This window comes from Cupressus sempervirens, chromosome 11, assembly GCF_028749045.1.
Source record: "Cupressus sempervirens isolate cs-2001-9-10 chromosome 11, ASM2874904v1, whole genome shotgun sequence".
Classification (NCBI taxonomy): Eukaryota; Viridiplantae; Streptophyta; class Pinopsida; order Cupressales; family Cupressaceae; genus Cupressus; species Cupressus sempervirens.
The window spans coordinates 169,065,673-169,137,761 of NC_143128.1; positions in this window are offsets into that span (position 1 = coordinate 169,065,673).

Genomic DNA, 72,089 nt, shown 5'->3' on the forward strand with positions numbered 1-72,089 from the left:
TAGTATATCATCTTTTGGGTACCGTTTCCACTAAGGTTTTCCCTCTAATCAAGGGTTTCCCTAGTTAACATATCTAGTGCTATTGTGTCTAGGTATCTTGTTATGGTTTTTTATTATATTGCAAGTATGGTTAACATTTAATAAGGTTGATAATTGTGATATTAGTTTTATAACTAATTCACCCCCACCCCCCTCTTAGTTATATTGGTGGACTATAGATTCTAACAATTGGTATCAAAGCCTTGGGTCCTTGAAGGATAATCTTAATAGCTTTGGGAGATCGATGGCGAATATTTTTAGAAAGGATAGTCCTAGATTTGATGGGGCCAAATATGATAGTTGGAAGGAGAAGATGAAGATTCATCTATTGTGCATGGGTTTGGGTTATTGGATCTTGACAAAGAGTGGGAAGATGATTGTGGGAGAAGTGTTGGTGTTTTGAAATGCACTAAAACTACTAAGCGACAAAATGCTTAATACCAGAATGACAAGACATACACAATCTAAAGACTAGAAAATTCTTATTAACAATTGCATACACAAAGTATTTGGACCCAACTTCAACAAAACCATAGAAGGTTTTCTACACTTTTGGCTTTGCAAAACTAGGGTGGGTGTACCCGGGGATGATTCAAAACTGGAACAACTGTATGAGGATTATTCTTAGTTTCATTTTGATTCTCATTTCAAAATCCTCAGACATATACATAACTCTTTACTAACTTGATAAATACATCCCATAAAATAGATATGGCCAAGAATTCTTCTATAGATCTGCAGATGTTCTAGACAATAGTGGCTAACTGGAGCTAAAACATTCCATGCAGACAAGTGCTGGCCAACTTTGAAGATCTACAAGAAATAAAAGTAAAGTTTGATTTAATAATGCTGCATTTTGATAACCATTTATGACATATCTCTCCTTCAGCTGAATCAATTTGATCAGTGCCTAATTCATTTGGGTTTAGAGTCTATAGCAAGTTCTCAGATCTAGTTTGTTTCCTTACAACAAATTCTATCAGCAATTCTTATCAAAATTCATCATTCAAAACCCTTGCCACTACTAAAGAAACCTTATCACATTCATCAAAGATTTTATTTAATGCATTGAATTAACAGCAGTGATAAATAGATATACAACCTAACTAGATTGCATTTAATTGCACAAGCCTTTACTTATACAATATCAAGACAACCAAGTAATTGAAAGGAGACAAGATTCAGAAAGAACTAATATGGGGACAGTTCACAATTTATATTCATTTTCTTTGAAAATGGTACATCCTTTACAATAGACTCAGAATGACCTTTAGAAAGAAATAGAGCTCATTCTATATTCATGTATTCTCAGATAATTGATAGAGAAAATACATCATAAACCTACTTTCAAAATTTGGACCAAAAACAGACTAAGCTTATTACTTAGAGAAATAGAATTTGGACCCTTCTTTAGCCTTGGGATCTCACTTAAATAGTGTGAGATGCAACAAGCTTCAGGCTAAAGACAAAAATGACACGTGTCCTTTACAAGACACTTACATATACTTCTCTCATAAAAGACAAAAACAAATAATAGAAAGGCTTATTACATCAAACATTCCTTGGTGGGTCCCTTTCTATTATGCTTCTCAGTTGTTGAGACAAGAAAATATGATCTAATTTTACAATCATTCTTCATCCTCGGAGTACATAGTCATGAGGTTTGAAAGTGATGTATCATCTTCAGTTACCTACAAACGTACTTTAACCTAGGGATTTTCCATGTCTTCATTACTAACTACAAGGGTAACTTTTACTTTTGCATCTTCCTCCTCATCTTCTCTTGACATCTATTCTATAAACTGATTTTTCCATTTATTATAGGTAGCATCATCTGGCCAATCAAAATTTAGAGCCTCTCTTTGTACAACCAGTAAAGAATTTGCAATTTCTCCTAAACCATCAAGCTCTTTTTTGATGTCATTATAATATAACTGTATCTTTACCAATTCTTCATTTGTCCTTTCCCAAAACCAGTGGCTAGTTTCACTCATGATGCTCCTGATCCTTTCATCAAATATTTCATCTAACTCCTTTTTCCACTTTTCTTTTTTCTTTATTGTATCAACAGATTCTAAAGCACAAGGAAATAAGGTGAATTTTTTAGCAATATATTTGGAAAAATAGAGTGTTAATCTTTTCTGTAAAGAATCCCTTTTATCATCAAAATCTTCTAGTTTATTTAACAAATCAAAAAATTTCTCTACTTGATGATAAGGCATTTGGATGGCAGATATACATATAATTGTAATATCATTATTCCTCTCCCTCCACTTCTGTGCTAAGGGAGTCAATTTATCCTTATCTCTGTTCAACTCATCCATGAGGGTTGCAATTCTTGTCAACTGATCAAAGAAGGTTGACCATTTTATTTTATTCCTTAAATATATCACACCCTGCTTTAATTTTCCTTCATACTAATTTTTTAATTCTATCTGCAACTCATGTAATTTGGTTTTTTATTCTTCAAAGTCTTCTGCAGTATAGAATTGGGGCCTTTCAAGGGTGTCTAGTATTTTAATAATAGGGGCTGCTCCAACAAATGACTGTGAAGGGTATGCAATTCTAGGTGCACTGGATTCTCCCATCTTTCTTTTCCCAAGTATCTTCTCCATTTGAGATACCTTGTTTTCAAGTGACTGTATCTATATACCTCTTTCCCCATATGCTTTTAAGAGTTCTTCAAACCTAGCATTGAGTTGGGGTAAACTTATCTTCTTCCTGGCCAGATTCAACACCACCCAATTTTAGCACTTCTGAGGCCATTCCCATTACTTGTTTACTAGTTACCTCACCAGCCCTATATACTGTCAATGTACCAGTATGCTCTACTGCAGGAAACTCATGCATCTTGGTATTTTCCCTCTTATCTATGGACCATATAACAAGGGCTTGGTGGTCATCACTAAATTTGACCCCTCTATGGGCCTATAGTACTTCTTCAGCAGTTGTTAGTTGAACATCCTTCTACTTTCTTACTGAATCAAAAACAATAGCATTTGCTATATCCCATTCTGGCAGAAGGAGGACTCTTGATTGTCTAACCATCTGCCTCCCGGCTTCACGAATAAACTAGGAAAAATCATTCAAAAATTTTGACTTTACCTCTTCTTTAATAACCAGGTCGGGTTTATCTGGTTGCTCAGCCTTGATCTTCTCACAGGCTTTCTCAAAAAATTTCATATTTAATCTCCACAAAAACTATGCAAAGGCTCTAGATCTTACAAAAAATTTCATCATTAATAAATCTTTCAGAAGCCTGGGCAATGATTGGGTCAATCTCCTTACCTTGGTAATCAGCAATGGTTAGGTCCAAGGAAGGTATAGGAGGTTCTTATGGTTCTCCAATATCCAGGTCCGTAGAAGTGACAATCACATCCCCTTCTCCACCCATTTGTCTAAGTTGTTCCCTTAGAGATGCCTCATCATCTATCTGGATTGGGGACTAGCTTGGGGAGTATTGTTCTTTTTGAGAAGAAGAAGACCCCTGCTCTAATTTTTGTCTTTTTGGAGAGCTGGGTGTAGATGGACTTCTTGAACTTGATTTTTTATGAGGGGGTTTCTATTTCACATTTTGAATCATGACATAACCTGCCCTTTTCTGCAATGTATATTGGCCAGGAGCTACCATATTTCTACTGCTTATTCTTCTTTGTATTTCTGTTGCCTTGTCTGGATGTGCTTCAACAAACGTAGCTTTCTTTTCATTCATGGTTTGAATTATTATGGAAAAATTATTCATTAATGCCTGTATTTTGGCTCCCCAATATTTCTTATCTTTCAATGGGTCATACTGGGGGTCAAAAGCATTAATGAATTCCAGGGTTTTACTGAAAACTATCCATTTCTCTTTCCTCAATTCTTGCTATTGCAATGTGAAGATGTTTATGATTATATCTTCTGGATAGTAAACCTGATGTACCATTCGGGAAGCTCTCACCCTTTCTTTAAATAGATCATAGAATCATTGAGGGTCAATGAATCGGGTGTGAGATTCTACCATGTTATACCTATCCAAAAACAAATTTAAATGCTTCCACCCCTTTTTGACAAAGACAAAATCATGCACCATAGTAACCATTGGAAAGAAAGTGCCCTTCTTAACCAATTCCCTCTCACCTATAGTGCCAATCTGCCATAAGAGCTCAGAAATCCCTATCTTCAAAGGCACATGAAACGGTAGCACGTGAGGTTTTCCCAAAAAATCATAAACTCTTATCACTGTTGAAACATTGTAGGGAATTATATCCCCCCAGTTATGACTGACAAGTAGCCCTTTAGCATGGTCCTTGGGTCTAACCAATTCTAATAATGCTTGTGGGATTCTAGGGCTATCTCCTCTTAAAAGCAGTCTAAGCTTTGATGCAAAATACCTATCAAATCTTACATAGCTAGCATCTGTGGCTTCTGAAGTCATATCTACACTCCACAACTGTACTAGATTCCTCTCTCCATCTTTTTTTGTTTTCAACTCCATACCCTTGGAAAAGAAAGTATATCCTTTGTATAAGCATACATGCATCATCAATGAATACCAACAGAATGGTTTGTTTACTTTTCCCTTTGCTATTCCAACCAAACCATTGTGAATCTCTTTTGCTAGAAAGGTGGCAAAATCCAGAATGGTACTCATTCCAAATTGAAGGGTTTGAACAATTACAAGGACAACAGAACCTAGAATTTGATCACCTTCATCTATCCCAAAGATCTTGCAAAGAGAAAAATACAGTGCTTGGACTCTCAAGTTGAAATGTCTTCTCAATAATGGCTCTGGGGTACTGGCTGTAATCACAGGCAAATTACCGACCTTGGCAGCATGCTCCTATAGTGGCCCTATTCTCAAATACATTCATTGTGCATCATATCTGGCTTGTAAATCATCCATATCAATGATTTCATGCACAGTGTGGTTATGGTTAAGGTTGAAAACCTCACTGAATAGCTCAAGGAAAACCCTAAAAAGATTGACTCCAGAATGATTTTTTACCCATCTCGTGATAGGATCATACTTCTTTGCCAAGTCCATCAATAAATCACTTTCAAAGAAAACAGTGGGGACTATTAATTTTCCAATATCAAATTCCCAAACATTGCTCATAGGAGTGTCCAGTTTTTGCTCTGAAACCCATTTCTTAAACAACTCCAGACCTCCCATGGAAACTTGGGCATCCCTTATCCAATTAGTTTTGTCATAAAAGCCTTCTGTTACAACTATTCTAGGATTTTTCGAAATGAGTTCCCTTCCCTTAGTTAATTCATGCACTGATAAGGGGAATTGTTCAAGAAAATCATCATGCAGAGAACATTTTAAATAATCCTTTTGACCAGTAAACTCTTTTCGGGGAGGCATTTTGAATGAACCCTAGGAAATTCACAACAGCAGATGCTTCAAATTTACTTAGAAAGTCACGGAGCACTTACCTACCAGAATTTGCACTTTTGCACTATATGATGTCTTCTGCAATTTTACTAGAGTAAAAACCAAGAATTTTTATGCCCTAGCTCTAAAATCTTGAATGCCTTGATGTTCTTTCTGCACTTCGATGGTTCATTAATGGTGAAATCGTGGGCTCTTTTCATAAATTAAAATTGCATGCACAAGGTCTAAATCACATTTACTCTCAGTAACTGTTGCCTGCAATTTGCATTCAAGTTTGAATCCCATCCGTAGATTTTATCGAATTGAACGGTTCTGATTTAAAAATAACAAGCTTTATGGTTTTTAGAAAAGTGCTACATGTCACAAATGCGCTTCCCCGCATTACTTAAAAACCTAAAACTTCATAATGCAGGGATGTGCCATCCGTTGATCAGAACAAGATCAATGATCAGACTAATCCACTTTTTATTAACAACTAGCTAACTGAGCTGACCAATAAGAAATTACCATATGAGCTCATACTATTTGACAACATTCCACGCTAGTAGATCCTGTATCTTCTTCTAAGCAAGCAAGTAATTGACATCATCTAGTCCACATGTCGCAAATGCACTTCTCTGCATTACTTAAAAACCTACAACTTCATAATGCGGGGATGTGCTAACTGTAGATCTTCGAAAGATCAACGATGATACTGACTCCACCCTGCCGGGAATCTAAGCAAAAATTTGACATCACCATGGACACGTGTCTGCAGGGTGCATCCCCGCTTTGTTTAAACTTCACTCAAATGCAAAATGCAGGGACGCGTTGTTCGTTGATCAAGACAAGATCAACAATCAAAAAAAGTCCTTTATTTCATGCTTGCATTATCCACTTGGGCCAATGATATGACTATTGTTAACCCGCATGTTCTAACTGTTGCATTTATTTCTGACACCTTTCTGACCCACATGGATGAGTATTTCCAACTAAGCACAATTGTCAGATCCTATGGCATGAATTCTGCATTCTTCATAGTCTGGCCCCACTGTGACACGCATCACAAATGCACTTCCCCACATTACTTAAATTCCTACATCTTCATAATACAAGGATGTGCTAATCATAGATCTTTGAAAGATCTACAGTTGATAAGATCTCACTTCCATTTAGCAGCCAAAATCCTTCAGTGCACATTTGGCGGTACACATCATCCATCTTTTACAGTGTAGCACGCTTAATCAGAAATACCTGACCCCACTTTGCCATGCGTCACAAATGTGCTTCCCCACATTACTTAAATACCTACAACTTCATAATGCTGAGATGCACTGGACCTTGATCTCTGATGGATCAACAGTGTTTGAAGCAACTCTTCAACCTAGCGTTCTAAAAGGAATATCGCAATTAAAAGCACATGAAAGGTTTATCACAAGGATTAAAAAAAAAATTTTGATGTGAACAAAACATTAGGATAAAACATCCTGCCAAGATACTTGAAGAAACCCCCCCCCCCCCCCCCCCTTTTTTTTTTGGAAAATAGGGCAACATAAAACCAAGGTATAAGGGTTTTTTACGTACTTAGGGCCTTTTTATGGATAATTTGAAAGCCAAATCCTGAGAATTTAAAGGGAAAATACAACTTACAGGACAGGGCATAACTAGGGTGATCTAACAATTTTCAGGATTTCATAAAATAAAACCCTAGTCTGCAAGAAACAAAGACCTAACTGATTTTTCATCCAAATAACAGAATTTTTCTATACTGTGAAAAATCACACCAACAAGAAGAATACCTTGAACAATGCATTGAAGTAGAGAAAGATATGTTCATGTGTAACATGAGAGCTAGAGAAGCTCTACTATAAGATCTTCTAGAGAATGTATACAATCAGGTAAAGTCACTTCAAACATCTCATGAAATTTGGAAAGAATTATAATCTACTCTTGAAGGTGATACACATGCAAAAAGAATGAGATCACATAATTGGATATGTGCATTTCAAGATGCTAAGATGATGGAAGATGAATCTGTAAGAAGCTATATTGGTAGAATGTCATAAATTTGTGTAGCAATTTGGTCTCTTGGTGGAGCCAAGGAAGAAGATGTAGTATGGAAGATCTTGAAAAGTTTGATGCCACCATTCAAGAAAGTAGCTCAAGTGATTCAACTATTAGTGCCCTACACTAAGGATTTCACAAAGGAAACATTTCTTTGAAGATTAGAATCTAAAAAAATAGATTTGAGATAGTCTGGAGATTTAGCAAGAGTCAAAACAACTTCCAGTGCCCTAAACATTGGACCTAATTTGACAAGGAGTGCAAGAACATGTGGATATTTTGCTAGTAGAAGAAGATATGAGGAAGACAAGAAGATTAAGAAAAGTAAACCCTTCTTGTAAGAAGAGAAAAAGATGGTAAGACTTAATGTCCTGAAAGAGAGAAAAAAAACTAAGGGAAAGTTTAAGCCTAGAAGAGACAAAAGTTATTTGTATGCAAATGAAGATGAAGAATCAGATGAGAAAGCCAAAATGAAAGTGATTATGAATTGGTATTTGTGGCTATCAAGGAAGATAGTCTTGATAGATAATTTTGAGAAGAAAGAGCTCTAGTTTCCCAAGTGGAAAAGAAATCTAATTGGATAATTAGCAGTGGTTGTTCACATCACATGACTGGTGATATGAATACGTTTGTTAAGTTTAGGAACCATGATGGAGGCATTTTTAGATTTGGTAACAATGTAGCCTATCATATAGTAGGAATTAGATCCATTACCCTTAATGGTAAAACTAACATTAATGATGTTTATTTTGTTGATGAATTGAAGCATAATTTGTTAAGTGTTGGAAGTTGGTGGACAAGGGTTATCAGTTGCAATTCACTAAGAAGACTTGCATTATCAAAGACAAAGATGGTAAGCTGATTGGAATAGGCACAAGATCTAGAGGTAATGTATTTTAGTTGAGTCCTACTAAAATGACATGTTTGGTTGCTAAAGTGGACAATAGTTGGTAGTGGCATAGAAGATTCTATCACATAAACTTTGATAATATTGTAAATGTTAGTCGTACATTTGTGGTCAAAGACTTGCCTAAGATTACAAAGCCTACTAATGTTGTTTGTAAAGAATTTATTTTGGCTAAATAGAAGTATCATTTCCTAGCAATAAGTTCACTACCACGGAGAAGTTCAAGATCATTCACACATATCTAAGTGGTCCTTCAAGAATAAGAGGATTCTATGGTGAAAGATACTTTATGATTTTTGTTGATGATTTCACTAGAATGATGTGTGTAGTATTTCTTAAAGAGAAATATTAAGTTTTTGAGAAGTTTAAGATATTTATGAAAAGAGTTAAGAATGAATCCGGTGTTAAGATAAAGTGTTTGAGATCATATAGAGGAGGAGAGTTCACCTCTAGAGAGTTTAACATATTTTGTGAAGAAAATGGAATTAAAAGATAGCTATCCTCACCTAGAACACTTGAGAATAATGGGAATACTAAAAGAAGAAATAAATTAGTAGCAAAGGTAGCAAGAGCGATGTTGTTTGAGAATAATGTTTCTAAGACATTTTGGAGAGAAGCAATCAATACAATAGTATACACTCTGAACAAAGTACAGATTAGAAAATGTATGAGCAATACACCTTATGAACTATGGTTTGGTCATTCACCATCAATTAAATATTTCAATATATTTGGGAGAAAATGTTATATTAAAAGAGATGATGACATTGGTAAGTTTGATCCAAAAAGTGATGAAGTTATGTTTCTTGGTTATTCATTGAAAAGCAAGGCATACAAATGTTTTAACTATAGAACTAAGACAATAGTTGAATGCAAAATTGTAAGGATTGATGAAAAGTTTGGAACTAAGGAAAATATGGTAGATTATAATTCATATGAAGAAGATAATTCTGGAATTGTTAGAAAAAATGCAGAAGTTTTCTTTGAGACTAACAATGATTTGAAGAATGATGTGTTAACTATTGAGAAAAGAGGAAAGAAGAGATTTGAATCTAGAGATGAGATAAGAGTTGAGATGTCAACTCCTACCCTTAATAGGAATCTAACAAAGAATCACCCTCCTGAATAGATAATTGGAAGCAAAGACAAAGGTGTGATGACAAGAAACAAAGTAAATTTATGCGAGATAGGACAACAAACTCTCCCTATTTGACATCTCATGCCAAAGACAATATGAATATACCATAGATACTAATTTATATGCAATATGCCCTTTTCAATACTGCATCAACTTACTAATCTTCAACATGCTCTGGTTGGTGCATCACTAAACTTCATTTAGTGAGCTTCAAATAGGGGAATGACCCCCAACTTACCTCTTAGATACAAAAATGCATCCTTAAGTAATGGTTTAGTGAATATGTCTATAATTTTTTCTTTAGTATTCACATATTCCAACATTACCTCTTTATCTTGCTAATTCTCTTAGAAAATGATATGTTATAGCAATGTTCTTGGCTTTGATATGCATCACATGATTCTTTGATATATTAATTGCACTGGTGTTACCATAGAAGATAACCACTAGATCCTTGATTTTTATCTCCATACCCACCAATAGTTATTTGAACTAAATAACATTAGAATAATTAATTGTTACTACCACATACTCTGCCTCTGTTGTAGAATGAGAAATACAATTATGCTTCTTGCTTGTCCAAGTCACTAGTCTTTTACCAAGAAAGAATGCTCCAAACTGGTGCTCTTCCTATCATCAACACTTCCTTCCCAATCAACATCTGTGAAGGCTTTCAAATTTAGATTTCCTCCTCTCTTGTACCATAATCCATAGTCTTCAATACCCTTCAAATACCTCATGATTCTCTTGATTTCCATCATGTAATTTTCTTTAGGATTTTCTAAGAATCTTACCACCATGCCAACTACTAATGTAATATCAGGCCTTATGTGTACTACATATTGCAATTTTTCAATCATTGATCTATATGTGGTCTAATCTACTTCTTTGGAATCATCATTCTCAGAAAGGTTATGTCAAGTATAAATAGGTGTTCCAACTGGTCTTGAATCTTCCATTCCAAATTTCTTTAGTATCTCTTTGATATATTTAGATTGAATTATATAAATACCATCTTTCTTATATTTAATTTGTAATCCAACAAAGAATTTTATCTCTCTAAACATGGACATCTCAAATTATTTACTCACCTCTTCTGAAAATTCTTTGCATAAGTCATCATTTCCTATGAACAATGTGTCGCCCACAAAGATTTCTGCTAATACAATTTTATTGTCTAGCCCTTCTTTGATATATAGGCTACTATTATCATTTGTTCTTTGGAAACCAATATTTATCAAATAGTTATGAAGTCTTTCATACCAAGCTCTAGGAGCTTGCTTGAGTCCATATAATACCTTGTGTAGTTTACAAACCATATCCTTTTTGCTAGGATCTACAAAGTCTTCTGGTTGTTCTATGTAAATTTCCTCTTCAAGAATGTAGATTTCACATCCATTTGATAAACTTTAAATCCTTTATGTCTAGCATAAGAAAGTAAAATTATAACACCTTCTAATCTTGCAACAAGAGAAAATTTTTCACCATAATCAATACCTTCTTCTTGAGAATAACCTTTCCATACTAATCTTTCTTTATTCTTGATGCTTCTTCATCTTCATTTAGCTTATTTCTAAAAACCCACTTAGTGCCAATTACATTTTTATCCTTGGGTTTAGGAATAAGAGTCCAGGTCTTATCTTGCTCTATCTCTTCTATATCTTCATTCATATCTTTAATCCATCTTTCATTATCCAAAGCATCTTTAACTAGGATCCAGGTTCAAATTTAGCAAGAAAACATGTACCTCTCAATTTATTTCTTGTCATTGTTCCATCTGACTTGTCTCTAATGATCTATTAGGTGCAAGGTGCCTTCTAACATATCTTGCTAACATAGGTGCTTTGGATTTAGAACTTGTTCCACTAGCTTCCTTGTGATCTTTTGTATATAGCTCAGGTCCCACTATCTGTGACTCGAGTCCTTCATACTTGATTTACTCTAGTTGCAACTTGATAGCTTCTGGCTATGACTTAGGTCTTTCAAATTGTGACTTGGGTTGCAGTGGTTGCAACTTGGTAGCCTTTGGAGATTTTTGGAACTTGGGAGGTGAAGTCTGATGACTTCTAATTGGATTTGACAATGTATCAGGTTCATAATAGACAAACTTCTTGTAATCCTCAGGTTCTTTACTACTTTATTCTTCACTCTTTTTTGCAAACTCAACAATTCTCATGTGTGCACTTTATATGATCTTAAGAGTTGATAAATTCAAACATTTATATTTACTTTTGTAGGAATATACTAGGAATATACCTCCATCACCTCTGACATCAAATTTACCTTTCCTAGTCTCTTTTAGAATATAGCATTTGTTACCAAATACTTTCAAGTAACTTACATTAGGTTTGTAGCCATTCCATAGTTCATAAGGAGTTTGATTTGAGTCTTTCTTCAGGTGTACTCTATTCAAGGTATGCACTACAGTACTGATTGTTTCCTTCCAGTATGTGATTGCAAAATTCTTTTCTATCATCAAGATTCTTGCACAATCCATGATAGATATGTTCCTTATTTTAGCTATACCATTATTTTGTGGTGTACCAAGGGCTGATACTTGTCTTTTAATTCCTCTTTCAATGAAAAATTCAACTAATTCATTGGAAATGAATTCACCACCTCTATCTGATCTCAAACACTTCAACTTCTTTCCAGTTTCTTTCTCTACTCTTGCCAAATACCACTTGAATTTTTGAAATGTTTCAGACTTAAATTTTAGATAAATTACAATCATCATTCTAGAATAATCATCAACAAAAAAGAATAAAATATGTATCTCCACTATAACTTTCAATTCCAATAGGTCCACATAAGTTTTTATAAGCTAGCTCCAAGACTTCTTTAGAATGAGAGTTTTTTCTTTTGAAACTTGTCTTTCCCATCTTACCAATTTGATAGTTTTTTCATAGGCCTATATCAAGTTTCCTCAGACTATGAATACCTCTCACTCATTTGTTTTTCTCATCTTGATTAGATTAGCAAAGTTCACATGACATAGCCTTTTATCCTATAACTAGCTTTCTTCTACTTGAGCAATGGAACATGAACTTTCGCTAAGATCTTGGTAGAATAGATTACCTTTTGTTTGGCTACTAGACCCAACCAGATTTTGTTTTCCATCTAGCATCTTGGCCTTCCCATTCATGAATTCTACTTTGAATCCAATGTTAATCAACTATGCTACACTCAATAGATTATTCTTTAGTCCTTCAATCCAATAAGCATTATCACATCTAAGTTCATTAGTGTTGGTGTAAATAGGTATTTACTATTTACACTTTACTTAAGTTTACTTAGGTTAGTGCATTATTTTATTATTTATTTTGTGAGAAATTTAGGAGTTTGCATACCTTTATGAGTTGTCATGTTGATAACACAAAAGTGCGCAACTCTAATTCAGCACATGGTGTCTACAACACTAGAGTTTGCATCATTCATTGAGTTGTCATGTATATAACATAGTTATTCACATTCCTAATTCAGCACATGGTGTCTACAACATAAATTTGTGTGCTATATCATTGTGGTCATATCCTCTCATTATCACACTTACTTCCATGCTTAATAGAGGATAACCCATATCTAGTGGACATGTGCTTGGTTGTATGACTTATCATGATGCTAATTCCTAGGCATTCAAGATGCATCTCAAAGGCCTTAATATAAAGCCACTACTAGTGTGCTTGTACATTATATTAAATACTATATAGTTATTTTGATCATACTCTAGTCTATTTTGTGCTTGTTTTTGAGTTCCTTGGTCTTAGGTGAATTTTTCCCTAAGGCAAATTCTTACATGGTATCAAAGCATACTTGGGTTGAGATCCTTTTTGTGAGCAATTTTTTTTATTTTGGGGTAGAATTTCATGATCTACACATTGATTTAGGTGGTTTGAGAATTTTTTTGAAACTCAAAAATTACAATTTAGGCCATTTAAAATGCTTAGTACAGGTTCATCTGGACTCTAAATCAAGTTCCTTTTTTTTTTTTAAGTGCATATTTTTTGTCTACTTTCTAGATCTGTAATCATATTCTAAGTTTTGTGGACAAAAATAGTACTTTTAGAAATAGGCCCTAAATTGGCAAGTGGCTACCAAGTGCCTAAATCATTCATTGGGGCAGGGAGGGGGGTTTCTTTGATTCTTTGGGGGTTCATTCATCTCATGGAGTCTTGTCAGATATGTCAATTTGGTATTAGACCAAAGTTGACAACAAGGAACTATCATGAATGGAGTGCTTTGATACTTGATCATCTAAGAGACCATCCAGAATTGCTTCCTTATCTCTATTCATTTCCACCACATTTTAATTGGACACATCACATGCACCTTTGTCACTTTTTATATAATAGTATGAGTAAGGAACCTTTTGCTCCTCTTAGAATGGTAAGTTTTCCTTATGATATTTGGATGTTGATTTGGGAAGCATATGGAGATTTATGTGTTCCTCCATCTCCAAAGGACATTCTACATCCAGTTACTCTAGCTATAGTTTCTTCAACTCCAAATGCAGTCACACCTCTAGATGCTCATGTTGCTCCTACTAATCCTATTCCAACCACAGATGGTTTAGATTCAGTGCAGCAAGACCCCTATGTCTTCCTACTTTACCTTCATGTGACAACTTCCTTCCCACCATTGCAGGCATGTTTATGGAGTCTCACATTGAAGATGTGGGAGACACTATTGATGATATTTTTCTTCTCTTTGAGGAAAATTCTTCATTCATTTTCGTAGTGATAGATTCATGTACTTTAGCACAACAGGGTACACTAGGTCTTCTAGTTTCAGCCTGTAGTGATGACTTCTTGACTAACATTTTAGTTTTGTTCATGAAGTCACACACAATAGATTTGGAAAACTTCTTTGATAATATTCTACTTCTCTTTTTTGAGGATTATCCTTCTACAGTTCTTGCGAGGGCTCACTTTGACCCTCATGTGCATTCTCTACACGATCAATCTTTATAGGCTGATGTGATTGTGGATCCTTATGTACATCACTTGTAGGAGGTCTCTTTATCATTTGAGAAGATTGTTTCTTCTTTGAAACAGGTTCTACATCACTCCTTTCTTGATCTTCACTTCTTCTTAGTAGTTTTGGAAGGAGCCATCATTAGTATCAACACAAGGACACTTCAATAGGTTTCAGAGACACCTTTCATCATCGAGATTCTTTCCACAAAAAGGGGGAGCATCTCACTAGTACCTCTGTTATTGTTTCTTCCAAAGGGGAGGAACATCATTCAATAGTCATGGATCAGCTTCTACATTGGAGCATTTCTCACTAGTCAGCACCTTACATTTAGGGGGGGGGGGACTACCTTGTCTCCTTATTCTTCTTTCTGGGGGGGATTTTTTCCTCTTAGGAGGTTTTGTCCTTCTCCCATTTCTCTCTTGTATATACTCAATGTATGTCATAATAGGGGGTGTCAATTACTCCATCCATCCATGCATCTAGTCTTTTTATCTCTCTTTTTGGAGGAGGGTTTTTCCCATGAGGTTTTCCCTCTTTCTCCACTTTATGAGAGATTGCATTGCATCATTGTATGTAGAGCATTACTTTTGTACATGGGTACCTAACATGGCCTTGTAGTTGGGACCCATTATGCATTTGTAAGCTTAAATGCATTCCCCTAAGTTACACTTAAGGGGGGGGGGAGGGTTGGGGGGTGCGGTTGTTGTTGTAAATAAGTATTTACTATTTACACTTTACTTAAGTTTACTTAGGTTAATGCATTATTTCATTATTTATCTTGTGAGAATCTTAGGAGTTTGTGTACCTTTATGAGTTGTCATGTTGACAACACAGAAGTGTGCAACTCTAATTTAGCACACGGTGTCTACAACACTGGAGTTTGCATCATTCATTGAGTTTTCATGTAGACAACACAATTATTTGCACTCCTAATTCAGCACATGGTGTCTACAACATAAATTTGCATGCTACACCATTGCCAACTTATCCTCTCATCATCGCACTTACTTCCATGCTTAATGGAGGATAACCCATATTTGGTGGACATGTTCCTAGTTATATGACTTATCATGATGCTGATTCCTAGGCATTCTAGATGCATCTTAGAGGCCTTTATATATAGGAACTCCTAGTGTACTTGTACATCGTATTGAATACTATACAATTATTTTGATCATACTCTAGTCTATTTTGTCCTTGTTGAGTTCCTTGGTCTTGGGTGATTTTTTCCCTAAGACAAACTCTTACAATTAGTTAGTGAGATACAACCTTTTCTCTTTATGTAACATGGTTCATTGTTTCCAAATATCATACTCCTACCATAATAATGTTCCATATGTTCAAACTTTGTTTTGTCACCAATCATATGATGTGAGAAACCAGTATCAACAATCCATGTATCATTTTGGCTAACATGAGATAAGTGTCATTTTATCTTCTTCATCATCAGATTCATCTTTCACAATAATCTATACCATTTCATCATCTTCACTACTATCTAAATCTTTACCATAAAAAAAAAATTCTTACCTTTGTCCTTGTCATCTTTGTAGTTCTTGAAATCCTTCTTACCTTTGTACTTGGTGTGCTTCTTTTCATCTTTATCGTCTCTATTAGGACACCTTTCAGCAATGTGTCCAACATCTTCACAAAATAAACAAATCAAGGGGATTTCACCTTTGTATTTTCCTTTGCTTTGGGATACCTTCTTGCAAGTAATACCTCAATAGTTTCAAGATCACTATCAAAACTATCTTCATCTTTACTTTCAAATTGTTTGGCTTTTACTTTTTTGCTATATTCTTGAGTGAGAACTTGGCTTCAAATGCAAACTCAAGATTGGTAGAACTAGGAACATAATTATCATAGTTATCTAGGTCAAATGTTGTCAATTTTCCAACTATTGAATCCATTGTTATATCATTATTTGGATTGTGTCTCATTTCTTGAGTTTTTGATACTCTAATTTCATATAAGATGAAGTGTTTTGAGAGACTTACCATTATTTCATCTTCAATCTTTCCTCCTAAAGATTTGATAGCACAAATATTGGCTTTGATTCTATCACTATACTTTGCAATTCTCTCATCTTCTCTCATCTTTATTTGATCAAATTGTCCTCTAAGACTTTTAGCTTTAGCTCTTCTTACATTATCATCTCCTTGATAGATGGCTTTTAGCTTGATCCATATTTAATGAGCAGTTGCACAACCTTTGACTTCGTCAAATTCAACGTAGTTGAGAGATGAAGCAATATCAATCATCCTAATGTTATGACTCTTCTTTTCTCCAAATTTTTCAACAATCATAGTTCTATCAGGTGTCACATATTGGGTGTCTAGATACTTTAGCCTTAAAACTCCAACAATTGCCAAGTGTAGACTCATGAGTTTCTGCCATGCCTTGAAGTTATCTCTATTCAACTTGGGGATCTCCCTTCTATAAGACATCCTTATCTTAACCTTAGGTCTTTGAAACTTTCTTTGCAAGCACCAAGAAGCTCTAATACCAATTGTTGGAATTATAAGAGGAGTAATTGAGAGGGAAGGGTTGAATCAGTGACCAACACAATAAATCCTATATCCCTTAGATGTTGACATGGAACATGAACTTCATTAAAAATATTGATGCTTGGCAAACACACAAGCACTTGGTTTACACTAGTTATTGATGTAACTCAGTAAGCACTGAAATAGCAACTGTAACTCAGTAAATGATTAACATGTAAATCTTAAGATATTATCTTTGATTAATCTTACTTAACTTAGTTGGATACAGATGAAAGAAATAGCATGAACACAAGCCACACGAAGATTTAACGCTAAAAGCCAATTTGGGAAAAATCACCAATTACAACTAGTTACTAATTTTCACTCTTTTGAAGTGAGCCTTGTTAGGAGCCAACCTTGTTAAAAGTTACAAAATACATTGGTGTAACCTTGTTAGAGGATTTAATCACCCTATTAGGAGTGGCCTTGTTAGAGGTCTTTAGACACTTCAATCTAGAAATGTCAACTTGATTGAAAAAGATCATAAGGGAGATTGTTGGAAATGACTGAAGAGATTATACATAAAAAGTAATGAAATTGGTAAAGAATGTTCTAAATCATTGTTTTGTCATTGATGTCAAACTTGCTACTTGAAGGAATGACAATCGCTTTAGTGATCCAAATACTATCAATTGGTTGATTGACAAGGAGGAGGCAATCAATAAGATGTAACTAGAGTACCTAGAGAAAGGTTGAAGTTATGATGTTGTAATGAAATGCAAGGATCAGCTAAGCCATTGATGAAAAAGTGTATTGATGACATACTCTAAGACACAGAGAGTGGGCACACTAAAACATATCAAAGATGTAAGGTTTTAGCTAAGTCATTTGTAAAGTCTAACTAAGTTCATTAGAGAGAGAGAACTGAGCAAGCAAGTCAGTGCCGAATAGATTCTTAGTTGAAGCTGAGAAAGTTCACTTTTAGAGTGTACCAAGTAAATATCAAGTGCCAAACAAAAAAAAAGTGCTGAGTAAATATCAAGTGCCGAGCAGAAAACAAGTGTCGAGTAAACATCAAGTGCCAAGCATGAAATAGGTGCCGAGTAAATATATAGATGCCGAGCAAGATATAAGTGTCGAGTAACACAGAACAATCTGGTGGCACAAAAAACCATGTAAAAAGGTTTTTAGCTAATACAACTAGATGCTAGACAAGGTTTCTAGATGAAGAAGAAAAATGGGGTAGATACATTGTATCCTACCTAATCCATTGAAACCCTAAAATTGGAGAGGGAGAATTGAGCGAGAAAGTTATTTCAGATTTCTATTTAAGAAGTCATAAGGTCACAAAGCAGTAGAGTGGTGGTGAGAAAGTATGAAATCATGAGCTGCTGAAGAAAAGTGCTAAGGAATAAGAGAACAAAGAATACTCTATTTTGCTGGATCACCACAGATATGATTGCATTGGTATGATGAGTAAAGAAGACTCAATGAAGCAAAGCTTGAGAGGAAGACAAGCTAACATAACTAAAGTGATTAAAAAGCCAAGCAAAGGATTCAACTGAAGTGTGAACTATAATCTGCAAGTTATGTTGTAAGTTGAATTAGATTAAAGCCATTGTTGTTACTTTCTAACAATTGTAACAGTTAAGATAAAACCTATGGACTTAGGTTGGTTTAATAGCCATGTTGTAAATCCTTTAACAGGGTGACATTCCAAGTGAATGTTCCAAAGTCCTTTAACTAGGCCCATTCCTAACAGTTTGGTGAAATCCTCTAACAAGGTCACATTTAACAATGTGTTGTAGCCTTTAACAGGGCAGGCTTTTCATAGGGCAGACCATCAGAAGTGGTTAAAATCAATTGCACAGTTATTTTGTGGGTATCATCCCCACCCTAGTTTTACCTTCTTATTCCTGGAGGGTTTTTGTGTTATCCAATTCTTAGTGTTATGGTGTGATGCATGTTTACTTTTCTTAGTTGTTTCAATATTTAAATAGCATGCATGATAAGTTTAGTTATGCACCATTAAAGATTTGTAGAGAAAATAGAAAAAGTTTTATTATGGCATTTGGACCTTGAATAATTGATTCACCCCCCCTCTCAGTTATTCTAAAGAATTATAACAATTGGTATTAGAGCCTTGGCTGTTGATTTAGTTTAAAAGACCAAAAGCAAAAAAGATCAAAATGCCTAAGAAAGAAGCTCCCAAGCTCAACAAAGAAAACTTTGTTGCTTGGCAAAGCTTGATGAAGCTACATCTTGGATCCATAGGAGATTATGCCCAAAACTCAATTGATACTGAACATGTTGATCCAACTGGTGCTCCTACTACAAAAGATTTAAAAAAAAAATAGGAACGCAATCAAACAATGTTGGAAATTGCTTCTACACTCAACTATGCTGAATTTGATGATATCAAAGGATGTGACACTGCATTAAAAATGTGGAAAGCCCTATCTGACATTTATGGAGGAGATTAGAATGTCCAAGGAGAAAAAAGAGAAAGTCTCAGAGGAAAGTTTGATGATATGAAAATGGAGGAAGGTGAGAATGTTGCTCAGTATGCTGCTAGAATAAAGGAAGTGGTAAGTGCAATAAGATGCTTGAATGGTCAATTAGATGATGATACTGTTAATAGTAAGTTTTTAGGAACCTTTCTCCCTATCTATGCTATTAGAATATCAGCTATACAAGAGCTAAGATGTGTGCCAGGAAACAATCTAAGTTTTGAAGGCATAGTAGGTAGACTCACTTCATTTGAGTTATCTAACTTTGATAACTATAGACCTGAGAATGTTGAAGAAAGAAGAAAGATGAAATATGTATCCAGTGATAGTAGCATTGATGAGGAAGATGTGGAACAATTGGAAGCACTACTAGTTAGAAGATTTCACAAAGGCAAAGGAAGATTCAAAGGTAAGATGCCTATCATTTGTTTTAATTGCAATGAAATAGGACATATTGCTGCAAGGTGTACACAGAAAAAGGAATACAAGGAAAGAAACAAGTACAAAAATAGAAGAGAAGATGATAAGAGAGAATACAAAGACAAAGGCAAGAAGTGCTATATTGCTAAAGAGGATTTTGATGATAATGATGATGAAGTTGTTTATGTGGCCATGAAGGACCAATCTGATGAAGAGGAGCCAACAGCACTGGTAACATGCATGAACAATAATGATAAATGGATCATAGACAGTGGATGGTCGCATCACATGATAGGAGACAAAAGTAAGTTTGTTAACTTTACTCAGTATGATGGAAATTGTGTCAGATTTGGTAATGATGCTCCATGTCAAGTCAAAGGAAAAGGTACCATTAAGCTCACAAAACAAATTTCATGTGATAATGCATACTATGTTGAATGACTAAACTAAAATTTTCTAAGTGTCCCACAGTTAGGCAATGTAGGTTACAAAGTAGAATTTGGAAATAAAACTGCAAAACTCTATGATACTGATGATAGACTGATAGGAAAAGGAGATCAAATAAGAAGTAATCTATTTTATCTTGATTTGGAAAATACCTCTTGTCTCTTTTCAAAATTTGATGATGTGTGGTTATGGCATAGAAGGCTATGTCATGTCAACTTTGATAATCTGGTCAATATCAGTAAAATGAAGAAAGTCAGAGGTTTACCTAAACTGAAGAAACCTAACAATATCATGTGCAAACAATGTCAGCTAAGAAAGATGACCAAGTCAAGTTTTAAAAGTAAAAACTATACATCTAAAGAAGTACTTGAGTTAGTCCATAATGACTTATGTGGTCCAATGAAAGTACAAAGCTACAAAGGAGACAAATATATAATGTTGTTTGTTGATGATTATTCCAGGATGATGACTGTTATGTTTTTAAAGAAAAATTTGATGCTTTCAAATGTTTAAGTGGTATGTGGCTAGAGTTGAAAAGGAAATAGGAAAAAGTTTGAAATGCCTGAGATCAAACAGAGGTGGTGAATTTACATCAAATGAATTCGAGATATTCTGCAATGACAAAGGAATCAAGAGACAAACATCAACCCCAAGAACTCCCCCACAAAATGGAATTGCTGAAAGAAGAAATAGATCTATGATTGACTGTGCCACAACATTAATGATGGAAAAGATTGTTGCTCTAAAATATTGAAGAGAAGCTGTAAGTGCGGTTGTTCATACATTGAACTGAGTACAAGTCAAGAAAGGTACAAATGCAACATCTTTTGAATTATGGTATGGTCACTCACCCAATGTAAAGAATTTCAAATTATTTGGATGCAAATGTTTTATCCTTAAAGATGCTAGAAATGAAAAATTTGATGCAAAAAGTGATGAAGGCATATTTCTTGGTTACTCCACTAGAAGTAAAGTATACAAGTGTTTAACTACTAACACTGACAAAATTGTGGAAAGTGCAAATGTAAACTTTGATGAGCATGCAAATGTCTAAGTTGAAAAACCAAAGAAAATGGATGACTATAGAACCTTCATGTATTCTTATGAAGGAATGCCCATTGACAAAGATACCATCAATCAAACTAGGATTCAACAACAAGTTTCAATTTCAGCCAACTCACAACCAATGAAAGCCGAGTTGTATTCAGAAGCTGAGTTGCAAAATGAAGAAAATGCTCATTCTCACTTTGAAGTCAGTACACATGACAAAGATGTAGAGCTACCTGACAATGAAGTGCATAGTGATCCTGAATCTGAAAGATCAAATATGGAAACAAGGACAGAACCAAGATTGTCCAAACATGTGAAGAGGCATCACCCTGCTGAATAGATAATTGGTGACAAAGATGCAAGACCAATGACAAGGAATGGACTAAGAAATGAATCATGTCTACTAAGAAAAATTGAACCTATGATAGTGTACGATGCATTACAAGATGGTGACTGGTATAAAGCTATGGAAGAAGAAATTGATCAAATTAAGAAGAACAAAACTTGGAATTTAGTTCCCAGACCAGTTGACAAAAATTTGATTGGTACCAAATGGGTATTTAGAAATAAGCTAGATGAGAATGGAGAAATTACCAGAAATAAAGCCAGATTAGTATGTAAAGGTTATGCTCAAGAAGAAGGATTAGACTATGGGGAAACATGTGCCCCTGTTGCAAGAATGGAAGGAGTAAGAACTTTACTTGCATATGCTACATATAAAGGCTTTAAAGTCTATCAGATGGATGTAAAGTCTACTTTTTTGAATGATATATTGGAAGAGGAAGTCTACATTAAACAACCAGATGGTTTTGTTGATGAAAACAACAAAGATATGGTTTGTAAACTACATAAAGCACTCTATGGTCTGAAACAAGCACCTAGAGCATGGTATGAGAGACTTCACAAGTATCTAGTGCAAATTGGATTTGAAAGAACCGATGACAACAAGAACATGTATATCAAATCAGAAGAAGGTAAGGACATTATTGTATCTGAAATTTTTGTAGATGACATAGTGTTTGGAGGAAAGGAAGTGCTTTGCAAAAGTTTTACTGAAAAAATGAAACATGAATTTGAAATGTCTATGTTTGGATAAATCAAATTCTTTGTTGGATTGCAAGTACATCAACTAAAACATGGTATATTTATGACACAATCAAAGTACATCAAAGAGATACTTAAAACATTTGGATTAGAAGATTCCAAACCTGTCAGCACACCAATGGCAACAGGAATAAGCTATCCAAAAATGATGTATCAACTAAAGTTAATCAAAAAATGTATAGATCCATGATTGGAAAATTACAATATGTTGTACATAGTAGACCATACATAGCATTAGCAGTTGGAATAGTGGCTAGATTCTCTACTAATCCCAAAGAAAATCATCTCATAGCAGTAAAAAGAATAATGAGGTATCTTAAAGGAACTGATAACTTTGGTTTATATTATAAAAAGAATGAAAAGTTTGAGCTCAATGCATACATAGATGCAGATTGGGGAGGTAACATTGATGACAGAAAAAGCACAAGTGGAGGAGCACTATTTTTAGGAAAAATATTAGTTACTTGGACCAGCAAGAAGCAAACATGCACATCTCAGTCCACTGCAGAATCAGAATACGTGGCAGTAGTAGTCAATTGCACAAACCTTGTGTGGCTCACACATTTATTAAAAGGAATGAAAGAAGAGGTAAACAAACCTGTGATATTGTATTGTGATAACACAAGTGCTATAAACATATCCAAGAATCCAGTAATGCATGCAAAAACCAAACATATTCCAATCAAGTATCACTATGTTAGAGAATTGGTAGAAGACAAACAAGTGAAGATGGAGTATATTCACACAAAAGAACAAATTGCAGATATCTTCACCAAACCATTGCCCAAGGATGCTTATGAATATCTTAGAGGCAAGTTGGGGGTAATACCCCTAACTCAAGCAGTATAAAAATAACAAGGAAGCTACCCTGCATCAACAGGAATAAATCATTGAAATATCAGAAGAATGATGCAGAGGATGACAGCAGGAGCAGAAACTCCAAATCGGTCACAAGAATGATGACAAAGGGAGACAATATGAGATGCAAAGCCTATATTTCACATGTTAAAGATGCTACATCTTTGGCATTTATGTCAAAGAGGGAGATATGAAGAAACTGATCAAAATAAACAAAATAAGAGAGAGATACTCATGATGGAGATATATATGAAAGAGGGAGACTTATGAGAAACTAAAAAGTAAAGATATATGAATTTGATGGTAACTAAGTTGATCAAATGATCAGTTTGGTTTGCCATCAATGCCAAAGAGGGAGATTGTTGGAAATGATTGAAAAAGATCATAAGGGAGATTGTTGGAAATGACTGAAGAGATTATACATAAAAAGTAATGGAACTGGTAAAGAATGTTCTCAATCATTGTTTTGTCATTGATGTCAAACTTGCTACTTGAAGGAATGACAATTGCTTTAGTGATCCAAAAATTATCAATTGGTTGATTGACAAGGAGGAGGCAATCAATAAGATGTAACTAGAGTACCTAGAGAAAGGTTGAAGTTATGATGTTGTAGTGAAATGCAAGGATCAGCTAAGCCATTGATGAAAAAGTGTATTGATGACATACTCTAAGACACAGAGAGTGGGCACACTAAAACATATCAAAGATGTAAGGTTTTAGCTAAGTCATTTGTAAAGTCTAACTAAGTTCATTAGAGAGAGAGAGTCGAGCAAGCAAGTCAGTGCCAAATAGATTCTTAGTTGAAGCCAAGAAAGTTCACTTTTAGAGTGTGCCGTGTAAATATCAAGTGCCAAACAGAAAATATGTGCCGAGTAAATATCAAGTGTTGAGCAAAAAACAAGTGCTGAGTAAACATCAAGTGTCGAGCATGAAACAGGTGTCGAGTAAAGATATAGATGCCAAGAAGGATATAAGTGTCAAGTAACATAGAACAAGCCGAGTATCAGTAAACCAATAATGCCGAGTTGCTGCACTATTTTGAAATTGAAGATTTGCTAGATCTGAGCTGACAAGGTTGTTACCTAGAAGTTTGTAAACCAGATAGAAGATAAGAGTGATGATCTGGTGGCATAGAACACCATGTAAAAAGGTTTTTAGCAAATACAACTGGATGCTAGACAAGGTTTCTAGATGAAGAAGAAAAATGGGGTAGATACATTGTATCCTACCTAATCCATTGAAACCCTAAAATTGGAGAGGGAGAATTGAGTGGGAAAGTTATTTTAGATTTCTATTTAAGAAGTCATAAGGTCACAAAGTAGTAGAGTGGTGGTGAGAAAGTATGGAATCATGAGCTGCTGAAGAAAAGTGCTAAGGAATAAGAGAACAAAGAATACTCTGTTTCCTTGGATGACCATAGATATGATTGCATTGGTATGATGAGTAAAGAAGACTCAAGGAAACAAAGCTTGACAGGAAGACAAGCTAACAGAACTGAAGTGATTAAAAATCCAAGCAAAGGATTGAACTGAAGTGTGATCTATAATCTATAAGTTATGTTGTAAGTTAAATCAAATCAAAGCCATTGTTGTTACTTTCTAGCAATTGTAACAGTTAAGATAAAACCTATGGACTTAGGTTGGTTTAATAGCCATGTTGTAAATCCTTTAACAGGGTGACATTCCAAGTATATGTTCCAAAGTCCTTTAACGAGGCCCATTCCTAATAGTTTGGTGAAATCCTCTAACAAGGTCACATTTAACAATGTGTTGTAGCCTTTAACGGGGCAGGTTTTTCATAGGGCAGACCATCAAAATTGGTTAAAATCAATTGCGTAGTTATTTTGTGGGTATCATCCCCACCCCAATTTTACCTTCTTATTCCTAGAGGGTTTCTGGGTTACCAAATTCTTAGTGTTATGGTGTGATACATGTTTTCTTTTCTTAGTTGTTTCGATATTTAAATTGCATGGATGATAAGTTCAGTTATGCACCATTAAGGATTTGTAGAGAAAACAGAAAAAGTTTTATTATGGAATTTGGACCTTGAATAACTGATTCACCCCCCCTCTCAGTTATTCTAAAGAATTATAATAGTCTTTAGACACTTCAATCTAGAAATGTCACCTTGTTAAAGGATTTATAAATAGACATTAAGCCAACTTTGTTAAGAGTTTTAAATTACTACTACAATGGTTAGAGAGTAACAATGAGATGACCTAATTTCTGATGCAACTAAATTACTGATTACATTTCTTAATTTTCGCTTGTATATTTAATCCTTTCTAATCAAATGTATCTTTCTAGCTCCTTAAGGATATTCTTCTTATCGTTCTAATTTGCTTCCTCTTAGCATCTTCTATTCATTTGCACACATTCAATCCTCAAATTGACCTTATATTTATCTTATAGACATTGTCAAGTTGGCTTGAATATGACTTAGAATAATTGATGTTCATATTCTTAGATGGCTAGAACCAACAAAAAATCCATTATATTCAATATGCCAAAACAAGAAAATCCTTCATTAGCTGACCCTACTTAGTAGACACTAACTTAGAAACAATTTTTCTATATTAACCAAGTGAAATTGGTTAACACTACATATTTACAGAGTTCCTTCGGTAATCAAGTGAGCTCAATTAACACTAATTCCATCAACTTTTCCTTTATTAATTGAGTAATCTTGGTTAACACTCAATCTTCTACGAACTTCTCTTTGTCACCTGAGTGAACTTAGTAGACACTGTCTTCTAAATTTGGCAAACTATGGAATGCTCAACAGACACAGGAAATTGTCTTCATCACCTGAGTGAGCTTGGCATACACTAACTAGAAAATATATGACATTTTTTGTAACATCAAAGACAACACATAATTAACCAATTGTATTCAATAGTATTGCATTCTAAGACTAAGCATATATCTATTAAGTATCATGCATTGAGAGAGAAAGACAGAAAAAAGAGATCAAATTAGAGTATGTGAGTATTAAAGATCAGATTGAAGATATATTTATGAAGCCTTTTCCTAAAAGTACATTTGAGCACTAATGAGGTATGCTTGGGATTATGCCCTTGCCTACTTCTGAGTAGATGATTTAGTAAGTGCATCAGTCTAGTGGTATAGAGCACTATTGTTAGACTAGACTAAATGTTGATACTTCCCATATGGGGGAGTATCTATGATAAGCTAAGTCATTGAGGACTCTCAGTAATTGGTCTTGAACAATGTATTTGGACACTTGAGCTAGTTGAAGACTTGGACTAGTATGTTAGCAATTGGTATTTAAGAATTGGTATTTTGTAATATTGAGGCCTTTGACATTGATGTCAATGGGGGAGTGAATATGCATGAAAAACATCTCCTAAGAAATAAGGGAGAAAAACTCCTAAGTATGAATGAGGAAGAGATATATCTTTAGGGAGATTTAGAAATATTCATGTAAGGGAGTAGAGTATGCACCTAATGTATTGTGAGTTATTTAGTGTGAAGTGAACAAATTTTGTCAATCCTAAAGAAGAAAAATAATAGAGAAATTCATGTAAGGAAGCTGAAATATTCACTTAATGTGTTGAGAATTATTTAGCATGTGAACAATTGATGTTGGTCAGCAACAATAGAAAAACACTATTTTGGTATTCTTGGAAATTAGATGGTTTTTCATCTATGTTGCCATCAATACCAAACGGGGAGATTTTAAGCATGAACACTGCTAATACTACTTTGGAGGAGTATCCTAACCATTGGAGAGTATTGACATATTGCATTCATGACTATGTTTGTCATTGATTTCAACATAGTATGGTTTATATAAAGACTGGCTGAGTAGCAGACAAATATCTTAGTCATACGAACAATGGTCTGATTTTTTGGTGATGCATGATTATGGACATGTTTGGCATAGTGTCCTAATGATGTGGTTCAGTGCATAGAGTCTAAGTCAAAGATGTACATAAGTTGTACCTAATTTACAAAGAGTAGTTAAGAGACAGAGTATTGGGAAAGTAGTTCCTAATATTTGTTCACTATCTTACATATGAGATGTGGTAAGAATATGTGCAGTCAGGTAGTGATAGATGGTAGTTTTTCGGTGATATCAGCAAGTGTACACACCCTAGCATTGTAGTGTGAAGTTTTTGTATAGATTGTGAGCTGACAGTGCTATTATAATTCTAATTAATCAATTATCTTATTATAATTAATTGGGAAAGCCTCAAGGTTGACTCAAGGAATTATTTTGAAGATATGGTATAAAGAAAAGATGCCTTCCTTTTTTGTACAGTATCAATTGTAGTATGAAGTGTCAAAAGGAGCAAAGTGTTTGGTAAATGTGTGTAAGTGATCCAAGGGATTATTGGATACATTTTTTGTGATCTAGTTAAAAGATCAGAAGGAATAGAGGTCCAGTTGATAGGAAAAAAGAAGAGGAAGGAAGTATATTTCATTTCTATTGTTCTACAAGGAATAATATAGAGATCATTTGGACAATGGGTTCATTGGTCCTTCCCTTGAAGCTATTTGGGTAGTGGGTCTAGTTGTCTTCCATAACTCCTAACAGGGATAGAATCTCCTAACATGGATTCAAAGTCTCCTAATAGGGACTCATATGTACTAAATTTATTCATAGACTCCTAAAAAGGTCCATCCTCTAACAAGGAGTATTTATATTAGTGCATCATCATGTAGGTACCATCCCCACCAGAGCTTTCCCTTTGATCAAGGGTTTCCCTAGTTAACATATCTAGTGTTATTATGTATGAGTATCTTGTTGTGGTTTATGATTATATTGCTGATATGGTTAAAGTTTAATAAGGTTGATAATTGTGATATTAGTTGTATAATTGATTCACCCCCACCCCATCCCACCCCCCCTTCCCCTCTCAATTATATTGGTGGACTATATATTGTAACAAAACCTTGGAACTAGAAGCATCTTCCAAAAGGGTGTCTGGATATCAACTTTGTTTTCTAGGTCTTTTGTAGTAATTTCAAACCAAGTTCTCATTTCCTCTTTGGTAGGACTAATTGGGACTCCTAGGTCTAAAAGCCAATTTTTCTATTTGGGGCATTTGGGAATATATTAGGTTGTTCTAACCCATCAAGTTGAGTTTTTTGAATGTTCAAGAACCTTTCCATTCCCCTTTGAACACATAGGTTCCCATTTCAAGCATATCCCTAGTATTTAGTGGTTTTGTGCTTAGAGACCTAGTTGTGCTCTTTTGAGCACCTAGTTCATGTTTGTGAGTAAAGTTTATATAAATGTGTAGAGCCCTCTCTTAACTCCATTTTGGGGTATTTGTAGTAGTCTAAGGCCACACCACAACCTAGTTACCTATATAACAGTGAGCTCTACATCAAGTGGTATTAGAGAAACCTAAGTTCCCTTAGGGTAAATGATCTATTAACACCAGGTAAGGAGAAGATGAAAGAGGGTTATCTATAAGGATGACCAATGTAGAGATAGTGAAATAACTTAGAGACTAGAAACTAAGGCAAGATGAGAAAAGGAACAAGGAGATGTAGTTGATGAGGCAAGAGATGGAAAAGCTTAAGGAAGAGCTTCAAAATAGAAGTGGTGAAAACTATGAAGAAGTTAGACAAGGGAGTGATGAAGAACCCTGTAAGCAAGAGGAAGAAGAATTTCTTACTAACTAGAGGCTACTTGTGAGGACTCTAAAATCTATAGAGAGGAGAACCATGGATGCTAATCTTGATTTTCCTACACACAATAGTAAGATGGCCCCAAAGGCTAAAATGGATTGGGTAGATGCCCTAGCCAATTTATTTAACTGTGAAGACATCCCTAAGAAGAAAAGGGTGAATATTGTCAAGTCAAGTCTCAAAGGATCTGCACTCACATGGTGGAACTTCACTCAAGATGATAGGGTGAAGAGTAACAAGAATCTAGTCACCACATGGAAGAAGATGGTGACCCTACTCAGAGAGACCTATGTCCCTAAGGACTATGAAGTTCAACTTCATAAGAAAAGGATGAGTTTAAGGTAGAAAGAGATGAACATCTCTAGCTATACAGAAGAATTTTAGAAGTTAGTACTGAAGTCAAAACTTGTTGAACCTAAAAGTATGAAACATTCTAGATACATGCAAGGACTACAGATTTCCATTCAAGATGAACTAAGTTTTACAAATCCTACCATAGTAAACCAATGCTACCAATTGGCACTCAAGGTTGAAGAGAAGTTTAAAAGAAGGAATAAATAAAGCGGTAGAAACAAAGGAAATAATGATAAAGGAAGAGGAAACTATGGAGGTAAAGGAATAGAAAACAATAGACCACAAGGAGATTCCAATAAGGAGAATACCCAAGGAGAAAGTAGTTCAAGAGGTGGATATAGAGGAAGGAGAGGTAATTCCAGAGGCAAAAATGGGGGAAGAAATAATGGGCAGATCAAATGCTACAATTGTAACTGGATGGGCCAATATGAAAACAAGTGTCTTAACAAGAATAACCAAGGAGAGAGAAGAAAAAATATTTTCTAGTAAGATGATGATGATAAAAGTGTAAGAGACTATGCTAGTGAAGAAGGGGCTACTCTCATGATGAAGAGGACATTGATTCAAGCACCCATGCCAATGGAGCCTCCTTAAAGAAAGACTCTCTTTAGGACCAACTATAAAAGGCATGGAAAGGTATGAAAGGTAGTTATTGATTCTAGTTCTACTAAAAATTTTGTATCTAAAGAAATGGTAGATAAAATAAATCTAGAGAAAATACCCCACGCAAATCCCTCCCATGTATCTTGGTTGACAAAAGGACAATAAACCCTTATAAATGAACAAGCTTGGGTAGATTTTTCAATAAATGACTACAAGGATAGAGTCCTTTATCACATTGTAGACATGCAGTACAACTTTCCCCTAACCCTGACCCTCACCAAGAGAAATCTAAAGAGTAGTAAATCATTGTGGTAGGAGACCAAGAAATGATGTATACCATCCAAGAATCTTAGATAGGGTATGCCCTAGTTCTCATACCTAAGATGAAAGTAGTCAATAAAGAAGTGCCTAAGGAAGTAGATGGTCTACTACAAAAGTACAAAGGAATACTAGCAATAGACAAACCAAATGAACTCCCACCATTGAGGGACATCTCACATTAGATAGACTTCATACCAGATGCTTCTCTCTCCAAAAAGGTTGGATACAAACTCACCCCTAATCAAAATGTAGAGGTCTTCAGACAGATTAGGGATGTTTTAGTAAAAGGACTCATACATAAGAGTCTCAACTTTTGTGCATTCCCTAGTGTATTGGCCCCTAAAAAGGATTGAAAATGGAGACTTTGCACTAACTCTAGGGCAATAAAAAAAAAGGTATAGGTTCCCTATTCCCAGGATTGAAGACCTACTAGATCAACTTGGAGGAGCATGCTACTTTTCTAAAATAGACCTTAAATTAGGCTATCACTAGATAAGGATCAGGCCTGGAGATGAGTGGAAAATAGCATTTAAAACCATTGAAGGATTATATGAATGGCTTATCATGCCATTTGGTCTAAAAAATTCCCCTAGGACCTTCATGCAACTGATAAATGAAGTGCTTCATGACTTCATAGGTAAGTTTGTAGTGGTCTATCTAGATGACATATTGATCTTCAACCGAACCAAGGAAGAGCATATGATGCATTTGGAACAAGTCCTTCAAAGGCTACATGAAAAGAAGTTTGCAATCAAACTTGAAAAATGTGCATTTATGCAAACAAAATTGACATTCTTGGGCTCTGTCATCTCAAAAAGAATTTTGAAAATAGATCCTTAAAAGGTAAAGCCTATCATTAATTGGCCAACATCAAAGACAATAGGAGAAGTTAGGATCTTTTGTGGATTGGTGACATTTTATAGAAAAAAATTCAAGAACTTCAGTCATATCCATGCACCTTTATTGGATACCATCAAAGGAGGTAAGAAGACAAAGTTTTAATGGACAACACAAGAAGATGAAGCATTTGATTATTTAAAGGGTAGAGTAGCACAATATCCAAGCTTGGCACTACCTACCTTAAACAAATTTTTCACAGTGGAGACTAATGCTAGAAACCTTGCCATAGGTGCAGTCCTCAGCCAAGAGGGAAGACCAATGGCCTTCTTGTCTAAAAAAATCAATGATGCCAAGAACTGTATCCTATGGTTCAAGCTCTTAATAAATGGAGGCCCTACTTGCTTCCTAGGGAATTCATTGTCTATACAGACAATTATGCACTAAGATTTCTAAATAGCCAAGACAAGTTGAGTTGTAGACACATTAAGTGGGTTGAGCAACTCCAAGCCTTCACATTCTCTATTAAGCACAAGAAAGGAACTACAAACAGGGTAATAGATGCTCTTAGTAGGAGATTCATCTTGGTAGAAGAATAAAAGTGAAAAGTATGGGGGTTGATCCCCTTAAATACCTATACAAAGATTATCCATATTTTTGTGACATCCATAAGGTTTTCCCTACCTTATCTAATGCCTATTAACACTACATATTTTGAATATTTATTGTAGAATAGTCTCTTATTTAAATGAGGACAAGTTTTCATTCCAAGATGCTCCATTAGGGAAAAAATGATTAGACAGAAGCATTATGGCACATTAGGAGGACACTTTGGGATTGACAAGACTCTAGAACTCCTAAGGAGAAACTACCATTGGTTAGAGTTACCTACTAATGTTAGAAAGTTTGTTGAAACTCACAATATTTGTCAAAGAGCCAAGGGAGTAAAAACAAACCAAAAAATTCATGGGACAGTGTGAGTATGGATTTTGTCTTGGGTCTCCCAAGAACAAGACAAGATTTTGATAGAATTTTTGTTATGTGGGCATATTTAGTAAAATGGCTCATTTTTTTCCTTGCAAAAGCTTTAATGATGCTTCACATATTGCTAACCTATTTTTAAAGGAAGTTCTCAAGATTCATGGATTACCAAATCCATTATCTCAAACATAGAAGTAAAATTCCAAGGTCATTTTTGGAGGACCCTATCGAAAAATTTGGGCACAAAACTATCTTTTAGTTCTACCTACCATTCACAAACAAATGGGAAAACTGAAGTAGTGAACAAATCTTTAGGAAACCTTCTAAGGTGTCTAACCAAACAACATAGACAAACACAAGATGTTATCCTTCCTCAAGAAAAATTTACCTTCAATGACTCAGTAAATAGGTCAATGGAGAAAATAAAATTCCAAGTAAATTATGGACTTAATCCTAGAGGAGTCATGGAATTGAGAGATTTACCAAATGACTTTAAAGTCAGTGCACAAGGTGAATAATTCTCAGCATGGACCAAGCGGATTCATGATCAAGATAAAGACACTTTAAATTAGAATACTACAAGGTACAAAGAAAAAGAAGACAAAAATAAAATATATGTTTCTTTCAAGGAAGGAGATCAAGCGTGGGCATATTTGAACAAAGCAAGGCTACCTAGGGGACACACCAAGTTGTAGATGGGAAAGATTGGACCCTGTTAGATATTGCATAAATTTGGGGAAAGTGCATATGAAATATCATTGCCCCTAGCCATCTCTATTTCTCCTATCTTTAATGTTTGTGATCTCACCCCTTTCAAAGGTGTTACAGGGACTAATGATTTTGTGCAGGATATTGATGATGTACAAAAATAATGGATCAAATACTTACCACCTAGCCAACCATTACAATGTTAGAGTAAATAATTATTTATTAATTATTTATTCTTTTACTTAGGTTTACTTAGGTTAATGCATTTAGTTAATAGTTTAAGTTCATGAGTTGTTGACAACACGAGAGTTTGTTCCCTTCTAGGATATTCCATCTTTTTGTGGATGTATGCTTAGTTGTCAACCTTATCTTCTACCACTTTCTAGCTTGTTCTAAAAGCTTCCTTGAAGACTTTATATTTAGTCTCTCTCTCATTGTAAATTCATTTATTCACATAGCAATTTCATTTTTCCTATTGTGAAATATTTTCTCTTGCTTTGTTTTCTTCGATTTCTTACTCCTTCGGTTTCTCTTCAGCAAGCTATTTTCATGTAGGTGATCTTGGTTCACTATGAAGTTGGATTTCATTAACCTCTACATGGTATCAAAGCCTCCCTACTACTTCTTAGTTGAAGGATTTTTGAAGTCATGATTCAAAGACACAAACCCTAGTTTTTTTGTGCATTTTTCTTCAATCTGGGGGTAGAGCAATTTTTTAGAGCACTTTGGGCGCAAACGGATGTTGCCATTGGATCTAGAAGACCACTTACAATCAAGATTCATATAAAAAAATTCAATTTTGGCTTGCGGGGATCTGGGAAATTTTATTTTATTTTTTCCCTCTATAGGTAGTCGTATGGATTGTACAAACTCCATGAACAAAAAATAATTTAAAAAATAGCACACCACTGCAATAGTGCTTGTACACCAACCATGCTCCACCAAAGTCGCTTGTGCCACCCATGTGATGCCTAGCCCCAACTGCCACTAGCATGTAACCTCCTCTCCACCTCCACTAGCAGCATGTCAGCTGCACCGTCGGGTTCTCCTCCCCAGCGTCACCATCACTGGCAAACCATTGCATGTCATCACTCTAGTGGGTGACATCACCATGTTTTGGCCATGCATCATCAATGGTAGCCATGTTAGCATTTTTTGGTTGCTGATGTTAGCAATTTTTGGCATGACATCATGCTGATATCATCAACCCTGCCAGGCTAGTTAACGTCATTTTTTAGCATGCTAACATCATCTTTTTAGCTACATATGTCAGCAACCCAATGACCAGATTTATTTGGTGACATTCAATTAATGGTTGGAAGGCCATCAAATTTTTTCTAGTGATTGTATTTTTCTAGCACAGTTGTTTTTTGAGCAACAGTTGGTTTGTTGGCCATAACTTGAGCATACAGAGCTATTTTTCTGATCTAAAAGAAGTGTCAGAAAGCTAACTTAGAGATAGAGACAATGGTCTAGTTTCATCACATTTTGAGTTCATTTCAGCTCCCACTTTTGACATCAAAGTAGAGGCTTATGTTTCCTCCTTCTTTGTATCTGGAATCCAGGTTCTTTTTCAGTTATTCTTACTTTCCATAGTTGTTTTTTTGTGGTATTTGAGGGATATCATTATCAATTAGAGGGGGGGGCATTTTCTTTTCTATAATTTAAATTAGAATAAAACCCTTCTACTTCCATCTTCTTCTCTCAATGGTGGATCCATCTATGACCCATCTCACACCACACAACTATCACACCTAGAAGGCAAAAATGACTAGGCTTCTCATGTCAAGGGGCTTATGGTCATCTCTAGATGAGAACCAACCTATTATCACATGCCCTTTTGAGTTTCTTTAGCATAGGAATAAAATGGATGAGGCCATGGGATTGATTGCACTGAACATCTCAGATAGTCTTTGTTTTACTTGGATGGTTTGACTACTCTGTGGGCTATTTGGATGAAATTCTAGTGTTTGTTTGGCATAGTGAATGAGTTCCAAGCACTTCAGCTTGATGTAGAGTTGACCTCTTTGACACCTGATAGCTTTCCCACCATTGAAGACTTCTTGATGAAGTTCAAATCTCTATGTGCAATTTTGTAGGGATGTGCAGAAAATGAAATAGATGATGAGTGTATCTTTTTGATACTCTCAAAGTTGTGAGGACAGTATCAAATATTTTCTTCCACTTTCTACTTTACTATGGATGTCTTAGGTAACAGAAATTAGATGCCTTCATTTGATACATTTTGTGATCAGTTGACATGGGAACAGTCCAAGATCACTCAGATGGATTCACGTACAAGTTCATAGTCCCAAGCATTGCTTGCCAAGGATACACAGGAGCAGAAGCCAAAGTAAATATCTGATTCCTCCTCTTAGCACACTACTAGTATATCCTCTTCTTCTAAGAAGAGGAAGAAAAAGAAGACTATGACTTCTACCTATTTCTATTTTTAGAAAGGATCTCATGATGAGTCATGTTGTTTTCAGAAGAGATTTGATGGCTATGAGAAACAGATTGCCAATTTGCAAGCTCTCCTTCACAAGAGCATTATTTCCTCTCCATCCTCTTCTACCTCACAAGGGTCTTCTTTTTAGGCTTCTTCCACCTCTTTGACATCTACACTAGATCTTGGAAAGGGTTATGCATTACGGGCTTCCATTGCATCCCCTTCATAGGTCCCTTAGATATTGGATTCAAGTGCTTCTCACCATATGACATCTTCTCAAGGTGTCTTCTCCACTATTGGGGCTTTTCCCATTCCTCATATTCTCATGGGGAATAACACTACCCTACTAGTCTATGGGAAAGGTTTAGTTCACATCTAGGATGGTATATTCAATGATGTATTGTATGTTCCATCTATGTCTACAAACCTTCTCTCAATTTCTCATATTACATGCAGTGGATCAGGGAAGACAGTTGAGTTCACTACTAATTTAGTCTTCATTTAGGATTGTGAAATAGGAGGTCTTATTGCTATAGGGGTAGTTTATCCTTCCACTCATCTCTACATATTCTCGCACTTTGGTTCACCATCTTCATTTTTGGAGCACACTACATCTCTTTCGTAGGAGCATCATGTGGTGTAGTCAAGATACTTGAACCTTTGTATTGTTCCTAAAATCCCTATTTTGACCACCACACCACACTAGTTGAGATCTTCTCTCTTCAGTAGGATTCTTCTTCTACTCTGTCTAATCCTCTAGCTCCATTCATTGAGCCTCTAGGTGCACCTATTCCAGATTTTATAGTGGACATTCATGACAGTATCATCACACCTATCTTGGGGATTCCCTTTCAAGATCCTAATATTTTCTCCTTTGAGCACCAGCTAGGCCTTCCAGTTTTCCCTCTCATTTAGGGGTTCCCTTATTTTTTTCCCTTGTTTACTCTACATTGGAGTTTCATTGGTTTGATTCTTTCTCCAAGGACTCCATTATTCTAGGGGGACTTTGGTGTCTTTTATATCTCTCATGGGGGGGCTAGTTATACTTATGGTTTTGAGAGAGTCTCTTGAAACATTTTTGGTGGAAGTTGTCATTGGGGGGTCTTGTTGAGGCCTTCCTTCTTTCATTTTTTTTGCATGTTTGTACTTACCTCTTTTTGGGGGAGGGTTTTTCCCATGAGGTTTTCCCTCTTTCCTCATTTTCAGAGGTTGTATTTCTTTACATTATACATTGGTACCTAACATGGCCTTGTTGTCAAGACCCATTTTGCATTTCATCTTAATTTTTGTGAGCTTAAGGCATTCCCCTAAGTTGCACTTAAGGGGTTGTTAGAGTAAACAATTATTTATTAATTATTTATTCTTTTACTTAAGTTTACCTAGGTTAATGCATTTAGTTAATAGTTGTAGTTCATGAGTTGTTGAAAACATGGGAGTTTGTCCCCTTCTAGGATATTCCACCTTTTTTTGGACATATGCTTGGTTGTCAACCTTATCTTCTACCACTTTCCAGCTTTTTCTAGAAGCTTCCTTGAGGCCTTCATATTCGGTCTCTCTCTCATTGTAAATCCATTCATTCACATAGCAATTTCATTTTCCCTATTGTGAAATATTTTCTCTTGCTTTGTTTGCTTCAACCTCTTGCTCCTTCAATTTCTCTTCAACAAGCTATTTGCATGTAGGTGATCTTGGTGCACTGTGAAGTTGTATTTCATCAAATTCTACATATAGTTGGAGAAGATTTTGGATTCTAAGGTGGTCAAGAAGACAAGAAAGAAGACACAGACTACTTGGTCAAATGGCAAGGTCTTCCAGATATATATGCTACATGGATAAGTGAAGAATGCATTTTCAAGCATGGTACTTCTATTCATAAACTATCCTCAAGTGGGACTTGAGTTTTTAAAACAAGGGAATATATTGTAGGAGCACCTATTCCTCCACTCTCTAAAGCATTTTCTACAACAAGCTCTTCATGAGTTTCACTTAAGGGCATTCATTCCTAAGATTCTTTGATAAGTTTTAGAAATGGTTTTACATTACAAATAAGCCTACTTGCAAGACCTAGTCACCATTGGTGTTTTATAAACCATGGGTTTTTTACTATGGTCATTAGGCACATCTTAGCCCTAGTATAGGGTAGCTGTTCTCTTAGGCTTCTAAACATGTGTACTTGATTAACATAGAGGATCCCTTTGTGAACCAGCCTAACTTAGTTACTATAGAATTTATGTTGGTGTTCCTTCATTAGCTGACCCAACTTGATCAATACTATCTTTGAACTTAGTTATCACTGAATGCTCAGCACATATGGGAAATTATCTTCGATGCTTGAGTGAGCTCAATTATAACTGACTGCTTAGTAAAGGCTTGAAAATTTTTTATTATATTTAACAACTTTCACTTAATCACTCTTTGACAATAAAAGCCTTTGGAAATTGGTTGGATTAGATGGGAAGGGTCTTCAAATTTCCCTTTCAAGTAGGTGGAAGACAAAGAACATGTACTTTTGAAATTCGAAATCAATAAAATCTCTCATTTTTCCCTATAATTTGTTGTAAGATGTGAGTGTACATATTAGTATGGATTGGAAAAATAAAATGAATTTTTGGACCCAAATTTTTAATGTATTAGGATAATAATTCAAGTGGTTTTAATGATTGAATCAATCAACATCAAAAGATATTTAACATTCTTCCTTGGGTGCACCAAAACCCTTGTTTTATTGACAAGTTTTGGCAAAAATGCCCTAACTTGCATTTCCACCATAGAAATCTCTTGCCACTCATGAAAATTCAAGTTAGGAGGATGTACTATAGGACCTCTAAAGGATGGGAGATGGGGAATAAATTATCTAATTTTGCAATCCATCCCTAGGCCAAACATCTCTATGTGTTTGGTTTAGGACAATGGGTATTGAAGTGTTGGAAGCACTTAGGGGATGGATAAAACCTTTCTAATCATGGAATTTGATCTTTGATATATCCCTGTTAGTTTCTCAATTGGTGGCTAAGTATGATTAGTAGCCCAATTTGGACTTCCTTCACAAACCAAATCGGTTAGGCCTAATAGGACTAATTGTTGCATTTGATCAGTTGGGAGTTTGAAACCTTGGATTTAGAAGTATCTTCCAAAGGGGTTTAGGGATATCAACTTTTTTTTCTAGGTCTTTTGGAGTAATTTCAAACCAAGTTCTCATTTCCTCTTTGGTAGGGATAATTGGGATCCTACGCCTAAAAGCCAGTTTTGTTATTTGAGGCCTTTGGGAATAAGTTAGGTTATTCTAACCCATCAAATTGACCTTTTGAATGTTCAAGAACCTTTCTATTCCCCTTTTAACACATAGGTTCCCATTTCAAGCATATCCTTAGTATTTAGTGGTTTTGTGCTTAGAAACCTAGTTGTGCTCCTTCGAGTACCTAGTTCATGTTTGTAAGTAAACTTTATACGAAGGTGTAGAACCCTATCTTAACTCCATTTTGGGGTATATGTAGTAGTATAAGGCCACCACAACCTAGTTGCCTATATAAGGGAGATCATTGCATCACATATTGTAATACTAAATTTTATAATTCTGTATTTGTAGTGATGATAAGAAGCCCATATTTTATTCTCACAAATTGTTGTTATTTCTTTGTTTATGTTAGGGTTTTATGGTATTAAGGGGATAACCCTTCATCAAGTGGTATTAGAGCTAGAGTTCCTAATTGTGTGCATAGATCATTGACTATGAGGCAGTTTATACTAGGACCATGGTTTTAGTTGTGTGCATTGATAGATTGCCAATTGTGAGGCAGTTTGCACTAGGGTTTCAGTAGAAGCATGAAGATGTCTCCACGAAGAGAGCATGGTGAGAGAGTCATAGGTGTTACACCTAAGGGTTTTAGAGTCCTCCAAAGGAAAAGGAAAGCATTACAAGAAAAAATGTGTAGAGGAATGAATCTTGTCATAGGAGGTGATGAAAGTGATGATGAAAGAGAAGAAGAAGGAAATATTGATCAAGCAGTTGAAGATGATGTTTTGAACCCTAAAGAGGAAAATCTTTTTAAGGTCATTTCCAAGATTGGGAAAAGACCTAAGTTTTATGTTCCCACATTTTTGGGAAATATCAACCCAGAGGAATTGATCAACTAGATAAATGAATTGAAAGAGTACTTCCAACATAAAGATACTAAAGACTCAGATAGGGTCAAGTTTGCAAAGGCCAAACTGAAGGATCATGCAAAGAATTGGTGGAAAGAGATCCATTTGGAGAGAAATAAAAGAGGGAAGAAAAAAATTACTAGATGGGATTAAATAATAACTAAAATGAAGCAACAATTCATTCTTTTTGATAAAGAGCTTGATTTTTTGAAGAAAATGCAAGGGTTTAAGCAATCAAGAAGATACCTTCAAGAGTATACCAAAGATTCCTACCAAGGTCTCATTAAAACTAGCCATGTAGAATCTAATAAGGTTAAATTTTCCTATTATATTAGTGGGTTAAGGCCAATCATTCAAGAGGAGCTAAGTCTATTTTGAATGACTAATATTGAGGAGGTATATTATTTTTCCCTAAGATTTTAGGAGAAGTTGAGCAAAAAGTTTGATAGCAAGAATAGTGGAAGAGGTCACAGTGGAAGATTTGGTGGATGGTCTTATAGAAGTTGAAATAATTATCAAAATAATAAGGATGAGGCAAGCAATAATAGTTAGAACCAAAGGGGAAACAATTCCAACCATTTTCATGATTAGAATAATACAGTTTAGAGGGGAAGAGGAAGAGGACAAGGACCTGGAAGAGGAGGCTTTTGTGGAAAATGTTTTCACTGTAGAGAAGAAAGGCATAGAGCACTTGAGTGTTCCTAGCACAAATAAAGGATGGATTGAAGAATAGAATGCTAGGCTAGAGTTGTGCATGTTTATGCAGATGCCAAATCATCCCACTCTAAAGATGTTGAAAGAGAAGTCTTGGTTAATTGAAGAGTCTTGTTGAGTAGTGATAATGAACTTGATCAAAGGAGGAGTTTTTTTCTGCACTAGGTGAAAAATGTGAAGACAAGTGTTGTGATGTGATCATTAATGGTGGAAGTACTTACAATTTGGTGTCAGAAAAGATGGTCACAAAGTTGAAGTTGAAGAGGCAAAAACACCTGCATTCATACTGTATTGCTTGGGTGCAAGATGACCACAAGGTCATGGTGAGTGAAAAATGCTTAGTGAAGTTCAAGATTGAAAGCTCCCAAGATGAGGTGTTGTGTGATATCATACATATGGACATATGTCATATGTTGTTGCATCGGTTGTGGCAGTTTGATAAGCATATTGTACACAATGGGAAAGCAAATACCTACACTCTTACAAATGATAGGGTGAAACATAAGTTGAGGTCATTGAAGGAGAAAGAAGAAAAGGTATGTAGTGCTATAAAAATATGTTTTTTTGATTGAAAGGAGTTTCTCCAAGGTATGAAGCATGAGAATATGTGTTTTTTTGTAATCCCAAAAGATGGTAAAGAAGATTTAGATGAGCTACTTGTAGAAGTTGTAGGTTTTTTGGGAGAGTTTCCTAATATTGTGTTAGAAAATATACCTGATGGACTGCTCCCAGTGAGGAAGATTAGTCACTAGATGGATTTGATTCCAAGAGTCAATTTTCCAACCAGGTCACTACATAGAATGACACCAAAAAAAAGTGAAGAGTTGAATAGACAAGTCCATGAGTTGTTGTAGAAGGGGTTGATTCAAGAGAGTCTGAGTCCATGTGTTGTACCAACAGTATTAGCACCAAAGAAGAATGGTGGATGGAGAATGTGCATATATTCATGGGCTCTCAACAAGATCACAATAAAGTATAGATTTTCATTGCCAAGGATAGATGATATTATGGATTGTTTGAGTGGAACTATGTATTTCACAAAGATAGATCTGAAGAGTGGATACCATCAGATTTGCATTAGAGAAGGATTTGAGTGGAAGACTTCCTTCAAGATAAAGGAAAGATTGTATAAGTTCTTAGTCTTACCTTTTGGGCTAACCAATGCACTAAGCACTTTCATGAGGCTCGTAAATGAGATACTGAAGCAGTTTTTGGGTAAGTTTGTCATTATTTACCTAGATTACATTTTGGTCTTTAGAAAGAAATTGAGGGATCATTTGATGCATATTCAAAAGATATTTGATAATTTGAGGGAAGAAAATTTGCTAATAAACCTAAATAAGTGTAGTTTTGTGAAGAAGGAGTTGGTGTACCTGGGATTTGTAATCTCACCTAAAGGTTAGAAAATGGAACCAAAGAAAGTGAAGGCTATCCTTGAATCACCTACTCCAAAGAGTGCTATAGAGATAAGATCTTTTTGTGGACTGGCTAGTTTTTACAAAAAGTTCAAAAGAGGTTTTAGCAATATTTGTGAACCCTTGACTGAAACAATCAGAGGGGATAGGAAATAATTTAAGTGGATTATAGGAGCAAATAAGATTTTTAATCTATTGAAATAGAAAGTTACAAAGAAGCCCATTTTAGCACTTCTATTTTTAACAAGATGTTTCAAGTAGATTGTGATGCTAGTGGTATTGCAATAGGAGTTGTTTTGAGTCAAGAAGGTAGACTTGTTTCTTATTTACATGAGAAGTTGAATGATGAAAAAATAGAATATTGTATTTATGATTAAGAAAGTTATGCTATAGTTTAGGCATTGAAGAAGTGGAGACATTATCTTCTTCCTAAGGAGTATGTTTTGTATACTGATCATCAAGCTTTGCAATTTTTGAACAAACAAGGAAAATTAAACCAGAGGCATTTGAAGTGGGTTGAGTTTTTCTAGAGTTATACATTTTTTTTGAAACATAGGAGTGGGAAGTCTAATTGAGTTGTGAATGCTCTTAGTAGAAGATAACTTTTATGAACAGAGATGTAGATTGAGGTAGTTGGGTTTGTTGGTGTTTGAAAACATTGTCGGTTTCCAATTATCCAGATGAGAATATGGTACATCTAGGGGCAGCTAACTCCCATCTTCAATATACTATTTCAAACACCAGGCTAACTATAAGGCTAGACCCTTCTTCACTTCACTCTCTGCAAAACCTAGGCAGGTGGACCTCAGATTAAATTAATATGGTACCAGTGCAAAAAACATATTCTTGAATCTATTATAGCATATTTAACCCTTATTTCTCCTAATGACTTATGCAGTGACAAAGAAGTGCAGTAGCAAATTACAACTCTATGAAATGCACAAGCTAAGTGAGGGCATCACATTTAGCTTATTCAACATAAAAGGGAAAGAATGTTTGATTAATAATGTTGAATTCAGCATATCCTCAAATATGCAACAATAAGAACTAATGATCCCGTAACTAACTAATGCCTAATCCATTGGGCAAATCCATGAATCAAATACATACATATGGATATCTGATACTTATTCGTATCTTTAGATATCTGATCTATCTATTCACCTTGTAAATAGACATTTATACTCAATCTAAACCTCATTCTTACATGATATCCCCATCAGTAAGCTTGCAACCTTGTTGATTTTCCTAAAGCATTTACATAACCCCTTGAGTTATAAGCAACAACGGAACAACACACAGACTTAAGGGACTACAACTACGACCTAGGTTCTTTGTTCAAAGATCATAAAATATTGAAGATTACTAAGATGGGAAATGAGAATTAGAATGAAACAAATGAAATTCTTGCTCATTTGTATTCATTTCCCTGAAATAATACAATCAAATGCATGAAATCAAAACATGAAAACACATAACAAATTAGAACTAGCTTTATTATCTCTCATACTACTATTCATACAAGAGAAATTGTTGAAGAATGAAGGTGGAATCATAGATCTGGATCCAGAAAGTGGTCTCACAGAAATACTAAAAATTCCAACCAACAATGGTCTCATAGTAAAAGAAACTGGAACCAACAATGAGAAAGAATGAGAATGATATAGGAAAGAAATAATTCTTGGATTTGTTCTGTGTCTGACATTTGTCCACTTGAAATTCCCTCCTTAGCAATGAAAGACTCTTTCTAATCTCTCTCCCCTTTGATTTGATTTAGTTTTCATCAATCTTTTGTTACTGACTTGAAAATCTCCTTTTGAATGATGAAAACCCTTTACGTCACCAAAAATATGAAAGCCTACTGAAATGCTGGTAAAAATTTGAGTTTTTACTGATTGAATTTGATCAAAATTGACCCCAACTACATTTTTACCATGTTTTACTGATCTTGCAACTACGTTTTCAATTTTGGCTCATTTCATTAAGAAGGCCCCAAATTTTACATTTTTGGCTATAACTTAAACCCATGAATTCCTATGCAAAAACAAACTCCATAATCGAAAAATTTAGTTTCTCCTGGTTTCGGTGATATATAACATTGCATATTTTGCCTAATGGAAACCCCTTAAATCTCCATTCGAAAATCACCCCTTTGGTAGAAGAATCAGGTCTACAACTTTGATATTTTAAATTTTTCAAAATTTAAATTAATCTAATGTCTAACTTTAGATTAAATACCCTGTTTGATTTAAAAATCTTGCACGTCACCCATTTTTTAAAAACTATTTTAAATTGACAATTTTAATATCATTTTATTTCTCCCTAATGTGCCATCCGAGTTAACCCTCCTTTGACCCCCTTTGCCACATGTCACTTCTTGATTTGCCTACCAAGCTGCCACATCATCAAATGAGTGGGGCCCACTGACACGTGTTAGCAACCTGCTTACTCGTACTTCTTATCTTGTGAGCATCTTTGTGATGTGGGTGTGCACTGGTCGTCGATCTAGACACGTGGCAGCATCTGGTGAATCCATCTTGAAGTGCTCATTTGGCACCACCTCCTTGCCAACTGGGACCTGCACCACATGTCAATTTTCTGCATGCCCACACTTTTTATTCTCTAAGCAATTTCCCCGAGTGGGGAAGTGCCAACCACATGATTGGGACACGTGGCAAGATCTTAGTGCATCTCACCACATCATCATCTTTGCTTTTTCATTTAAAATTTGACCTTGTCTGGAGCCAACTGGATGGCCAAGTGGGCCCCTCATCGTCTCCTTTCAACATGCAAGGCTTGCAAAAACCTTTGTTTCTAACCCACTAGAGCTTATGTGTGATTTTTTATTTAAAAACTCAGAAAGGCCCTCCCACAAACAACGTGGGATAATGGCCTTTACAAGAATCTCACTTTGCGTGGATTGTGGGCTTCTCTTTAATGCAATTTCTCTACTATAAGGAGTTTCCATTTCATATGTAATGTGGGTACCCTACTGCAACTTAGTCATTTGATCCCCTGTTGCCTTTATGCATGGGTATCTTTTAATGTGCCTTCCTATGATTCTTGTTGATGAAATGGAGATGAATTGTGAATGGGTGCTCTATTTTTAATGTTGCTTTCTCCCTTTATATATGTTCTCTCTTTTTTTTTAATGCGAGCTCTGCCCTTATTTTCTTAGCATGAAGCTCTATTGTTGGGCAGTTGTTGCTTGGGATCTCTGTTGTTCCCTTTTTCATTTAGCATCTTTGATTTATTTGCTTACGTGTTGGACTCCTTTGTGCTGCACATGTTGACTGATCTTTGTCTTGAGCATTGGCTACATGCTCTTTAAAACATGGATTTTCCTTGTAATTGTGTGAGATCCCCTATTTAAACACCTACAAATTCTTCCTTTGACATAAGTGGGTTGCTTTTTTTATCCTGTGTTGATTCTTATTGCTTGGCTTTACCTCTACGCCGGCTCTCTATCTTTAATAGGCCTAGGTTCCTCTGTAGTCTATGACATCCCCTTTTTGATATGTTGACTACCCTTGTTTACCTATAGGGTCTTCTTCCTAGTTGGCTTCCTTGCCTCTTTTTTACTGGTGATTACTTCTTTCAAACTGGCATCTTCCTTCTTGTTTTAGCATTGAAAACTTTCAAAATAGTCTCTGTATTAAAAATCTGAACAACAGAATCATTATTTGAGGTTATCAATTGTGTTACACCACTCGTAATATCATAGATCTCAATGGCATTGATTTTGGCATTCTCATCATGAGTTATCTTTGCATAGTAGGACACTCCATTGCTATCTAAATTCCTAGCAATCATTTCTCCCTTAAATTCACTAGTCACCATGAGATTTTTCTTAATACACATCGTGCTAATTTTGAATTCTCCCAAGACCCCTTTTGCACTTCCTGTGGATTCTTCTCCACCTGTTTTGCAGATGTCATGGGTCCCGAGATATTGATAACTTTCGTGCATTTTTTATCGGGCACTAATGCATAAGAGAATAGTTGTTCATTAGGTAGACATCATGCTTTGAAGTTGACTACACAAGATTCCTTAGCTTAGTATCCTATTGATTTAATAAAATTAGTTGGGCCCCAAAGTGGGCCCAACTAAAAAAAAAATCATTCTCAAATGCCTAATCCCTTAAAATGCTCTAATGAACATCCAATACTGATTGGATACAAATTCGATCACTATTCTACCATTAAAAACATTTCATCACTCTCTTACAACTTGTCAACTTTGTGCTAGGAGGTCATTTGACTGGCCTTAAAAACTAACCCAAACACCTTATCAGACTCTAAAATCTAAGCCACTGATTCTCTATTCCACATACTTTCACCATGTCAGATCTTGTCTCATGAAAAATTCGTGGTCAAAAGATATTCACCATCAAAGTTACCTTCTCAGAACTACCTACATGAAAACATGTCATAAAATAATAAATTGGGTTCAAATTTGGCTTTAAAAACTAGGTAAAATGATACTTGGGGAATGAAAACTGGGGCGTTGATTCTCTGTCACAAGGAGAATATAGATCTGTGATTTGGGCTCATGAAAAATAACTGGGTGCAAATGGCGAGCAGTCAAAGTAGGCTACTTGGATTTTGCAGATTGGAAACAATGTCTGAAAAGTAATTTTTTGCAAATGGAAAGGGCCTGGAAAAGTGTGCAAATGGATTTGTCAAGACTTGCAAACTAGCACACTTGGAGTATTTTCAAAGGAAAACACAGTGGTACAATCCATTCAATCTCACCTATCATAGATTAGGAGTTATAACACCTCAAACAAGGGTTCCAACAAATCTGCAAATGCTGACACTAGTAAAAAGATAGAAATCTCATTTGGAATCGAGTTTTAAAATTGATCAAATGGATTAGTCATGAGCTAAAACTTGAAACATAACAAGTCTTTGACCTCTACAATACAATGCAAAAGGAATTTTCTCATTTCAGTCAACTGGGTCAAAATTATAACTCATCAAACAAGGCTTCCCAGAATTTTGAACATTTCATATCAGCATGACATTAATAACTGACCAACTTTAAGGGATTCAAAACTTAGGCAAACGGACTTGAAATGACTCAAAATCTAAAACATAGGCTCTCAGGTATGGACACTAGACATTTTCAAAGCGGTGAATCATGAAACATTTCTGGGTGCAAGATATTCAATGACAAACATAGCCTCCTGTCGTTGTTTGACACTCCAGCAAAAAATGTTGAATTCTCAATTGCTCAAAATCGGACTTCATGAAATGACTCGAAATAGAAATTTAACTTCATGGAACACATAGATGCACTAAATGAAAGGTGTTAAAAATATTAAACACCTCTTAGGCCTCACAGGTATAGCCGGGTACAATCTCATCAAAAGCGTTTATAGGCCTATTCTTTCTCAATGGTACTCAAAATTGACCATGCAATTTTTAGTCCCAATAGTGGCTCTATCTGGGGATGCATGCCCCTTGTAGACATGGCAAGAATTCAGATCTCTGGTAGAAGCAGACCACACACCTAACTTCAAAATCTTCTCTCGAACAACTTTATTGAAAGCAAAAACAACTACCACCACTACTATTTACACATGATGAGCTCAAGACACCAAAATTTAGTAAAATTGTTTACCCCTATCATAAATATGATTCTCATCTGAACTTGCATGAGGTAAACTAAAATGATCTCTTCTATTAGTTTTACCAATCAGATAAGCATCTTGAAACAAATCACTTGGCAAAACAAAATCATCACCATTACCATCACAATGCATATTAAAACTTGACATAACTTCAACCTTTTGCTCACTATGAAAGATAAAACCAACATCCTCATGAATGCCAACATCAAACTGAAACTCATCCCTACTAACTGATTCATGCATGCTATCTACCAGAAACACAAAGTGCTCATATTCAACTTCAGTCAACGAGTTACATGAATCAGATGGTAACTCACCTTGTGCACCCGAATATGAAGAACATGTAAAATCTGATTTCTCCTCATGTGCAATATCAGTACTCCATAAATAAAATTGAACATACAGTTCATTTTCTTCACATTCCAACAAATGATTAGATGCCAATCACAGGAATCATCATGAAATTGTCTGTTCGCAATATGTTGATCCATATCAATTTCTTCATCAAATAACTTACTAAAATGAACCACTTCATTAGTATTACTTTCCTCATCACATGAGCAATCTAAATGTATCTTGACCTTATGAAAACAAGAAAACCATGAACCAACAATAGACCTTATCTCTACATTTTCATTCTCAACATAGAAGTCGTCATGTGTAGTGATGCATGAATTACCATCACATACACGTCCAAAATTTGACAGAGCATATTCTAAAACTATATCCTCTTCAACATCAAATTTAGGGGAAATGACTTCTTCATATGGAAATGCAAAATGTGGAAAAGCACAAGCATCCTTAGATAGATTAGCATAAATTTCAAAATCATGAGCCAAAAAATCAAAAATCTCATCAACACTTAAAAAGACTTCATAACTAATTTCTTTTCCTTGGTTGTGATCATCATCCAGATAACTTCACACATTTGTAACAACAGACTTCTTAGTAATATATTCTGAAAAATTAGAATTATGATCATCCCATAGATCTTCTTCTTTAGACAATACCTCAACAACTAATATCATAACACATTCACATTCATCACTAGAAGAAAAATTCTTACTGTTGTTACATCTTTCCTCTTCTTTATACTCATCATGTGGCCATCCAGTTGGCACCAGACAAGGTCAAATTTTAAATGAAAAAGTAAAGATGGTGATGTGGCGAGATGCGCTAAGATCTTGCCACATGTCCTGATCATGTGGTTGGCACTTTCCCACTTGGGGAAAGTGCTCAGAGGATAAAAAGTGCAGGCATGCAAAAAATTGACATGTGGCGTGGGTCCCAGTTGGCAAAGATGTGGCACCAAACAAGCACTTCAAGATGGATTCACTAGATGCCACCATGTGTCTAGATCGACGACCAGCACAAACCCGCATCACAGAGATGCTCACGAGATAAGAAGTGTAGGTAAGCGGGTTGCTGACATGTGTTAGTGGGCTCCGCTCAGTTGATGATGTGGTAGCTTGGTAGGCAAATCAGGAAGTGACATGTAGCAAAGTGGGTCAAAGGAGGGTTGACCCAAATGGCACATTAGGGAGAAATAAAATGATTTTAAAATTGTCATTTTAAAATAGTTTTTCAAAAATGGGTGACATGGAAGATTTTTAAATCAAATAGGGTATTTAATCTAAAGCTAGACTTTAGGTTAATTTAAATTTTTGAAAAATTTAAAATATCAAAGTTGCAGACCTGAGTCTTCTACCAAAGGGGTGATTTTCAAATGGAGATCTAAGGGGTTTTCGGTAGGAAAAATATGTGATGTTATATATCGTCAAAATCGAGAGAAACTAAATTTTCCAATTATGGAGTTCGTTTCTCCACAGAAATTCATGGGTTCAAGTTATAGCCAAAAATGTAAAATTTGAGGCCTTCTTAGTGAAATGAGTTAAAATTGAAAATGTAGTTGCAAGATCAGTAAAACATGGTAAAAATGTAGTTGGGGTCAATTTTGATTAAATTCAATCAGTAAAAACTCAAATTTTTACCAACATTTCAGTAGGCTTTCAAATTTATTATGACTTAAAGGGTTTTTATCATTTAGAAGGAGATTTTCAAGTCAGTAACAGAAGATTGATGAAAACTAAATCAAATCAAAGGGGAGAGAGATTAGAAAGAGTCTTTTCATTGCTAAGGAGGGAATTTCAAGTGGATAGATGTCAGATACATAATAGATCCAGGAATTCTTTCTTTACTATATCATTCTCATTCTTTCTCATTGTTGGTTCTAGTTTCTTTTACTATGAGACCATTGTTGGTTGGAATTTTTAGTATTTCTGTGAGACCACTTTGTGGATCCAAGTCTATGATTCCACCTTCATTCTTCAACAATTTCGCTTGTATAAATAGTAGTAGGAGAGATAATAAAGCAATTCTAATTTGTTAGGTATTTTCATGTTTTGATTTCATCCATTTGATTGTATTGTTTCAAGGAAATGAATACAAATGAGCAAGAATTTCATTAGTTTCATTCTGATTCTCATCTCCTATCTCAGTAATCTTCAATGTTTTATGATCTTCAATGTTTTATGATCTTTGAACAAAGAACCTAGGTCATAGTTGCAGTCCCTTAAGGTTGTATGTTGTTTCATTGTTGCTTATTGTAGTGCCTGCCCCTAGTTTGCATTGCTGTTATCATTGTCAAATTCTTTTAGGTTGATTTTATGCATTGATTAGTTTAGAGATATTGGATTTACAATATTATGATATTATTTCATGTCTTGAATTACAAATGCATCGGTTATTATTGCTTAGTTGATTTCATTCATGTGTTGTTAATGGTATTTTGATGATTCTAGTTAGTAAACGTGGTTTCTTTCATAAAAATGTTAACACGATGTCTTTAATGATGATTATGTTGTATTGATAGAGATGCATTATTATATATATGCATTTGATATTAGACTTGTGATTTTTACGATACTTACCCCATACTTGCATGTGTATGGTGCGCGTGTTTATTTTATCTTTCTGTCTGAAGTGTTTGATGTGGTTAAGGGAGGGAGTCGTAGTCACCTGCTAGTCGGGATCTACACGATGAACCACTCCCCGCCATTGTCTGTTTAGTTTAGATATATTATATACATGTACATGCTTGTCTTTTATGCAAGATGTAGGTACCGGGCATCGACTTCCCTGAATTGCCAGGATGAGCATGCCCTATTACAAATACTCAAATGGTGAGAATGGGAAGATAATGATCAGGTCCAATCCTAGCCATAAGCCTATAATACTTGTCCTGCAAGGAGGACTCGTAACAGACTGTCTACCCTTTTTAAACCCATGAGTATTTTATGCGTATGTTGTTTTGTGAGTCTTTGATGTATTTTCTATTAATTAAGTCTAATTAATAGATTAAATTAATAATTTAATTTAATGGAAAATTATTATGATATTATGAATATTTAATTATATTTAATTAATTGAGAAATTAATTAAATATAAAGAATTAAATTGAAGATAAAAGTTTTAAGATTAAATTTAGAACGTAATAATATTTATTAATTTAGTAATAATATATTTAGAGTTCATTTTTAAATAAATGCTAAATATTATTGTTATTTAAGTTAATAAATATTTATCAAATTAAAACGTTCAAAAATATATTAAAAAGGAAAAAAAAAGATATTAATTTATGGAAAAGATTTAAGTTCGCATGAATGAGTTTTAAATATAGAAATTAATTTAAAAGATAAAAACATGTGAACTTGAATAAAAGTATTTTAATAAAGTACGCATGAGATTAAAATTATAAATTAACTTTAAAAACAAAGTCAAAGTGGAAAGTTAAATAAAGTAATTTAACAATTCACTTAGAGTGCATGAAGGATTAATAAAAGAATATCTTAATTAAAAAGAAAATTAATTGTGCATGAATGAATTAATTAAATAAGAGAGAATTAAATATTGGAGATAAAAGTTAAAGTTTAAATTTAGAACGTGATTATATTTATTTAATTTAATAATAATATATTTAGAGTGCATTTTTAAATAAATGCTAAATATTATTGTTATTTAAGTTAATAAATATTTTATCAATTAAGTTTCTAAAAATGAAATTAAAAGTGAAAAGATATTTAATTATCATAAAGATTATAGTTCGCATGAATTATGCATGAGTTGAAAATAAAAGAAATTAATTGAAAAGATTAAACATGTGAAAGTTAATAAAGATATTTAATCGCATTAAGTGCGCATGAGATTTATAAGTTATAAATTGATTAAAATAGAAGTTGAGTGGAAATTAAATAAAGAGATTTAATAATCCATTTAACATGCATGAAAATATGAAAGATGAGAAAATAAAGGTTGATTTTAGAGTTAACAAGATTGATGAAGAGACCTCTCGGGTAAACGCACAATTAGTACCCCGATTGTAGGAAGAGAACTCCTTATCAAATTTGATGGGGTCATTATTTATGGGGGAGAACACACACAGGTTTGGAGAGCAATTCAGAGGGTTTGGAAAAGAAGGAATTGTTCGTAGCTTGAGGGATTTTGCTTGCAATAGAAATTTTCATCCAGCTGTTAGCGTTTTAGCATCAGTACGAGGTAGGGTTTTGAAATTCTGTGAATGCAATTTTAATTGGAAATATCTGTCTGCTTCGTGATTGTTGGGTGATTGAAATTACGTTTGTCATCTTGATTGTTTATTCGATCTGACTGATTGATAATTAGTCTCCAGAAATTTTGTTTATCATTTCGATTATTTTCAAGATCTGATTGGTTTAAATTAGTTTCTCATTGTTTATACAGAAGAATCATTGAGGAAATTAATTAAATCATGTAGAGTTTGAAGGAAAATAATATTTAAATTTAGAAAGAGTTTGTCCGTGGAAATGAAAATTTTAGGACCAAAAATTAATCCGGAAATGGACTTGAAAGAGAAGAAAATTCTAATTTTAAAAAAAAAAAAAAAAAAAATTATTTATTTGTTAAAAATATTATTAAAAGATTGTGATAGTTATTTTTTTTATTAATTAAGAAATTAATATAAAATAAATTAATTTAAAAATAAAAATAAAACATTTTTCAAAATTGTATAGTTTTAAAATTTAAAAAATATATATATAATAATACATAAGGCAGGGTGGGGATATTACCCCCCCCCCCCACCGTACCTGCTGCCAGCACTCATTGCCGTGGCAGCCGGTACCGCTGCTGCCGCAAGCAGCAGTACAACTGCTGCTGCGCGCAACAGGGTACCTGTTGTCGCAGGTACCAGGCCGGCAGGCCTTTAAACACGCCGAAATATATATATATACATTTTTTATATTTTGTTTTTTTTTTAAATAAATTTTAATGCGTTTTAAAAATGTAATTAATAAATGTGATTTAATAATGTATTATTAATGATTTTTATTAATATTTAATAATTTAAATATTAATATATATTAATTTAGTTTTCATAATTATTAATAGTTTTTAGTTAAATATTAATAAATTGATAATCAATGAAGATTTTAATATAAGTATTTAAATGAACAAATTATTGATTAATTTAATTAATATTAGCTTAATTAAAGTTAATTAATAATGGGCATTATTTGTTTAAATTGTAAAATTCGATTATTGATTTAATAGAAGATATTAATGAGGGTTTAATGATTTTAATAAAGTCAAATTTGTTTTATTTAAAATCATTAAGGATTGTTTTTATAATATAAATAAATAAATGATTATCCTTAGCTTAGTTATAAGGTAATTGAACAATCATTTAAATATAGAAATGGGTTAGTTAAAAAGGAATGATTGTGAATACTTATTACTTAGAACATATGTTTAACTGAAAATGAAACCTTATGTTCAACTTAACTACGTGATTTCGATTAAACCAAACATGAAACTTACTCTTGGTATCTGTTTTGTTTTACTTGTACTTCCTATGCTTTGAGATTTTGGTCTTGATTAGATGTCGACCAGTCTAGAGAGTACACCAGAGGTTTTTGTGAGATTTATTTTATACTATTTATATGGCTGGATGTCATGATGTGTTTTGTGATTCAAATTGAGATTATATTTATGAGATTTACTTTGTGGAGCATTTATGTGTACTTGGATGAGAGAACCATCGTGTTATTAGGTTGCCTGTTAAGGAACCGAGTTTGATCTTTATGAATGTTGTGGTATGGGACACAACTATGTTTTTATGTGCTTAGGAGAGGTTGTCTAGGTACGTGACTTGGGAGTGGCTTGCATAGGGGTCCGGGACCCAAAGTGGTCAGTACCAGGGTAACCTAATGCAAGTTATGTAATAAGTGATAACCTAGTAATTAAAATTTATGGGGGGGAAAACACACTAAAAAGATAAGTTAGAGATTTTTGATTTACCCATGCCTTGAGTGGTTTTATAGACTAAGGATGGGAATGAGATGAGTGCCTCGTCTTCTTGAGAGGGCTTTCTAGTTTTCCATATGTGTGATGTTGAGGGTCCGGGGTTCATAGTAACCAGTCCAGGGTAACTCAACGCTTGAGGGTCCGGGGTCTATTAAGAGATCAGTCCAGGGTAACTCAAGCAGCCATGTGATGACACTCCCTAGTATGTAGCCTAAGTCTCCTCTGTAGTTTTTGTGTATCTCTGGTGGTGTACTTATTGTTGGTGGTGTATCTATTGTTGGATGTGTTTATTGTGGTTACTTACTTTCATTGATGATGATTGGTGTTTCATTATGTTGTACTTTTGACATGTGGTTTTTGACTTGAGATGATTATCTTTCGTTGACTTTATCTTATGATCTTGGTATTTGGTTTATACTTGGTTTGTGTATGATGTTTGGTTATGTAATGTCAGTATTGGATTGAGTGTTCTTTCTTTCTGGTTTATTTTATATTCTTGAGTAGTATGTGTTACCTTTGAGATAGTTTTGGCTAGTAGGTATTCCATGCCTAGGAGTGTTTTATGTTTGATAGCCGTTTGTGGATCGTTCATTATCTTCCCTGCACGGTGGGAGTGGAAGCCTGACTAGGTAACCACGCGGTCGGGAGGTAGTGCCTTCTTACCATTTGGGTTCCCCTTCACATTGACAGCTGTTGGATGTTCGTTGTAGAAGATGTACCTTTATCATTCTTATTTCTTATCTCAGAGACTTCTTTTTCGATGATGTATATATGTTATCATATATCCTGGTGTATTGTATCTATTTTCACATACCCTGCGACATGTGCAGTGGATGTTATTTAGTGGATGTGCTTTCATTGTATGGTTTATACTTATGCATTTGCTTATGTGATTTATGTATCTGTTATTTCTTTATGATTTTGAGACATTATACTTGGAACTTAAACTAATTAATTTAAAATCATTAAATGTGACTCAACGTAAAGGAACTCTTGAGGAATTAAAACTGTATCTATATTTGCAAATGTGTATTTGTTGTGTATGTTCATATTGCTTCCGCATTAATGTTATCTTGATGTTGTTTAAACTTCAAAAAAAAAAAAAGTTCAGTAAACATTGTAACATGTTAGGTTTATTTCTCTTGGGTTCCCGAGCGGGGCGTTACACTTATAACTCAAGGGGTTATGTAAATGCTTCAAGGAAGTCAATAGGGTTGCAAGCTTACTAATGGGGATATCATGTAAGAATGAGGTTTAGATTGAGCATAAATGTCTATTTACAAGGTGAATGGATATATCAGATATCTAAAGATACGAAATAAGTATCAGATATCCATATGTACGCATTTGATTCATCGATTTGCCTAATGGATTAGGCACTGGTCAGCTACAGGATCATTAGTTCTTATTACTACATATTTGAGGATATGTTGAATTCAACATTATTAATCAAACATTCTTTCCCTTTCATGTTGAAGAACCTAAATGTGATGCCCTCACTCAGCTTGTGCATTTCATAGAGTTGTAATTTGCTACTACACTTCTTTGTCACTGCATAAGTCATTAGGAGAAATAATGGTTAAGTCTTCTATAATCGATTTAGAAATATGTTTCTTGCACTAGTACCATATTAATCGAATCTGAGGTCCACCTGCCTAGGTTTTGCAAAGCCTAAAGTGAAGAAGAGTCTAGCCTTATAGTTGGTTCGGTGTCTGAAATAGTATATTGAAGATGGGAGTTAGTTACCCCTAGATGTGCCATATTCTCATCGAGGTAATTGGAAACCTACAACATTTTCAAACACCAACAAAATGGTGACTCTAGTGGGGATTGTGTTGAAATTCATGATAGAAAAACCCTGAGAATTTAAAGGGATTTAACACAATAGAAGGAAAGAGATGGAGAAAGTTTTCATATAGCAATAAGTTGATGTGTTCAATCCATTTCCTTGCTACATTTGTGTGTTCCCCTATAATCGTTATTCTCTCACAATAGTAGTTCTTGAATTGGATGTAAATTGTACTGAGAAATGAGTATACCTTCAATCAATTCAATTTTGTGAGTTGTTGTAAAGATCAGAGTCCAAAATCTAAAAATGAAGAGTATCTTGTTCTCTTTTCAAAATGTTTGAGGATTTGCAAGTTTATCTTATGCTGAAAGTCTAGTTCAAAATCAGATCAGTAATAATTTGTGTTTCAAAGTCTTTTCTCACAATTGTGAGTGGTGACTCTATCTCTACAACCAGTGGCATTTAATTGTATGTGTATTTTGTTGAGAGCTTTTAGCACATGGTTAGGCAAATCTGAAGTTGTTAAAATTTTGTTCGAAAAGAGAAGTGTAGTTTGGATCTGATGGTCTTGAAGAAGTTATGTTTCAACTTTTTTAGAGATTTCAAATTTGAGATAAATATGAAGAGGTTTCTTCTATCTGCTATTGTTTCAAAATAGTTTGTAATTCTATTCAAATCTAATTCAGTTCATGTCTCACTTAATGTGAGTGGCGACTCGAAGTTAATCTCTGTACTAGTGTAGTATTATAAATGAATTGTGATTAGTTGATGCAAGAGAAGAACAAATCTAAAAAGGTTGAGACATTTGATTGTTGCAAGATTATGGTGTGTTGATTCAAAAGGTTCAGTAAGGATAAGATTTTGGGTCTACTATTGTAAATGGTAGGCAAAGAAGTTTCAGCCATCTAGATCTTAAGGTATTCTCATTTTCATGTATTTTCTTTTCATGAAGATTGATTGTGAAAAGTGTATTCTCCATTTGGTGATCAGCACTATACATGGAGAATTTGTTTTATAAGTTTTCATATTCTTGAATTTGGATTTTGAAAAGAATATGGTTGAGTATGAAAACTGGTAGAGAGAGCAATTGTTGTTGCAGTTTTAATACAGGCTTGTTGAGGTATGTGTATAAGTCCTGTGATAAAAAATTTTGAGAGATTAGGATTTAAAAATCCCGAAAATTGCAGCACTTGTTAGATTATATTCTTTCTATGAGATCAAAATCGGGGCCTCTATTTAGTGATTTCAGAATTGGAAGAAAGAGATAGGAGTTTTAAAATTTCAAGAGATGGATTTTGAGTCTAAGTTTGAAAATGATGTGCCAACTCTTGAAAATGTACGTGCAAATATCGATAGGTTGAAAAGAAAGATTCATAATAAGACCGTCATAATGTTAAGAAGTACAATTGGTGATATTAAGGGTCTTAGTGGATTCCAAATTTAGATGAAGTTTAAGCCAGTAGTTATGAATCTTGACAAGTTTTTCAAACCTAAGGATTCTTCATGGCCAGTGGTACTTTAAAAAAAATTTGTGCCGCATTCAATTGATTAGTCAGCCAAATCAAGATTAGATAAGATTACTAAAATCCAAGATTTTATCATAGAAGTTGAAAGCACTTTGAATGCTAATGCATCTAATGATAGTGAATGCAATGAGTCTATTGAAAGTGATATTGAATATGAAGAGTCTCAGTTTTATGAATCAGAGGACAAAGATTAGTAGATTGATGACATGCATAATGTGGATTCATCTTTTTATATTGATGACGTGTCACTTCCTGATTTTCCTGCCAAGCTACCACATCATCACCTGAGCGAGGCCCACTAACACATGTTAGCAACCCACTTACCTGCACTTCTTATCTCATGAGCATCTTTGTGATGTGGGTGTGTGTTGGCCGTTGATCTAGACATATGGCGGCATCTGGTGAATCCATCTTGAAGTGCACGTTTGGTGCCACCTCTTTGCCAGATGGGACCCATGCCACATGTCAATTTTTTGCATGCATACACTTTTTATCCTCCAAGAAACTTCCCCAAGCAGGGAAGCACCAACCACATGATTGGGACACATGGAAAAATCTTAGCACATCTCACCACATCACCATCTTTACTTTTTTGTTTAAAATTTGACCTTGTTTGGTGCCAACTACATGGCCAAGCAGGCCCCTCATCATCTCCTTTCAACACACAAGGATTACAAAAGCCTTTGTTTCTAACACACTAGAGATTATGTGTGATTTTGTATTTAAAAACTCAGAAAGACCCTCCCACGGACAATGTGGGATAATGGCCTTTACAAGAGTCTCACTTTGCATGGACTGTGTGCTTCTCTTCCATGTGGTTTCTCTGCTATAAGGTGTTTCCATTTCATATGCCATGTGGGTACCCTGCTATGGCTTAGTCTTTTGATCCCCTATTGCCTTTATGCGTGGGCGTCTTTTAATGTGCCTTCCTCTATTTCTTGCTGATGAAATGGAGATGAACTGCAAGTGAGTGCTCTATTTTTAATACTGCATTCTCCCTTTTTATATGTTCTCTCTTTTGTTTTAATGCGGGCTCTACCCCTATTTCCTTAGTGTGAACCTCTATTGTTGGGCAGCTGTTGCTTGGGATCTCTATTGTTCCCTTTTTCATTTGGCATCTTTGATTTATTTACTTGTGTGTTGGACTCCTTTGTGCTGCATGCATTGACTGATCTTTGTCTTGAGCATTGCCTATGTGCTCTTTAAAACATGGATTTTCCTTGTAATTGTGTGAGATCCTCTGTTTCAACACCTACGAATTCTTCCTTTAACATACGTGGGTTGCTTTATTTATCCTGCATTGATTCTTATTGCTCGACTTTACCTCTACGCCGGCTCTCTGTCTTTAATAGGCCTGGGTTCCTCTGTAGTCTATGACATCCCCTTTTTTATTTTTTAACTGCTCTTGTTTAGCCATAGGGTCTTCTTCTTAGTCGGCTTCCTTGCCTTTTTTTTATTGGTGATTACTTCTTTCAAACTAGCATCTTCCTTCTTGTTTTGGCATTGAAAACTTTCAAAATGTAGAGTCTCTACATTAAAAATCTGAAAAATAGATTCATTATTTGAGGTTATCAATTGTGTTGCACCACTCGTAATATCATAGATCTCAATGGCATTGATGTTGGCATTCTCATCATGAGTTATCTTTGCACAGTAGGACACTCCATTGCTATCTAAATTCCTAGCAATCATTTCTCCCTCAAATTCACCAATCACCATGAGATTATTCTTAACACACATCGTGCTAATTTTTAATTCTCCCAAGACCCCTTTTGCACTGCCCATGGATTCTTCTCCACCTCTTTCGCAGATGTCATGGGTCCTGAGATATTGATAACTTCAGTTTCTTTTTTACCGAGCACTAATGCATAAGAGAATAGTTGTTCATTAGGTAGACATCATGCTCTGAAGTTGACCACACAAGATTCCTTAGCTTAGTATCCTATTGATTCAATAAAATCAGTTGGGCCCCAAAGTGGGTCCCACTAAAAAAAATTATTTTCAAATGCTCTAATGAACATCCAATACTGATTGGATTCAAATTCGATCACTGTTCTTCCATTAAAAACATTTCATCACTCTCTTACAGCTTGTCAACTTTGTGCCAAGAGGTCATTTGATTGGCCTTAAAAACTAACCCAAACACCTAATTGGGCTCTGGAATCTAACTCACTGATTCTCTGTTCCACATACTTTGACCATGTCAAATCTTATCTCATGACGAATTTGGGGTCAAAAGATATTGACCATCAAAGTTACCTTCTCAGAACTACCTGCATGAAAACATGTCAAAAAATGATAAATTGGGTTCGGATTTGGCTTTGAAAATTGGGTAAAATGACAATTGAGGAAATGAAAATTGGGGTGTTGATTCTTTGTCACGAGGAGAATTTAGACCTATGAGTTGGGCTCATGAGAAATAACTGCGCGCATATGGCGAGTGGTCAAAGTAGGCTACTTGGATTTTGTATACTAGAAACAATGTCTAAAAAGTGGTTTTTTGCAAATGGAAAGGGCCTGGAAAAGTGTATAAATGGATTCGTCAAGACTTGCAAACTGGCACACTTGGATTATTTTTAGAGGACAACACAGTGGTATAATATATTTGATCTCACCTATCACGGATTAGGAGTTATAACATCCCGAATAGGGGTTCCAAAAAATTTGCAAATGCTGACACCAGTAAAAGGATAGAAATCTCATTTGGAATCACATTTGACAACTGATCAAACGAATTAGTCATGAGCCGAAACTTGAAACATAACAATTCTTTGACCTCTACAATGCAATGCAAAAGGAATTTTCTCATTTGGGTCAACTGGGTCAAAATTATAACTCATCAAACAGGGCTTCCCAGAATTCTGAATATTTCATATCAGCATGACATTGATAACTGACCAACTTTGAGGGATTCAAAACCTAGGCAAATAGACTTGAAATGACTCAAAATCTTAAACATAGGCTCTCAAGTATGGACACTAGACATTACCAAAGTGGTGAATCATGAAACATTTTTGGGTGTGAGATATTCAATGGCAAACATAGCCTCCTATTGTTATTTGACAAGAGCAAAAAATACAGAATTCTCAATTGCTCAAAATGGGACTTCACGAAATGACTCAAAATAGCAATTTAAATTCATGGAACACATAGATGCACTAAATGAAAGGTGTTAGAAACATTAAACACCTCTTAGGCCTCACAGGTATAGCCAGGTACAATCTCATCAAAAGCATTTATAGGCCTATTCTTTCTCAATGGTACTCAAAATTGACCATGCAATTTTTAGTCCCAATAGGGTTCAAGGAACTCAATAATTTGTATCATAAGGTCCTTATTTTTGGAAAGCTTCGAAGACTTGTATGGTTGGATTTCATTATCCAAGAAGGTATGATGTTCAAAGGAAGTCAACTATGCATTCTTAGAAGTTCTATAAGAGAGAATCTCATCAAGGAGAAGCATAGTGGAGGATTGACTAGACACTTTGATACAGATAAACAATTGCATTGGTTGTTGAGAATTATTACTAAACACAATTGGAGCAAGATGTGAAGAAGTTTTAACTGAGTTGTAGAGTATGTCAAATGGCAAAAGGAGTGAAGTAGAATACGAGGTTGTATCATCCATTACCTATACTAGAGAAGCCATGGGAGGATGTCATCATGGACTTCATTCATGGATTACCAAGGCCACAGTAAGGGTATGATTCCATAATTGTAGTATTTGACAAATTTTTGAAGATGACGCATTTCATTCCCTGAAAGAAGACTAGTGATGTTGTTCATGTAGCATATTTGTTTTTCAAAGAAGTAGTAAGACTACATGGTCTACCCAAGAGTGTAGTTTCAGATCGAGATACCAAGTTTGTTGGGTATTTCTAGCATACATTATGGAAGAAATTAAAGACATATTTGAAGTTTAGTTCATCACATCATCCACAGACTAATGGACAAATAGAGGTGGTGAATAGGATTTTGGAAAAATTTCTGAGATGCTTGGCTAGAGATAAACTAAAGGGATGGGATCTTATTTTACCACAAGTAGAATTTCCATATAATATTTTTGCTAATAGGAGTACTAGTAAATCACCATTCTAGATTGTATATGGAAGCAGTCCAAAAAATTCTTCTGAATTGAGGCAATTGGATAAAGGAGAAATAAGTAGTGTTGAAGTAGAAAAATTTGTTGAACATTTAAAGAATATCCATGAGGAGGCAAGGAACCACATTATAAATATGAATAAATAGTACAAGGCTAAGGAAAATGTGAAAAGGGGGTATAAGGAATTTCATATTAGAGATAAAGTCACAGTTCATTTAAGAAAGGAGCATTTTCCAATGGGTACATATAATAAGTTGAAAATGAAGAAGTTTGGTGTGTGCAAGATAGTAAAGAGGCATGATTCTAGAAATGCCTATGAAGTAGAGTTTTCTGCCGAATTGAATATTACACCAATATTTAACATTTCAAATTTGATAGAGTATTATGAAGGAGGTGATGGAGATGAAGTTGCAGAAGCGTAGTGTAGTATTCTAGTAGCTAGTTCAACTACAAAAGGAGATTGAGGATCTATCGGATAAAGTACAAGGAACAAAACTTATGAAGAATACCTGGTCAAATGGAAAGGGAGGCCAGTAGAAGATTCATCATGGCAAGCAAGGGAGGAGGGTAACTATCTTGGCTTTCCTCTGAACGCCTGAGACATGATGGGCTCACTTCTCAAATTACCTTTGGTGTCTGATGCAAGAGCATCCTAGGTGTAAGAGCAATCTTGCATTACCCAAAAACATTTCATTTTAGTTGTTTGAATAAGGGTTGTCTTAATGCAAATTTTTTGTCTATGGAGGATTTCTACTTAGTAAGTTAGTCATACAAGCTCGAAATGTCCAAATTTTAGAGGTGTGTGCTCATCTTGGATATATCAGCCTACCAATTGAGGCTCAATGTCATATCATGAGTATTCATGGATTTATTGTGGATTTTTGGTGTGCAATTTTGGTATTAAAACTTTAGGTTAACTGTTGAAAGCCTAAATGTACCTGGATGAGGTCTAAAAACTCGATGGATGGGTGCTTGCACGAATCTAAGCCTATATTTTAGTAGATGAAGATTCTAAAAAGTGTTATAATAGCCAATCATTGCTCAAAAGTTATGGTCTTATGAAGTTGGGCAGACCAAAACTTCCAAAATAAATATCAAAAATGTATTTGGTCGACTCTATATGTATTATTAGGGTCTGTTGGCCCTAGGTGTTAAGTTTAATTGTCTAGAACCTTCCCAGGTGGCATAAAACTGCCTATTTAAGAAATGTATGTACATTGTCTAGAATAGCTCTAGGTGATAGTTCACAACTTTTTCTTGTAGATTACTATATGGATTAACATATTGTAATTATGAATTGTATAATTCCACATTTACGACAATGATAAGAATCTCATACTTTGTTCTCGGAAATTATTGTTATTTCTTTGTTTATGTTATGTGTTTATGGTATTAAGGGGAGCACCCTTCATCAGAAGGTCAATGTTTGGTGGACTTTTAGAGGGTAAAATATGACTCTAGGGGGTAGTTTAAGCTTAAAATGACTTTCCCCATAGGTGTAATATGGGTTGGGAGGAATTATTAGGCCATTTGAGCTTCCCAAAGACCAATTATGACTTTTCAAAAATCCCTTAGAAAAGAATGATGACTTAGGAGATATTAAAAGGAGTCTTTTATCAACCAAGGGAAATCCACCTCATGATGGGTGGCAGGTGATAGTGGTTGAGATCCTTCTTAGAGGATTTTTGTAGGAAGTGGTAGGTTAATTCCCACTCTCTATGTTTAGAAACAAACTTGGGAGATTTCAAAACCACATGTGAAGGAAAACATGAGAGAACTTTTTGGATTTTGGCTAAGGCAAGAAGGAGATCTTAGAAAGGAAGGACAGAAAGCTTGGTAGGAGAGAGCTCAACCAACCTTGTGCAAGCTTGGAAGAAGGTTAGTATTTATATGATATTGTTTTGTGGCAATAGTAGCATATTGGTAAAAATGCCTTTGTGTTCATGTTCAATGTTGTTGTAATTTGGGTGGTTGTAAATGTATTATGTTGTGTAGTTTTCTAGTGTTCTTGTAAGTTTTTCTTGGCCTTTTCCTTTGATTTTCTATGTGCATATGGGGTGTTACATGATGACCCTCGCCCTTGGGAGGGAAGAGAACCTTATTGGGTGAAGGGTGTATGGGGAATCTATTTGGGTTGAGAGTCTCTCTTTGTGAAGGAGAGGGATGTCATATGGGTGCTATGGGCCCATATGCCACATTTTCTTGGGGTCGTAAGGGGAGTTATACTTGGGGGTCATGAGGGTAGTGAATGAAAGCCTTGTGAAGGAATGTAAAATTTCATGTGCAAACCTTGTGAAGGCATGTGAAATGGTATGTAGAAGCCTTGTGAAGGCATGTGTTATTGTATTGCAATGTGGATTCTCAATAATATTCATTTCCACCTTCACTCTTTGGATGCATAAATAGTGATCCTAAGTGCAAGACTTGGTTGGGAGTATTGTGTTAAAAAGTGATATTGTGCATGTATTGTAAAAATCTATTTTGTAAGCATATGTGTGTGAGAATGGTTGTAAAGTATGTGTTTGTCTACCTAGCTAAGGTTCTCTCAACTCAAGGGTGGCCTTGAAAAGGCCTATGGATAGGAGGAGAGCTTCCCATGGGAAAGATGTTTTTCTATTGTGGGTTATTTATGAAGTTCTAAAGCTTGGAGGAAGATTATTGTTGTTATAACTATTTGTACAAGAAGGCCTACTATGTGTATTTTGTATTGTACTTTAGAGAGTCTCCCATTGGTTTATAGTCCACTTTGTGTGAAAAAAAGTTATATGGCAATCTTTTGTGAGAGGTAATGTAATAGTGAATAATACCTCTCTTCTTAAAATGTATGTGTATTTTGTATTGTACTTTGGAGAGTCTCCCATTGGTGTATAGTCTCACCTTGTGTTAAAAAAAGTTATGTGGCACTCTTTTGTAAGAGGTAATGTAATAGTGAACAATACCTCTCTTGTTAAAATTTATCATTCTTTTGGTTTATTTGGGAATAGTCTATAACTTGATGAAGAAAAAAAGAGGAAAATATTTCTATTTTATAAATATAAATGTAAAGTACAATTTCAAATCAAGTAGATTTTAGACATTCTTGCTAAAAGAATTGTGTAGAAGAAGTTTGTGTTATTATTAAATGTTGTTTTGGAAAGAAATGGGTTAGAAAAGAAATGTTGTTTATCATTTATTACTCTGTTTAAATGAAAGAGAGGCTAGGGAAAAAAAATGCAGATTTGTGTTTATCCTTTTACATTGAAGTTCATAAGTTATGTAGCTTTAACCATAGTGTAGATTGGTCAATTGATTAAAAGGAAAGTGTGTGTGTGTGTGTGTGTGGGTTGTAAACACATGGGAATGACAATTTTAGTCTTCTCTTAGAGTTTTGATACAACTTATTTATTGTGATTTGCATTCATTTTTTAAAAAAACTACCAACCAAACAATCAAATTGCAATGTAAATTCACACATTAATCCTTATAAAAGTATTTATGGGTTGTAAAGACTTGGGCATGACAATTTTGGTCTTCTCTTAGAATTTTGCTACAACTTATTTATTGTGATTTGCATTCATTTAAAAAAAACTGCCAACCAAACAATCAAATTAAAATGTATATTCACACATTAATAAATCCAAAATCCCTATAGATATGTGATTATTACTCTATGTTGTACATATTTACATTATTAATGTAAGCTCTTTCTTTTGTCCATTTCTAATTATTAAAGAAAACACTTTATATCATGGAATTCCACATTTTGTTCAATATTTAATTATGTGTTATCCTTTTTCACTTTTGACATGTTCTTCCCAATAAATTTAAAGTTAGTTATGAAGCACTTAGTACCATCAATCATTATGATACAACCCCTTTAAAACATTGTTTAAAGAATATTATTCTCACTAACAGTGATGTTACCATATATCTTTGTTTTACTTATAAAATCGTTTTAAAAGGCTAAGATATGTATACCTCCGGGGACATAAGTTACATTCATGTCTATTCCTAATAATTGTTTCATGGTGGGATCTACCTACTCCAACTAAAAGTCCTAATATAGAAAGAATTTGGTTTTTATTTCTATCTCAAAAATAATATAATACATGCACTTCCTATTGGTAAAGACATACACACATTATACATGGTTAACATATACACACAATTTGCAAGGTTAGCGTGTTCACCTCATAATAGATGGACTTAGAATGACTACTTTTTGTTTGTTCCTCATTTGGACGTTTCCTTCACTTTAAAGTCGCCTTATTTGGTTCCATCAAGATTGTGATATTTCAAATCTCTAACTAAATATTAAGGAGCCTTAACTTCTTATGTATTATAGATTTTATTTTGTTTAATGTATTTTCATGCAATGATTATGGTTTATACAAAGTGTTTTTTTAAGGATTGATATATATTTTGATTTGTATTTATTTTTATGAATTGTTTTACTTGTTTTTAAATTTATTGTTTATAGATATAAGAAATTATTTATGTAAATTTAAAAAATAATATTTTTTTTTAAAATTAATTTAAATTATTTTTATATATTTATTTATAAATTAGAAGTGTACAATATTTTATTTGGTCTTTTGACAAAGTATTTTAAGAACTAACTTTATTTCATTGAAAATAGTTAGTGTATTACACTCACATTACAACAATGCAAAAACAATTGCTATCATGTATAAGTTCTTAGTCTTACTATCGAGTTTTTTGACAATTTCAAACACAAAATTTTTTAAAAGATTATCCATATTATAAATTCATTCAAGATGATAAATCTACAATTATAGTATCACATTTATAACATTGGATAACCTCGTGGAGAGGTACCTGACACTCTCTTCTCTTATTGGTGATCAAAAAACTACAGTTCCCTCAAAAGTCAAAGAGGTATTTATGCTAAATATTATTTAGAAATCCCAAACAGAAATCTAGCATTAGTATAGAAATGGCAAATAAGTATTAGTCATGAGATCCCTATAGACTTTAAGAATAGATTGTCGAAAATCTTAGGGAACATCCCCTAGCCTACAAGAGGATAAGATTGTTTGGGCCCTTGCAAAAAATGGAAATATAGAACAAAGGAAGGTTATAATGCTCTTTGTAAACAAAAACATTTTAGTCAAACTAGGTTACTTTGATTGTGTTGGGGTAAGGAATATTTTCCAAAAGTAGGAATGTTTTCATAGGTAGCATTAAAAAAAAGGATTGTCATTGTTGAATGGTTATGGAAGATGGGGATTCAAGGACCCTATAGACTTTAAGAATAGATTGTCAAAAATCTTAGGGAACATCCCCTAGCCTACAAGAGGATAAGATTGTTTGGACCCTTGCAAAAAATGGGAATATAGCACAAAGGAAGGTTATAATGCTCTTTGTAAACAAAAACATTTTAGTCAGACTAGGTTACTTTGATTGTGTTGGGGTAAGGAATATTTTCCAAAAGTAGGAATATTTTCATAGGTAGCATTAAAAAAAAGGATTATCATTGTTGAATGGTTATGGAAGATGGGGATTCAAGGACCTTCAAGGTGTGTACTCTATAAGAAAGAGGAGGAAACAGTTAATCATTTTCTTTCAAATCATGGATTCTCCAACAAATGTTGGTAGTGGCTTTTAAATAGACTCAATTGGTAAACTTCTCGACTAGAGGATTTAACCATTCTCTTCTATAGCTAGTCCACACATAGAAAGAAAGAGGTATATAGTAATGTATGGTTTATAGCTCCTATCATAAAATGAGAATTATGGAAGGAAAGGAACAAGAGAATGTTCAAAGACAAGGAATTAAGTACTGATCAACTTACTAATAAAATAGAAGCACTTATAGTGGAAGTAGTTGATAGCAAAAATTTGATAAGTAAGATAGAGAATGTATTTACCCATTGGGATGATAATATTAGGAACAAGTGGAAAGGTTTGAAGATACCAGCCTTTAATGGTAATAACAAAGACCTCCTAGGTAAGTTCAGGAGGGAATATAGATGGAAACCACTAAAAGAAGGGTGGTATAAGATATATTTTGTGGTGTCTTAAGAGAAAATCTAGAGGTAGTTGGCATTAGGTGTTGCATTTATAATTTAAAAGGGTAACTAACTGTAGAACTAGCTAAACCCATAAGGCTCACTACTAACAATGTAGCAGACTTTACCACATTATTGGAAGGCCTAAGATTGTGCAGTAAACTAAACATAAAGAAGCTAGAAATCAAGGGAGGTTCAAGTTTAGTTATTAATGCAATCAAGAAAGAAGAGACTCAAAATTAGTAGCTTAATGGTCTTTGTATGTGTATTGTAGAACTAATAAGCTTCATAAAATATCTTAATATAAATCAAACATATAGGGAGGGTAATGCAATAACATATAATTTAACCAACTTAGGTGCTAATGTAGAGATGAGGGGTATTAGATGATCCTAGTTTAGATTCTTGGTATAAGAGAGAAAGGACTATAATTAATAAGTTTAAGTATTAGTGGATATTGGAATATTAACTCTCATTAAGACAAGAAACTTAGTTAATAGGACTTGAACATCTTTGTTCACTTCTTTAAATACAAATTTTCCTTAAAAAATAAATATCTATTTAATAAATCTAAATTATACACCTATGTATAGATATAGTGGGAAACAATTATTTCATTAGACATTTACAAATTTTAATGGTTATATAGTTCTTCCCTTAGGTCACTTCATATGCATTTTTGTATCGATAGATTAGGATATATTTAGTAATTTTGTTGATATATAATCCAAATTACTCTTGGTTAGTGTACCACTACTCTCCCTTCCTAATCCTTAGCCCCTTTCTCCAATAGCTTCTTAATGGGGTGTGAACTTATTGTTATCTTGATCAAGGTAGAAGATCTACTAAGTCACAAAAGCATGGGAATCTCTATGAAGCATCATTTTTATTTTAAGACACATGATATCAAATATAATGATTCAGTAATTTTTGGGGGGTAAACTTTAGAACATAGATGTATGGTACATTCTTTTACTTGATATTTCTGGAAAAAAATAAATGGGTCATTTTATATGTATGAGGCTTGGGTGTGATACAAAATTGTTTTCCATATTTAGATTAGTCTAAAGTAGATATATAGTGATGCAAAGGGTGATGGTGTGATGAAGGCCCAATCAACAAGAGTAAGAAAATGTTTAAATGCTCAAGTTTCAATACAATGTAATGACCTTTAATGCCTCTAACACAAGGTTATTGTTCAAGACTAATTTTGAGACTCAAAATAGTTTAGATTCTCTTAAGAAATCAATTCCTAGGTGATCCAATAGGTGTTAGTCTTCCATAGACTCACTATGGATGTAAACTTGAAATTTCACAATATAGGCCTAGTAGCCCTACCAATTAGGTATCCAACAAGCTTGCAAAATTCATGACTCCAAAAACTCCCAAAACACCAAGAAAAAATATTAACTTTTCAAGTACTCTTTAATGAGTACTTAAACCTATCAAAAGGATAGATAGGGTTACTTTGGATAATATTCCCTATTTCACCATTTGATCAGCAATTTAGGCTTCCAAAAGGATGGATTTTCAAAGAAACTATGTCTCAAACTTACTCCCAAACTTTAGGACTCACAAAAGTCTCATAAAATGGATTGAATTAAGGAAATTCACAACCAATTTTAGTTTATAGTCTCTACAAATAGAAAAACCCCAATTTGTGACTCCAAACCCTCAAGAAATTGGGCTTTATCAATCTTTGCCCTCCCAATGCTTTCTCCAAGATCTAAAGCTTGGGACACCTTGTATTTAATATTTATAGATAGAATCTAGCATAAAAATAGCCACTTCTTAAGGCTAAAATGCTACTGTTGTAGCGTACCTAGCAAACTCAATGCAAAAATCCTTCAAATCAACATGGTGAACACCAAAAACTTATCTCCTCCTTCACAACCGCATGTTAACTTGTTAGTAGATTATGATATAAGTATAGTTAGTTTAATTCCATAAGAAACATACTATATATTCATAGAATGACCATCTCTTAAAGAAATTTGTCAAAACTACTTCAAAAAATCTAAAAAATGCTTGTGACAATTAGCACAATATGAATGGAAACACTACTAGACACTTTCAATCAGACATGAAACAGAAATTTAGAACCTATATCAATGTCCTTCCTCCATACAAATTCAATTTTCTCACAATAATACCAAATCAAGAAACAAACTTCATAAAACTTGCAAAAATAGAGTTTTTCTTGTTAATTCTATGTGCAGTCTATACAATTGCTTCTATATCTCTACTAATGGATTCTCCACAATATATAACCTCTAAAAAAATTTCCTAACAAACCTTGGTCAGTGTAGGGATTATTAAGAGCCTAAAACATAAGAAAACATGTTTCCCTCCTAAATCCAACTAACTGTTGTAATTCAAGAATTTGAATTTACAACATTACAAATTTTGGCTTTTAAGAGTATTTTGACTAATCAAACCATTCCAAATGACTAATATGATCTTATTAAGCATTCCTAAAGACTAACCTATCCTATTATGATCTCTATTACATCCATATGACCATTTAGCATCTTTTTGGGTCTTCAGGACCTAGGATTTGTATATTTTTCATTTTAAGTGTCATGATGGGTTTCAAGATTGCATAATTGATTCCACCATGGTATGGATGATTCATCTTCATGCTTGAAGTCCTTTGGTTTTCCTTGTATTCCTAGAGTTTCTTAGCTACCCTTGTGCCATATAGTTATTTTAATTCTCAACTAGTTGGGGACCATTTGGTCATGTGTATCACTAGGTTTAAAGATGACAATAGAACTAATAAGAGGGATTGAAAGGATTAGCTATAATTGGCCTCAATTTCTCTAAACTTATATGTTTTCCATGATATTCATTGATTCTTCCTACTATTCAATATGACTACAAGTAGATTTGTATTCATTATATGTTAATACTCGAAAGGTTTTATATGTTTGTCTTCACCATTCATTATTTATCGTTCCTCTATATGGGTGTAGTTTTAGATTATGTGGAGGTGTTTTGTGAGTAGGCATTGGATTAAATAACCTAGTACTCTTGTGCCTTTATTAGATTATATTATGTAATTATTTTCACTCCACACGGGTTTTAGTAGATATATGAACATCACTGTTGATTATGGCTCAGTCTTGAGTATACTCATTTTGTATAATAAGCATATCAATATAACCCAATTGTAAAGCATATAGGAAATACTAATATTAGTAAATGTAAGAATTTATGCGTAACGCTCCGCCAAGTGATCCAAAGAATTAACCTAAAGTTTCACTAAGTTTGGTAGCATTTTTTTAAAATGTTTTCAAATACTTTTTTCCCAAAATGCGCCTCAATATAATAATTTTTCCCCGACTGCGATTTATTTTACACACACACACACACACACATATATTTATTTATTTATGTATACATATATGTATGCATATTTGCATAATTTTAAAAGAGAACAAATACATAGTTCTTAAAATAAAAAGGGCTTTCCAATTCGATGAATTGAGAATTTTTCCTAAATAGTAATTGTTCTCTAATTTTACCCAATAATTATTCTAATAGGTTTGATTATAAATTTTAACTTAGAATTCTTGTTAAAATACAAACCCTCATCTAATCAAATCATCGATTCTATTACAATTCGAACCCAAACCCGATTTAGATCTAATTTCTTTCTTATTTGGAATTAGGGTTTTTTAATGCAACCAAATAAAAATATACATACATATCTAGATTGAAGATTCATTCATGGAGTATACTCAAACACATATAACAAACACAATGAAGATAGGAAGAGAGAGTGCAAATAGAATATGCGAAAATCATGAGTGCACCTAGACACTAATGCTAATTTTCTATGCCTCAGAAGTCCGTAGAAAAATCCCTTCCTTCTCCAACATTCGCCATTCCTCCAAGAACTGAACCAACCGCCTCGAGTGACTAAGAGTGCTTGTAAAAGCATATGAGGACATAGAAGCATAGGAGCATGTCGAAGAATATGAGCTTGTAGAAGCATATGAGTATGTAGAAGCATATGAACTTCTTGAATGCCTCTTCGCTTGTCCATACACACTAGGAGAGCCTCTATCTAAAGGCCTCTAAGATGCATCTAGAATGTGTCCAGAAAGAACTAGAAGATAAGCATGACAACCAAGCACATAACTTCCACGATAAAAAGATAAACAAGATGAGGTGTCTAGAATGTTGTAGACACCATGTGCTCAAACAATATGCTAACTCCTAAGTGTAAACAACACGTGCATAATTAAAGTACAAACTCCTGTGTTGTCTACATGACAACTCCTGAGAATTCACAAACTCCTAAATATTAAAATAATGCACATTAATTAATTTAATATTCACTTTAATCTTTTCAATTTAATTTTTTAATTTTTAAATCTTATGCACTCACTTTAATAAATCCACTTGTTTTATCTTAATATATTTATATTTTAATCACATGCACACATCATGCAACCTATAATCTTTTAATAATTTTAATATCTTTTCCACTTTTAAATTCATTTTTGAAACTTAATTGATAAAATATTTGCTAACTTAAATAATAATAATATTTAGCATTTATTTAAAAACAAACTCTAAATATATTATTATTAAATTAAATAAATATTATCATATTCCAACTTTAAAATTATAACTTTTATCTTCAAATTTAATTATTTTATTTAATTAATTTCCCAATTAATTAAATTAAATTAATATTAAAATATCATATGAATTTTTGATTAAATTAAACCATTAATTAAATCTTTTAATTAGGCTTAATTAATAGAAAATACACTAAAGACTCATAAAGTAAAATACAAGAAACCCATTATAGCAAAACACATACAAAATCAAACCAAAAGGGTTAATATCACAAATTACGTCATCTGACACATTCGGAGGGTACTCAACTCAGATACTTGTCCTAATTTCCAATTAGGACAAATGGCTTAAAGGGTTGGGATTTACACTTGAGAATTTATCTCCCCTCTCTTATCATTGAGATAATGTGATAGGGTACGCTCATCCTGGCAATTCAGGAAAGTCGATACCCATTACCTGCAACTTGCATAAAACCCACGCATGTACAAGTAGAATATATACTAAGCTAAATAGGCAATGGCAGGAAGTGGTGCATCGTGTAGACC